General features: G+C 36.7%; 1 protein-coding gene across 1 annotated transcript; it reads left to right on the forward strand.

Moving 5' to 3' along the window:
• Positions 1 to 18881: 18881 nt before the first annotated feature.
• LOC142350374 (uncharacterized) lies at positions 18882 to 60263 on the forward strand. Its single transcript, XM_075402221.1, has 11 exons — positions 18882 to 18959; positions 19207 to 20631; positions 30653 to 30819; positions 31225 to 31321; positions 31648 to 31936; positions 41252 to 42022; positions 45261 to 45380; positions 45958 to 46473; positions 46655 to 46793; positions 54709 to 54914; positions 58132 to 60263. The coding sequence occupies exons 2-11, from the start codon at positions 19822 to 19824 to the stop codon at positions 60261 to 60263; spliced, it is 5247 nt and encodes a 1748-aa protein (XP_075258336.1). The 5' UTR covers positions 18882 to 18959; positions 19207 to 19821.
• The last annotated feature ends 9813 nt before the right edge of the window (positions 60264 to 70076 follow it).

Raw genomic sequence — 70076 nt, forward strand, 5'->3', positions numbered from 1 at the left:
TGCTTGCTCCTTTTGTGCATGACTGGGTTTTGGCAAAGTCTGATACAACTTTGGTTGTCTTCTCCAATTGCTATTGGACGTTTCTGTTGGCTGCCAAAATCCTCTAGAAGTTGTTTCAGGTAGAGTGCCTCCTGAACTGCTGCTGCCATGCCCTGATATTCTGCTTCTGATGAAGAAAGAGCAACTGTGGCCTGCTTCTTGACACCCCAGCTGAGTGCTGCGCCACGTCCGTTGAGCTTGAAGTAATAGCGCGTTGTTGATTTTCTGTCGTTCACGTCTCCAGACCAGTCTGCATCACTTTCCCCCACTAAATCATAACTAGCCTCTTTTGTGTAAATAAGTTTTAAACCTTTTGAACCTTGAAGATATCGCAGAAGTCGTTTTCCGCACATCCAGTGTTGATTGGTAGGTGCATTCATGTGTCTGGACAGAATGTTGACTGTGAACATGATGTCTGGCCTCGTCTGTTTGGCCAGATACAGAAGTGATCCAACCAAGCTTCTGTAGATCCTCTGGTCCACTTCTTCGTCTCCGTTCTGTGCTGTCTGAAGTTTCAAATTCAAATCAGCTGGAGTTCTTGAGGGTTTGCATTGATCCATTTGAAACCGCTCAAGCATTGTTTCTATGTAGCGTTCTTGGTCGACTGTGACTTTGCACTCTTTTCGTCTGATTCTAAGACGCAGAAACCAGTGTAGTCTCCCTCTGTCTTCCACTTGAAAGGTTGCTTCTAGTGCCTTCTTGACATCAGAGACCACTGTCATACTTCTTGATGCTACTATGATGTCGTCAACCCAGACCAAGATGAAGGTGTGATCCTCTGCCTCTGATCTTGCAAACAAGCAGTGATCGTTCCTGCTTCTGGTGAACCCCTGTCTCAGTAGGAAGTTTGCCAGCTCTTTGTACCAGTTGTTAGCAGCCTGTTTCAAACCATAAATTGATTTATTTAGTCGACATACTAACTTCTCCCCATCTGATCCGCGTTTTACAAACTCCTGTGGCTGTTCCAGATACACTTCTTCCTCGATTGGTGAGTGCAGGAAAGCAGTCTTGACATCAAATTAGTGCATCACATGGCCCTGCTTCGCTGATAGCTGAAGTAGAATCCTGAATGTCTCTGGCTTACAGGTAGGCGCAAAAGTCTCAAAGTAGTCCAGTCCTTCCACTTGTTTGAAGCCTTTCGCCACATAGCGCGCTTTGTATTTGTCCACTTGACCACTGGGTCCCAATTTCACTTTGTAGACCCATTTGCCCGGTATGACGTCCCTCTCTGTGGGTGGTCTCACTAGGTTCCAAGTCTCGTTGTCTTGGAGCGCCTTGACCTCGTCCTTCATTGCCCGGTGCCACTGGTCCCAATCGTCACCTTGCTTGGCTTCGTAGACTGTTTTGGGTTCGACATAGTCGCCCTCAGTCACAGCAAGATGGGTCCTGACTTCTCCAAAAAATTGCGGAACATTCCTTGCTCGTGTCCCTCGTCTGGGCTCTGCTCTGTCCGCGTGTTCCAGTGCATCTTCATTGAAGCCAACTGTCTCTAACTGTGAGAAGTCTTCTGTGTCACTGTCTTCCAGGGACTCTGAGTCTCTGTGACTCCCTCTTGTTGCAGTAGATCCTTCATATAGTGCTGTTTCTCCAACATCCGAGGCCTCTTGTCTCAGTGTTGTTTCTTGAGTATTCACGCTCCTCCTTTATTGCAGTAGATGTGTCCTGTCGTTCTCTGTTGTCATCATCTTGATGACCATCATCTGGGTGCCAGATTCCCAGTTCCGACCCATCATCTAGTAGGTCAGCCGTTTCTTTGTTGTCAGGGATTGAGCCCACTTCAGACTCCTTGATGATCACATCTCGAACTGTCATCACCTTGCGTGTGTTGGGTATGTACACCAGGTATCCGTTTTCTCCTTCAGTGTAACCCACAAACTTTCCTTCCAGTGCCTTGGGTTCAAGTTTGCTGACTTCTCTGTCCCTCTTCCTCATGAAGACTGTGCAACCAAAAATAGATAATTTACTAATTGAAAGCTTAGGTTTTATACCTCTCATCAGCTCTGCGGGGCATTTTTCTTCTCCTCGTCTCACAACCAAGTTTCTGATCCTTGCTGCGTGAAGAATTGCTGCTCCCCACATCATCTTGGGAAGTCCTGAGTCAATGAGCAAACATCTTGCCATCTCCAGCAGTGTCCTGTTGCACCTCTCAGCTAATCCATTCTGTTGTGGCGTCTCTGGTATGGTCTTTTCCTGTAGAATGCCTGCATCTAAGCAGTACGTCTTGAACTGCTCTGAGAGAAACTCCTTCGCATTGTCTTGCCTCAGCTTCTTGGGCGTCCCCACGCTGAGAACAAATCTCTTCAGGCTGGCCAGTGCTTCACTCTTTGCCTTAAGCAAGTCCACAAACACAAACTTCGTGTACTGGTCTGCAAACACTATGCAGAACCCGAACCCTGAGAGTGACTCTACTCTGAAAGGTCCCATCACGTCTGTGGACACCCTCTCCAGCTTCTCTTCTGCTTGGGTCTCTGCCACTCTTGGTACTGGAGTCTTTGTGATCTTGGCCAATGCACACACATTGCATACATCATCGAGTTCCCCCACTGTCTCTGGTGCATTCCTGACCACATCCGCTTGATTCAAATGACCCAATCGTCTGTGCCACTTCCTTGCACTGTCAAGTTTCACGCTGTTGGAACTCATCTTGAATTCTAGAACGCTGCAGGGTAAGTAAAACAAATTATTTTCTTGTGTTAGTTTTACCCGAGTTCCCTTCTGGAGTTTCATGCAGCTGTTTCCTCTCTCGAAAGTGAAGCTATGTCCCCACTCCGTGCATCTTGAGACTGATAGGTGGTTTGAAGAATAGTCCGGCACACACAGAACAATTTTGAGTTCGATTTGGAATTCCCCTTTGTTTGAGGGTATGCTGATCCTCACACAGCCTCTGCCCACCACTCTGGAAGCATATCCGTTGGGATTTCTGACCACTGATTGAATGGGCACAAAGTCCAGGAACGCATCGATGTTCGTCACTATGTGATCTGTACAACCACTGTCCACTAGCATGCCTGCTGTCTTCCACTGGGTAAGAGCTGCCCAGCATTCCTCGTCTGGTGTAGCCAATGTTGGACCCATTGCCACTGACTCATGTTTGCCTCCATCTCTTTGTCTCTTGCATGCCCTGTCTAGGTGACCTTCTCTCCACACTTGCTGCATTGTGCTGTCTCCTTCTTCCTGCAGTCCTTGGCAAAGTGTCCAGGGATCCCACACACAAAGCAGTTTCCTTTCTTGGGTCCCTTCTTGAAGTCACGCTTCACTGCCAGTGCCACTGAACCACTTTGTCCCTTGTGTCTCTGCACCGTGCTCTCATGAAAGTTCTGCAGCCTTTTCCTCAACTCTGTGAAGTTCGTTGCCGGGTTGAAGCTTTCCTGTATAACAAAACTTTCATACCTCATTGGCAGACCATTGAGGACCAAGGCGTTGAAGAGGGTCTCTGAGACTGCTTCCCCTGCTTCTTGTAGCCTTGTGAGCAACTCCTGTCCTCTGATGAAGAAGCTGTCCAAATCCTCAGAATCCTCGAGCTGCAGTCGAGCAAGCTGTGCCACTAAAGTCACCACTGTCGGCGTCTCCACACTCTGAAATCTCTCTTGCAAAAGCTTCCAAGCCTTTGCTCCATCTCCAATGCCGTCATCTCCCACACAGTCATGTCTCATCAGCATGAGGGTTGTTGCATCTAGAGTCAGTGCCAGATGGCACCACACATTGTTCCCTTTCTCCTTGATGTCTGCAACTTCCTTCTCGTATGCATCCTTCAGGACCTTGTGGTTCTTCTTTTCATCATTGGTTGCCCCATTGGCCAGTGTCGCAGGCTCATTGGGTTGCTCTTCTGTCCCCAGTAGTGATTTGTAGAGTCCCTTCGTCTGCATCATCGCCACAAATCTTGTGCTCCAGATTGGAAAGTCCTGTGCCTTTCCTGTGTAGGTCAGCAGCTTCACTGTCTGTTGATCCATTGAAGTTTGAGCAGGCAAAACAGTTGTGAAAAGAAAAGGTACTAAGCAGAAAAGGATTATGACTGTCAACAACAAATTAGTTTTGTTTTGGAAATTAATTTTACTACTTAGAAAATTGCTGGGCCCATAACCTGTTGGGTAATGGACTTTCGCAAGCGGAATAAAAATCGTTTTTAACTAAGTAAAAGAATTAATTTCTCATAAAAATGAGAGAATAACAAAATGATATTTTACAGAAGAATTTAGAGATTTACAGGAGAGATCTGATTATTAGATCAAGATGGTGATTTGAATTTGGGGATGAAAAAGGACTCAAAAATCAGCTGTATATATACCCATTATCAGTGTGAAAAAGTCAAGATACAAAACTAATCTTAGCACCGTGCGTGATTTATAGTGGGGGTCGCAAAGGTTACCCAATATGGTTTGCTTCTGCAAATCAGTCGCAAAGGGAACCATAAATGGAATGCATTTGCACTTTTCTAAGAATTCATTCACACTTCCGGAGATATCATCATCATTTAATACATGCTGGGAAGATTTTACATCAATTAATCTAACTCTAATAATAGTTATCTAGATTCACCAATTTGAACCGAATATTGATTCTCAGCACCATTTCTTGACGATTCATTTATATAATTTCTTTGATCGAAGTCATATTGCTTGTCTTTCTAATCTGGTAAGTCAAACTTTCTTTCTAATTCTCACTAAGTTTAAGACTATAGTTTGATCGATATTCTAACAGTACTGTAATTTCTAGCTTTCCTTTGGCTTGAAAAATCACCGGGTATAGTAGTTCGGTTTTTTAATGGAATTGGCTGGCACTTTGATAGAATAACTTTCAAGTTTGAAAGAAAAATGTATTTCGTTTGGCGAATTTATGGTTTTTTTTTGCGAGTTTGGCTAATCAGTTCGGAAGATAATTTTCTTTTTCATTAATCTCTGAGGAAGTTGATTTCATGAAGTCTTTAATTGAACTTACTTTTTCCATTATATCAAAATTTACGTATTTATTTCGCTGTGAATTGATTACAATTTACGTGTTTTTCTCTTCAATTCAGTAGAAATAATGGATCAGCAAAAAATGCAGAACAACACGTTCAGAAATGTATATTCGGCTATTGGTTATTGGTTAACAATGGCAACTAATGTTCTCGTCATAAAGGACAAGACTGTGGTATCCGTTTCTAAGTTTTTTCATTTGAAATTTTTAGATGATTTTATTGATACTTATTCAGTTTGTGTTCTGATTATAATTTGATTGGGTTTGACTCCGGAATCTGTGATGAACATTTCTGTGATGTCCCTGCTTGGAATCTGTTCTCCAGTTTTTCTCTAATCTCGCATGACTGTAAAATTGTTATATATGAGGCCCATGTATGGACATGCATATTTCTATTACTTCTTATATCCCGTAGCCTGTAAGAAAAACAAACGAAGCGATCACAGAATAAAATCGAGAAAAGATCACCTAAATTTTAAATTGGTCAAATTTTATTATTCGATAGCTGCGCCCAACCATTTTTCAGTGATTCTTCTTATATGCTGATTCATTGCAATTTAGCCATTTAGAGCGATGCAAAAACTCATTTGATGTTATGTAAAGGACCTGCCACGTTTAATCAGGTTATTGTGTTTTTGATTTTATATCTTGACAGACAGGCGTGTCTCACTTGATGCTCCTTGATAATATCACATTGAGCAAATTGGAGAATGAGAGGCAAATTGCTTTTAGAACAAAATCTAAAACGATTGACTACAACTTGCAAATTTTTTAAAGACTGATGTCTTGAAAAATTATTTTTGAAGCAAAGGTAAAACAGTTTCTTAGAAACGCTGAGTGCCTTTTTAAAATCATAAAGATCTTAAAAAGCATATTGTCATCAAAAAATGAAAACGCAACAAAAAAGTTACAAAGTATAATGTTTCGAAGGCTCTCGTTCACATTCTTGCCATATAGGCTATGGTGGAATCTTAAAACGTCTATTCAAAAAATTGTTAAAACCTTTGATATCAGATTTCTTCATTTCTTTAGAATAAACACTAGAACAAACGAAACGACAGACATAAAATCAACCCTAAGGCAATTTTTCATGTAGAAAAATTAGTAATCAAGTGAACAACATATGAAATCCAGAAATCAACATTTCCAATCCCTTTTTCAAGCAAAATCTCAACCTGTAATGTGTTGAGTAACAACTGCTTTGCTTTTCAGCTTGCGCAGCTTCTAATAAAAACCAATAGGTTTGCACTCAAGCCGCTCATAATCTTTCTTTTCGCCACTACTGCAATAAATGAGAGCTTTTATTATTCTGATTGTGATTAAATATCTAATGTCAATACTTTCATAGCAAAGAATTAAATAAATTTTGGATAATAGACCTCTTCTTTTGTCCCATTTCCATTTATCTCGTACAATTGCTTGCGCTGACATAAAAATATGGATAAAAGATCTAAGACATAACGAGCTGGGCCACACGTAGCTTTTTAAGCAGTTGTTGACGAGTGAGCAAAAAAAGCGTGAAGAAAAAAAATGTTTTTCAAAAAATGTCCGGGTTTTGCGAACATGTATGAGCGCCTCCTTCTGACTCGTATGATGGATTTCATTGAAAAGCATAAAATTATAACCAAAGAGCAATTCGGATTTTAGAAAAAGAAGTTTAATTCCATTTTGCATAACACTTTCCTTAAAAATTGGAATGTAGGATTTTTTCCATTTTACTGTTTTCATTTCTTGCCAACTGGAGACAAAAGGTAAAACTTAATGGCATGTTCTCTGATTGTGAATGTGTGAATCACGGTGTGCCAAAAGAAACTGTTTTAGGAGCACTCTTTTTTCTTTTATATGTGAACGATTGCTCATCTAATATAAACACAACAGAAAAAGTAATTCAGTTCGCAGATGACACAAGTATTGTCTGTTGTACATGGAAAAGTCATGGAAGTTTTACAAAAAACAAACGAATATGTAGAGATGAACAAACTAAATTTAAATACAAACAAAACCGAATTAATCTTTTTCTCGGGCAATAATTCTGATTTTGGATCTATTTTTTTCACAAAAACGAAGTTCTCTCAAAACAAAAAAGTTGCAGATATCTCTGTATTCAAATTGACAGAAATCTTAGTTGCGCTGAGCAGCTGAATGAAACCTTTAAAAAGATGGCTCATGCTATAAGATCAATTTACTTAATAAGACATCAAGTTCCCCTGAACGCGCGCCTTCTTCTAAAGTCACTTGTGCTTTCACTTTTATCGTTTTCGGCAATCTTTTTTCAAAATTTATCTGCAAAAAACCTAAAAGGCCTTAACCGACAGATTAACTGGAGTATAAGGGTGTGCTTTCTGCGCAAAAATTATGACAAAGCGAGAAATCTGCTAATCCAGACAAAGACCCTACCAGGTTAGCTAATAATAGCAAAAATTTCGCTCAAAAATCAAATTTCATTATGATATAGCCAGGCCAGAAAATTCTGAATATTTTCACGGGTATCTGAGTCTTCTTCAAAATACTCGAACAATTCAAAATTAGACAAAATGCCAAAACCAGCTTTGGATTGAATTCGATTGTTCGTCAATGCGTACAAAAATTGAATAAGTTACCCCGGTGGCTTCGGTTGGCGAAGAATTAAAACGTTTTTAAGAAAACGTTGAATTGTTTCTTGCTCTAACAACATGAAAAAATTTCTTTGAATAGTAGCGTAGGAGCTTTTAAAAGTTTTTTTATTTTAGGAAGAAAACAATCGGAAGAAAATTTTGTGATTCTTTAAGAAATTTGTTGATGTTCATTACTTTATTTTGTTTGAATGATTTGAAGTATTTTTTGTTTCAAGTATATTTAACCGTATGGTTATAATTTTAATTTACTTGTTGCAAAGAAAAAAATGTTTTTGAAGATTGCTTGAAAATCAGCAAAAGATATAATTGATTAATTTGACAGCTTTAAAATGTCTGCAACACCAACAGAATGATGCTCTGGCGGCACAAATAGAGAGGTTGGTTTAAATTGGTAAAGAATGAGGCTTCATTGACAGGAACTAAAACCTTCAGCCTGGTTTTTGTCTTCACTTTTCCTATTTTTTCTTTGAAAGCTGCGTGACCGATCTGTTTTGGTGGCTCTAGGAAATATCATTTAGGTTTACAAAGTATACCAATCACAAAAACATTTTTGGAAATATTTTTTCCCGCGTATAAGGAGCTTTTGTTAAGCAAATAAAAGGTTTAGCTGGAAACAATGATGCATTTTTTTATAGACCCGAATGTCAAACTGTCAATATGGTGCGATGTATTATATCGAGAACTCCCTTTAAACTATTCAAAACACATTCATCCCCACTCATTTCATTATTAAGTCTGTCTCATTACCTAACACTTCAAATCCGGAATTATTCCGTCATTCGGCTGTCTAAATATATTACGTCACGTTTGGATTAAAATTTTCTTCCAGTTTAACTGATCTAAGTAAGTTAAAATATTCCTTGTTTCTGAAAATGGAAATTTATTTAATTATCAATGCTGTGAATTTTGGATCACTAAAATGTAAATTCAGAATATAACCAGATGATTAAATATTGGTTTGATCTCCGATTAATATAGAGGACTTAAGTTAAATAAACTTGAAAATATAATACATCTGTAAAATTTTAGTTCGGCATTTTGGTTGTTCGCCATTACTGGTTAAAATAGGATTTTATTCAATTTTATTACCACTGACTTTTTACCAGGTACACCCTTATAATGGACCCGTTGTGAATAATTTGCCCCCTGGAGACTCGAGGTACTTTTCATTTCCGTCCGATTAAATGGGGGGTAGCTGTGATCAAGTGGAAATTTTTGGCCTTATCCTATTTTTAATTGGTCACTTGGTGGGTGCGGAAATTCATCAATAATAGCACGCTAAGTGTCTTTGAGGGAATCCACTTGTTCATATCAGCGCGTGAAAAAAAATTGAATTCATGGGATTAAATGCCATGTTTAAGTTGGTACAAGTTGAAATTCTTTGACTGCTTTGAATGGCGCGCTGGTTAGAGACCGTTTGCATATCTGAATTTATTGCTGGAGCGCTTAGTAAGAACAAGGAGGCTCGGTAATGTGCGTTTGCACCTAATGTTCCGACCCCGCTCATCCACGTTCTGATTTAGTTTTCTACCAAATGAGGTAGAGATAGCAAACTTTCCAAAAACTCATATGTCATTTAACAAATAGGTTAGTGAAAAATTGATGTTAGAGCATGAGACTTGCACTTTTATGAGACTACTGAACAAGACAAACATAAAAATAAAGTAATAGCATTCATTAATTACGACCAAAATTCTGTCGATTAAAAAAAACTTAAAGCCAAAAGAAAACGGAATCAGATAAAACCTGAACTAAATAAATTAACCTGCACTTCCTTCGATCAGATATGAGAGCTGTCAATAATGAGACTTGACAACAGGTCGACAAAGAAGAGCAAAAATGGCAAAGTTCAAAAATACCACTCAATTGTTGAAACAGCCAATTTCGAATTGATTAAAACCAATACGTATCAACTCGGCTCATTAAAAAGGCTAATTTAGAACTCAGATGAAGCAATTGAGACCTGTCCTTATCCAAAATATGTCACAAAAAGACTACAAAAAGAACGGCTGAAACGAAAAAAAATCAATTGAACTTAACAAGAAAGCGGTGTCGCAACGGTTAAGACTATAAGCTATTAATGGAAAATGGTAAATATCTTCAACTGTTCATTTTTGAACGCTAATTTGGTCACAAAAAACTCAGAAGTGGTAAAATATCCAAAAGTCACAAATTTCTTATGAAAATGCGTAGTACCAAATCGAAGAAACCATTAGTTGGAAATAAAAGTTAAGAAAACGGTATCTTGGTTCACTAGAAAGCGGATATGCCCTGTCGTTACAGAGAGATTAGCTGCAAAATTTACAGAAATAAGATAAAAGTGACGAAGCTTGAAATTACCATGATTTTTCAAAACAAATCAGTTCAAAATTTCAAACGAACCATCAGTTTTCAACTTAAAACAAAAACAGATTAATTTGCAACTGCTCAGAAAGCCAGTTGCGCCTGTTTTTAGTGAGATCGAATCACAAGACGGCAAAAACGGACAGCTCGGAATCTCATTAACTATCATCGAAACTAGTGTTTATGTCATTAGAATTATAAGACATTGAAAACTTAAATAGCCAAAAGGATTTGAATTCGTCGCCAGGGACCCCTTTGATATTCTCTGTTTTTTCTTTGCAAAAAAAAGCAACAAAAAGAACAACAAAAATTGATCAGTATTGAAAGCTCAAAAAGTTTTGTAAGCTCTAAAGATGGCAATCATGGCATAACCGGCAGCGCAAAATTGTTTCGTGAAACAGAACATTGATGAGTTATGTCAATAATGTGACGAAATTAATTTTTGACGGCCATGAAAACAAAAATTGGGAAAGACAAAAATTTTTTCTTTATGAAAAGTTAATTGAGAGTCTTTAAACCCGATCGTTTTAAACAGAAATCAGTAAATTTCAAAATTGAAAGAAGCAATTATGGTTTTAGTTTTCTTGAACATGCCGTACGACATCAAAAAGAACGACAATTTTAAGCAAAATTAAAAAAAGTTAATTATTTTTGCGAGAGAACGGTTTCTCAGCCGTTAAAACTCTAAGCTATTCACTGAATTCTCTAAAAATGTTCTTATGCACATTCATTTTTTGGTGGCAATTGGAGCTATCTTCAATGTGATAATTTGAAACGGGAAAAAATTAAAATCTCAAAAATAAGCAAATATTGTAAGAAAGCCTAGTTACCATTTAAAACCACTATATTTTTTTTACTTCACTTCGAATAATTTTTGCCCGTTGTATGTTGAGACTAATCTAAATGTGGACGGAAAAAAAAGAATTAATTTGAAGTCCCAAGAGGTGTTAGATAACAACTGAAAGCATTGCATAGGTTCACCATAAGTTCTCAAAGAACCCAATTGGGTCATTGATTATTAAAACAAAGCCATGAAGCGTCAAAAAGAATGACAAATGAAGGCAAAACAAAGAAATCATATAAAGTTTACGAAACCACATTGCCAAAGCCATAAAAACTACGAGCTTTTCTCTGAAGACATGATATATTTTCACTTGGCCTCATTTTGCTGTAATCGGGATCCGTCAATAATTTGATTTTGATTTGAAATCATTGTCGTCAGTAATCAACAAATAATTAACAAAACTGCAAAAATGTTTTGAAAGAACGCGCCTCAATATCATCCGAATAATTATTGATGGTAAGAATCTAACATGAATCTGAACCTAGCCACAATTTTCCTGCGCCTCGAACATACACGCTTAATTATTCCATACGTTTGCAAAAAAAGATTCGAAATAATTCAAAAAACCAAAAGTAAATGATGCTCTTTGTATAATTGTTGAGTTAGTTCAATTTTAATACCAGAAGACTCCTAGAGGAAACGAAATTACAGCTAGCGCTTTTTGAAGTTTTCAAAAATTGCGAGATGGTATGTTAGGTCTCCACTACCGGCATATTTACATGTACTAGGAGCCATTTTTGATTGAAAAAAGTCTGAAATTCAAAAAATTTAGCAAAAACTAACTAAATCACTCGGATAAAACCAATTGACAAGCTTCCTCTATCCTTAGAAGTAAAACCAATGACATCGTTTTTAACAATTTTAACAAATTGTAGCAAAAATGACAAAAATATGTCAAAAATACGGAATATGGTAAAACAAAACCTCAATAACTTCCTGTAAAAAACTTAAATAAAAAATCTTTTAATTCCACATTTTACGCTGGACGGGCTTTCTAATGATACCACTCGCAATTCTATGATGAATATATCGATCGGCCAACGTTGACTGAACAAAAAAACCCATTTGAGTATATTATACCCCCCAATTGGGTAGGAGCAATTAATCCGCAGAGCAGATATCGAATTGCAATGGGAAAGAATTTGCCCTCAAATGTTAGTAATATTCACGCGTTGTCCTAGATTCGCACTTTCTACATTCTTACATGTTTACTTTCTTGGTCAATTTGGTTGTTAATTTCTGGGTGAGAGGTTGGGACACGGAATTAAAAGTTGTTTTCGCAGTCTATCAGTTCATAAATTACCAATTGGACTGACAAAGCTTTGAATGCTTTTTCCACTTTATTTAATTATAATCAGAACTTCCAGTTTTACGAATATTAATTGCTTCTGATTGGTTTTCTGTTTAGCGGTTTGTCCTAATTTAGGTGAGTGATATTCACAAGACTCATATAACTAGGCTGAGATGTCCTGCTATGCTTTTTGACTCGCCAATATTTTTGATAATAGCCTCCATCATCTAATCAAACTTCTGCTATTCATGTCCTAACATTCTTTCACTTGCTTTAACTATTTCATTTTGTTTTATCAATGCACAATTTTGACGTTTAAATTTGCCTTTTCTTCACTCAGTATTTCAACCAATTGATTGGAGTTGAAGAATTTTACGCATGAAGAATTTCGCGAGTACAGTCATTGTCAAAATGATGAAATCAGATAAGTGGAAAAAAGATTCAATTTATCAAAGTTTCCTATAAGTAAACTTTTATTAGAAAAACTTATTTTGAATAAGCCTTTGTCGTCTAATTTAAGCAAGGTTTTTTCATTCCAGTAAAAAAAATTTGCGGTCATGCCTGCTTTTGTTCAGTCTTAAAATGACTAGCCTACCTAAATTAGAGGTCCCGTACCTAAGGCTCAGAGAATGATTCAGAACAATTTCAGAATAGTTTCTGCATCGATTCTGGAACCTTTCTGAATCAGAGCAAAATTCAGAATCAGTGTTCTTCTGAAATGCCTCTAATTAGAATGAGAATCAGAAACTTTTTCCAACCCTGCAAAGAGACACAAATCAAGTTTTTTTGTCATTTATCAAGCCTTTTAATTAGTTTTTGGTACAAAATGCCAACAACTCTAGCCGAAAAAAAGAATAACGTCTTTGCTGATATATTCTGGTATTTTGAAACAAATTGATATTGACTCTGCGTAGAGTTCCTAGATCTCTGACAATTTTGGTTTTATACCAACTGTAGGGTCTATTTGAACAGTTAATCTGCAAAAGATTTGGCTAGAGTACGTTTCTTTGAAAAAAAGTTGTCCTTATAACGAAGTTCCAATTTCCTCTATAATCAGTTTTTTCAACAAGTCTTGGTGATATTGTGAAATGTTGCATTTTTGGGGGGTTTTTGGTATGAGACCAACAAGTGTTAATGTTTAATGCCGATAATTCACATCCACGGTTAGAAACAATTCTCTTAAACTGAAAAATTTCCATGCAATTTTTTTAGTTCAATACTTTGTTCTTAATATAATTCGACGTTGTGTTTCTCATTTTGAAGCTACATGTATACGAAGCAACCCCAGTTATTTTAGGGCAATTTACCAGCTATCTTTTTGAAACCTTCCCTCTCTTTTGACACCTTAAACGGCGCCGTACTAAGTTTTGTAAGTTTTCTACGGCACCGTATAAGTCTTAGTATGTTTCAAAGTTTTGTCTAAGGTGGTCAACCTGGGCTTGGTCTTCCTGTCTTGAAGAAAACATCTGAGTTGGTACGGTTGCTGTTCTTTGCATAGCAAACCGAGACTCGTCTTGTTTCGGTCAATCATTGTCTTCTCATAAACCGAGGTCTTAAAATATGAGATAAATATGTCTGATATTTTAAACGTTCATTGCCTAGCCTATTTGTTCGTTTGATTATTTCTATTCATTATAGTCAGCATGTTGTTTGATTAAGCATTCAACTAAGTCCAAGCAAAATGAAAATGAGGATCAGGGCTTCAGACTTCATAAAACTGGGATCCTTTTTCGCAACAACTCATTACGTCGATCTCATCAAATCAATCCTACTTTTTGAGCAAGCAAACTTGCTTGCTAATGTCAGCATTGTCCGCTCCCCCATGTTTTAAGACAAGACTTTAAGCTTTCGCAGACAAAAGTGACAATTATGTAAACTAGTTCAAATTTACTCGAAATGGGGAATATTTGTGACTGATATCCGCGATTGGCATTTATCTTATTTAAAAACGATATTTCTTCCACGCGAGAAGTGGTGACAAAATGTCGTCACTCCTGTTCGGAAACTCGGACTCTGCTGAGTTTGTAGGATTGGCGACGTAATGCTACACCCAATTGAACGAAACTTTTGTTTTTGGTTTGATAAGCAAATTTGATCGAATAGTGTACTTTTTACGTGGACCCCGAGAGTTAATAATAACAATTCACATGTACTTGAAGCGCCTTTGAACAACATCGGCCGTATGACCAACCCCCCCCCCCCCACACACACACACACACACACCACCCAAACCCCCCCCCCCCCCACACCACCCAACCCCACCTTTATTCCGACCACTTCGTAACTCAAGTATCTAACAACCAAATTCCCAATTTCCGCCAACTTAATTTCCCAAGTCGACCTCTCAAGTCTGAAAAAAGGGCTTACATTTTCCAGGGGAAATTGAAATATCTCAATTTTGGAGTGTCTGCTGAGAATTAGAGTCTATAGGCGCCTTCATTAGAATCAAGACGCATTTTCTCTCTTTTCACAAGTGCACGGCAGACTAAATAAGTGTATTGATGTTGAAAACAAACAGACTCAAGTGCCGCATGTGAAAAAATAACCCACATTTTTCTAATCTAGCCCCAGACGAGGATTACACCCGTACGTGCACTCAATCCTGACCATTCCCAAATATTGCCTCAGTGCCCTAGCCATTATTTAAAATCGATTGCAGCAAATTCTACCGAGCAACATTTTTCGTTACTATTGATTGATAATCTAACTTTGAACCAAGTCTCTGGTCTAATGAACTAACGTCTAACCAGAAATCCCGCCAATATAATTTGAAAATTGCTGAAAAAGCGCTAAGATTTCGAACAATTTCTCATTTATTGGAAGATAGTTTACTACATACTCAGCGAAATATTACTTCCATGAGATTTGAATTATTTTAAACAAGTTTCGAATTGATATTTTGATCGGACAATATCGCACTTTAAACTTTTTATTTTTTCAATCTTGAGGTCCGACGCGTTGCAAGTTAATCATCCTTGTCCTGCTTCTAAATAAATTCAGCCTCATAAAATTGAATTTCAATGTTTTACTTATTGGACAAAATGTTTACAGCAGCAGATGTTCATTTTGCAACAAATTAGGTTTGTCTTTGAACAAAAATTGATTTATTTTTGTCGCGTGTTTACAACAGAAGTCTTAATAATTTTACGCCGCCATCTATTTGTTTTACCATGTCCTGTTTATAAAGATTTGATGGTACAGATGTTTCGATTTATCTGTTTCATTCTGATTTTCCGTGTCAATGTTTACTCTCACTTCATACGTTTTTTTCTGATCATTTCTCGATTTTTGAGCTTATTCCGATCTAGAATGTGTAGGCTTTGAGTGAAATTTGATCATTCCACTCCTTTCACGGCCTTTCCAGCGCTCAGCTAATTCTTCAACCCTCAATAAAAGTAATTTGAACTGTGCAAAGGAACAACTTTGACTCTTAATGAATCCAATAGACTTTAAAAGGTTCTGACTTTAATGAATACAGTAGACTATTGAAAAATTTTTTGGCAACTGAACAAAGACTGTCCCAGCCGAAATCGAATGGTTATCTTGCAAGACCTTGCAAGCTAAATATTTATCTTGCAAGATAACCATTAGTCTTCTAAGGTCATGCAGATAACCATTCATTTTGTAAGATAGGCAATCGCCTTGCATGATCTTGCAAGATAACGATTCGTTTAGCAAGATAATCATTCGTCTTGCGAGATGAATGGCGGTTATCTGGTACGATCTTGCACTACGAATGGTTGTCTTGCAAGATCAATGTTCATCTTGCAATATCTATTTCGATTGGGGGCAGCCTTTGCTTAGTTAACAAAAATATTTCACTGGTCTACTTTAAGATTAAGAAAAATGCTGATATATGCGGACGGCATTCGAACCAAAGTCAAAAAGTCTAAAATTTTTTTGAAGAACGTTCACAAAAAAGCAGTTGGGCTCCAATACTTTTTGCGGAACAGCTTTTAGACATGAAATGTAAATAAAGAAACGAAATGAGGTCTAATATTTATTAATCGAGCTGCAAGTGGAGCCCTTGAGTTGATAAAAACTTTGAAAATTAACCGTTTTGTCAACGGAGATCCAATTTTTTTAATTTTAATGCAAACTGAGCAAGTAATTCCCGCTCGCTTTCTACAGTAAATGATAGAATACTAAAGTGAAATGACCGATTAGGGCTGAGATCGTCGGGAATGAAATTGCAAGAAATTTACAAGTTAATTACATTACTTGCAAGTTCTTACAATTTAACAACTCTACTAGCAAGTTCTTATAAGGTAACCATATTTGGCGCAATTCTCGCAAAAAAACCATTCGGTCTTGGCTGGGAGTGCCTATAAAGTTTCAACATGTCTCAATGAAAAGAAAAATATCCGGCTCTAATTTTTAATGATTTGTCTCTGCAAATGACCAATCATTGGACCTGAAAGATCACTAGCAACAACAGAATGAAAAAATTGATGATTCTCATTTGCTACCCATATTAGCCTTTTGTGGAAGCATTTTCGTTTGTCAATTATTAAATTAAAACAAAATCTAAATTGAACAAATGTTTGACTAATGTTATTTTTCATTACAGAATGATTAGTGTTGCAGTCTTAGTGTTTAAAAACACTAGCTGCTAGATACAACCCAATAATCTGTACACAAGAAAGTAATGATTAGTTCCCTTCTTTTCGTCGGGAATAAACGCTTAAAAAACACCTGCTAATGAGAGCATAAGTTTCTTGATTTTTTCTTTAAGTTCGCTACCTTTATGTTTTTGAAGTACCGTTATGTCCTTGAGTTTATTTGATGGAACATTAAACTTCAAACGGCAAATGAAATCTGTTCCGAACAGAGACACGTAATGATTGGTCTTTAGAAAGCATTTTTAAGATTCTTTTCTTTGTCTCTCCACTATTCAAACTTATATGTTAAATGAACACATTATTTTTAGCTATTGGATGTTATTGAAGAAAAAAAGTTTTTCTTGTTTCCAGGAAATTTTTATTTGATGAAAAACAACTTTTTTAAACCATTTTTGTGTGTGTTTGAGTGTGTGTGAGTGTATCTGTGTGTCTGCTTGTGTGAGAGAGAGAGAGAGAGTTTGTGTGTGTGCGTGTGTGTTTGCGTGCGTGTGTGTATTGTGTTTGTGTGTGTGCTCGTGTGTGTGTTTGTGTGTGCGTGGGCGTGCGTTTGTGTGTGGGTGAGTGTTTCTGTGTGTGTGCATATGTGGGTGTTAGTGTATGTGTGTGTCTGTGTGTGTGTGTGTGTGTGTGTGTGTGTGTGTGTGTGTGTGTGTGTTTGTGTGTGAAAAAGAGAGGTTGTGCGTGTGTGTGTGAAAGAGAGAGAGAGAGAGAGAGTTCGTGTGTGTGTGTGTGTGTGTGTTTGTGTGTGTGTGTGTGTGTTTGTGTGTGTGTGTGTGTGTGAAAAAGAGAGGTTGTGCGTGTGTGTGTGAAAGAGAGAGAGAGAGAGAGAGAGAGAGAGAGAGAGAGAGCGTGTGTGTGTGTGTGTGTGTGTGTGTGTGTGTGTGTGTGTGTGAAAAAGAGAGGTTGTGCGTGTGTGTGTGAAAGAGAGAGAGAGAGAGAGAGTTTGTGTGTGTGTGTGTTTGTGTGTGTGTGTGTGTGTTTGTGTGTGTGTGTGTGTGTGTGTTTGTGTGCGTGTTTGTGTGTGTGTGCGTGTATGTGTTTATTTGTAAGGTTTTTCTGCGTCAGTGTCCTTCAAATTGTACTACACTTTTTTCTAGAATGTGCCAAGGAGTTTTCCATTTTTGCAGCCGAAGAAAGGCTAATATAAGTAAGTTGCTTTCGGATACTGCCAACGGGTTCTCTGACAAAACTTAATGGTTTATGCAACCTTGAGAGTTATGTTGGAACATACTGTGCCACGCACAGACTCGCACGAGCCATCTTGTTTGGTCAAATGTCTGGTTGATATCTGTGATTTGCTCTAGAAATCTATCATTGACCTACACTACAGTCTACAGTCTAGGATCAATTAACTGTTTGGTTTGTTTCGGGGTTAGTTTGATGTTGATTTTTGATAGCATATCAGTTGACCATAATTACCCTAATAATCCGTATTTCACCTACATCTTTTGCGGCGCTCTTCTCTCCGAGAGTGAACTTTTTATCTTTGCAATTTCACCAGAAAAAAAGAACTCATTGTTGAGTATTGATTTTTTAATGGAAGCAACTGTAAAACTTATAATTCGTCGTGAGATCTTTTTGAAACCAAAACAGGATTCGAAGAAAGAGGAAACAAGATGTCATTTAGGGTGCAGTTTTGTAACTTTAGTATTTGCACTGAATTAGGATTATTTTGTCTGAGTAAATTTAGTGAGTACTTTTTTCTTTGAGCGATATGTGTTTTGTATTTTTCCGTTGCTTGTATTTGTAATTTGTTCATACTATTCTCCTGTAATTAAACGGTTTAGTTATGTTTGACAAATTGCAATGTTCAACTCATTTTTTCTACTTTTGGTCAAATTGATACATCAGATGAAAAAATAAGATAGCTAAATGCTCAATTTAACATCAGAAAGAGCGAGAAATCTGCGAAATCTGCCAAAAAAAATAGCCAGCTACTTTTCTATCTTGCTGGCTTCGAAGAGTATCCGGGCGTCGGAATGGAGGGTGGTCGTGTTAGCCCAGTGTAGTGACTAATTAGATTAGGTGAACAGTTCCTACTGTTTCCTAATCAACCGACACCCCTCCCCCTTTAACCCGTATAACTACAATCCTGCCCCACTTGTGTGAGATAATTGAATTAGAGGGACATTCTTATATCCTTATTACATTCTAACTCATTCGCAGATACTGTGAATATACATATAAACACACTAGCTGTCTGTTTTTCCGAGTGGCTTTAGGATTTTGGGCTTAGATTACATAACTTGGTCGCGTTTTGTGCTGAAAAAAATTGTTGTTTTTGTCGGAAAAAAAGTGGATTGTTTACCCATTAACCCCCCCCCCCCCCCTCCACTTTAAAACCCAAACACAACATAAAACAAAATAGTAGTAATAGACCTGCCATAATGAGACTGTTGCTGCTGTCTGACCCCACTGAGTAAAATGGGCACACAGAGGAGGGGGGGGGGGGGGGGAAGGGGGTTGATCTGATAGGAGAAAAATGATCAATTTTAGCTCTAACACTGTTTTTCTTGCTGATGTCATTATTGAAGCTCTGAAGATTTTATTTGATGAGGAATTGATTATATGCCCCCCATTGGTCGGGTATTGTTCTTTGATCACGTGTTAGTCACGTGACCTGAAGCTATTTAATTCAATTCATTGTCTCTTGTATCAAGATGAACGCTGAGTTATTTTTATCCTTCTCCTTGTTTTTGCTTCGATTTTGTGACATTCATTCAGCAAGTATATAAAAATATATCTATCGTTCTACATAAATTGTCCTCGATCACAAACTTAAATTCCAACCCGGACCTCATAATATTATTACCCGCCATAATATTTCAGTACTGAATCATAGTATTTTTATTATGATTTTTACTATGCCCATAGTTCTGATCATGACACTTTATAGACATTTCATGGTAAAATTCATAGTAAAATTCTGAGCTTGTTCTGGACATAATGAACTTATAGGATGTTCTAATCATTTAAATCCTTGACGTGTTAATTTAATTGGTTATCTATTGTCTATCAACTTTTTTTTCACTATTTAACGTTACCCCTATACAAAAAATAGCGAATGTCTATGGCCTATCAAATTGACCCAAAAACCTGAGCAAAAATTGGATGATGCCCGAAAACAAAATGATCTTTATAATTTCTTTTATACATTTCTTTCTTAATTTTACTTCAGCAATACGCTTGAACGAATATTCGCGAGATTTTGTCGAGTTAGTTTGGAACCCCCACTTATCCGACCTGAATTTTCTTCATTGCCTTTTTGATCGCGAGCTAAGGGTTTTTGAGCACAGCTATTCGGAGCATTTTCCGAAAGATTGCTTAAATAATAACGATTATTGTTATTCGGTACATTATAAACACGAATGGTGTCTGTACAGCAGTAGATGCTCATTTTATGTGGTACCCGATCTTGCGCTGGCTCTCTACGATATAGAAGATCTTTGTCTTGTTTTACTCGAAGATTCCACGTCAATTCCGAGGAGTTATGAATTGGTGTTACCGCGGACCCTACAAGCATTGGATGACAAAGTTGCCGACGTTGGGTTCTCATTGTGTCGCGATTCTTGGATCCGAAGCGCTGTAACTCCTGGTTCTGCCAATGATTGCTCGGAACTGAATTTACTGGCGATTGGCGCCGTTGACATCATTGAAAATCTTTTAAAAATTGATTATCAGAAATGTGACAAATCTGTAACTGGTGTTAAATTTTTTATAACAGTTGAAGGTGACCATAAACAACATGAAATTAAACTTGGTCAATCTGAAATTGAAGGGATGTTGGAAATATCCTTGGAAAGAGATGGAGCTGGCCTGGACGGTGTTCAGATCCGAACATTGGGAATGTCTTTTGGATCGGAAATCGAGATTGCTAAATGGCCAAATGGCTTTGGAGCCAAGCCTTCCTGTGGCTCTCGGGTGTGTATATAGGTTGTTGTGGATAGTTAAAATTTTGACGTATACATGCTGCGATTAGTTTCTGACTGTATTTGGAAATATAACTGTTCAAATAGTTGAAGTTGAAAAAAATCTAATTTTAAGCATTTAAGTTGTTCTATCGTTCTAACGAGCAATAATGGCTTTACGCAAGCCTGACTTGTTTACTTGTGAGTCATTCATTTTTGTCTGGTCAGTATCTTTTGCGGAGGAAAATGAAAACGATCAGAACGTTTAATTAGTCGTTGAAGCGACACTGATATTCTTTTGGCCCTGAGAAAAGGTGGCTTCTAAAATAACTTTTTAGCTTCTCGCACTTCGTGCTTAAGAAAAATAACCAGGGGTTACGGATTTTATGTAGTAAGCCTGGCTTTCTTCGCAAATTTAATTTTTGTTCGATTTAGCCCGATCAGTATTTCTGCGTAAATATACAAAATTGGCGCAGTTTAAAGAATAAAAAGCTAATAAAAATTGAATCAAGCCTCGAATAAACTTTTAATATTTTGAGGCTTGAAGTGCTAAAATTGCTTTCGAACTAGATCACTATTTGCCTGCACAGGAGTAAGAAGATAAACATTTTTTGTTTTTGTGTTAGAGGTGACTAATTTTGTTTTTCACAAAGTTCTTTTTCCTGGTACTTTGTAGCAATCATAATAATCTAACCGACAATCATTTTGGCTAGTTTGATCTTAATTCAATGATTATATGAGAAGTGAAGCAGCTTTCCAGCTTTCAAACAGAACAATAGTGAAACTATCATTAATTATTCAGGGTGCATTTCCGATCTTGTCGGGGTGTTTATCTCACTTTCATATGATTCTGATTTGAAGATTGCGGCACTTCTCAATACTACCGTACAGAAACTGCCACCTAACAGGCAAGAGTAATGGCCACTCTTCACTGTCAAAAACAATGGCTGAAACCTTCTCTTCTAGCTTTTAACGAAACGTCAAAGGAGAAGGCCGAAGCAAACGATTTAATGAAGAATACCGCCAGTAAAACAAGAAATGAGGATACCACCAACCCACTAACAAGAACAAAAGTAGCATCAAAGGAATTTGCTGCAAATGCGCAAAAGAAGAGTAATCAGAAGCTGCAACAGAGTTCTCCGTCAACATCTATCCCAAGCTGCGTTAAATGTAAAGGCAGCCATTGGCTGCAGGAATTTCGTGTATTTAAGGAAGAGACTCCAACTCAGCGATACAAAGTTATGGTTGAGGCAAAACTCTGTTTCTGTTGTTTGCTTAATAAGCAAATCAGGCAGTTGTTCAGGCAGTGCACAAGTCAATGTAAGTGTAGAAAAGATGGCTGCAACAGCTCCCGTAACACCTTGCTTCACGGAGCTGAATAGGTTTTTCCAGCTAAACCCTCTAATAACAACATCAAAAATTCGAAGTAAAATGTAGTTAGTACTAAGCCATTTTCCGGTCGACAGCAAACAACCAAGACGACCCATTTGTCTTCTGCCTATGATTTCAAAGTTCTCCTTCGGGTGACAGAAATGCAATTAACTAATTCTTCTGGAACTAATGCTAAGGCGTTGGTTTTATGCGATACTGCTGGCAGTAACTCTTGGGTGTCCGATAGTCTCGCAGTTAGACTCGGTTTGGAGGGTAACGCAATAAAGTAGACCGTCTAGGGTAGAAATAAGGATGAACTAATTGACACAGAATTGGTTCAATTGACTATGACACCTGATAAAGATGAAGACTTGGAAGCATTCACTGTGCGGCCGAATGTTAGGAAACCTTAAACGTAGTTTCCGACACCATTGACGTTAAGTCCGTGCGAGAAACTTACCCACATCTGGCCGTCCTGGATCCAGTCAGGTGTAGCTATTGAGGCATTGAGATACTTGGACAGAATGTCTACCATGCCATCCGCCCGTTAGAATACCTTTCAGCCGACGAAAAGTGCTTACCGTTTCGCTGCTCGCTTGCCCATAGTATGGGATCCAAGCGCCTCAAATCCATTAGTTCAAGTTTAGTCTCAACGTGTTTCAAAACCAATATTGAACAGCATTATGAACAGGACTGGTCAAAATAAGTCATGGTACGATATGGAATCGTACGGCGGCGCGTACAACCAGGTCGAACTACAATCTGCAGCGGATGCTCGCGCTAATGAAAAACTTGAATCAACATTTTTTCGTAATGGCCGAAGATACGATGTTGGTGTGTTGAGGGCTGATGACAACATCCAGCTCACGAATAATTTCTTTCGCTACTGGTACATTTTAAATCTCTCAAAAACCGGCACTCTAGAGACACAACTTTAAAAAAATTTTACGCCACAATCATTGGTGAGGACCTTTAAAATGGTTATGCAATAAGAATTCCTGACGCTCACTTGGTCAAGCAGCGGTTGGATAAAGAATGGTACCTAACACACCATCCCGTAATTAACCACAACAAACCGGGGAAAGTGCGTTGGGTACTGAATGGTGCAGCAAAGTTTCAGGGCCCTTCTTTGAAAAAAATTTTTTTTCACAGGCCCCGACTTGCTCCAGAACTTAGTCCATGTACTACTCAGGTTTGGTCAACATCAATTTGCCGTGTCCGCAGATATCGAGGGTATGTTCCTTCAGATTGGTGTCCCGGAATGTAATCAGTCATTGATGGGTCACAATCTTCAAATTGATGGGACTCAATCTAGCGAACCAAAAGTAACCGCTTGATCTAAAGAGCAATATTTGCACCTGCTTGGTTTGCAATTGGATCACAACGATGATACTCTAATTGTATGTCGGGGTACCTCCAGTACAGTAACAAAGTCTTTAACACGACGCTTGGTACTAAGCGTAGTGTCTAAGGTATTTGATCCCATAGTTCTGGTGCCACCATTTACCGTCGGTGACCGACTGAAGGACATCTGGCGTTTCAGCAGATAGCATTGGGATGAAAAGCTACTAAAAGACACTGTTGAAAGGTTCCTTGACTGGAGTGTAGAACTTTCCAAGCTAGCCGAGATCACTATACTGAGGAGCTACTTTTTGGGATTTTTTAAACACTTTTAAGCACGTATGTTTGTCGATAGCTCATTAGAAGCTTTCAATGCTTTGCGTTTCTCCGCGCTCTAGTTAGTTATTCGAGTGGGTCCAAAACAGAGGTTGCGTTTGTTCTGCAAAAAGCTTGCACAGCACCTATGAAGGTGATGACAAATACAAATTTGAAACTACAGGCGGTGCTACTGGCCGCTCGAATAAAACAAGATATCTGTCGAGATTTCACAGTGAAAGTCGTTAGGGTTTTCATGTGGACTTACAGTTTTAATGTCTTGCAAAGGCTTAACTCTACAACCAGGCACTCAATAATTATTGCAAACCGTGACAGCGAGATCTTAGAACACACAAGCGATGTCGAATGGAACCAAGTTTCCTCAAGTGAAAACCCGACAGACGCCGGTACTCGTAGTATGTCCGCTGAGGTTTTGCAATCACGTAGCGGATGAGGGGCCCGAATTTCTAAGAGAAAAGCCTTTCCCGTTCAAACCAAACACTGAGTTAGTTAATAACATCAAACGCGTTATAGCAACCAAAGAAAATGATGGTACTAACAGATCATTCAACGCATTCGCAACTAATTCAACTCAGGAAAGCGCACCCGCAACTAATCCCCTTCGATATGTTCAGTTCATATCAAAAGGTGCTAATGATAACAGCATACAAACTCCGGCTGTTAACCTCCCATGAATGCTACCGTAATGCCGATGGTGGCATAATAGATCCGACTGAGCTTGATGAAGCCAAGCGTCATCTTCAGTACCTCGTTCAAGGAGAGTCTTTTAATTCGGTTAAACGGAGTAGCTGCAATGCCAGGTTTTTCCCTTCGTTGGACCAAATGGTCTAATCCGTTCGGCTAGCCGCATCAAACGGTTGGTCGATGTTGATTTTGATGTAAAACATCCTATCGTTCTTGACGCACGCCATGTGTTTGTGAAATTGTTTTCTATGGCATATCCACGTAATAAATTGCCGTTAAGTCGTCAACTATCTGCGGGCTAAAATACAGGAACGTTATGTCTTTCGCCATCCTCACAGCGTTTAATTAAATCTAACTTAGTTACGTGCAGAATGTACCCCGCCGCCACTATTCAGCCCGTCATGGTTAACCTCCCAGTGGAAAGACTTGTATACCCATCTCCTCCATTTACAATTACCGGGGTCGATTACTTTGGCCCGTTTTACGTCACCGTTCGTCAAACTACCGAAAGGTGGGTATTCATCATCACTTGTTGAACTACTCGTGCTTTCCATTTCGAAATTGTCCCGTCCATCGACGCTAACTCGTGTGTAATGGGAATAGAGCGGCTTACTTCTCGCCGAGGAACAACTGGCTTGATTTGTTCTAATAACGGAACTAACTTTTCTGGTGCAGAAAGAATTCCGTGGGAGCATTGAAAATTGGAACACCATCTTCGTCGCTGAACTAGGCCACAAATGCGTTATGTGGAGGTTCAACCCGCCCATTGCGCCACATCAAGCTGGCATCTTGGGGAGGCTAGCACGTATTTTTAAGCACAAACTTTACACCATCCTGCGTACTCATCGCCTTACTGACAAAGTTCTGAACACTACCTTTTTTCTAGCGACAAACGCACGACCGTTTACGCCCGGAGGTGCCGAACCGTTCAACCTAGGAGCAATAAGACCTAATCATTTTCTTCTTGGTAAGCAAGCAAACGCAATTCTGTCAATCGTTGTCGTCGACGAGTTTGATCATCCTAAGCGTTATGCACGTGCACATTCTTACGCTAACGCTTTTTGATCTCGTTGAATCAAATAGTACGTCTCTGCACTCAACCAACGTTCAAAGTGGCAAACGTCTGCCGAACAACACCGGAAGACCGATGACTTGTTTTGGGTAGTCAAAGATAACAAACATAGGTTTACTACCCTATTGCTCGAATCAGTGATTTCTGTTCCGGTTCCGACAGCGTCACGCTCTGCGCCGTCTTGCGCATTTCCACCGGATCGCTCGTCCACTCGCATGTAAAATTAGTACCCATTCTTCCAACGTATTCTTCCGTGCCGGAGGATGTTACTATGAAAAATATTGTTTTTCCATTTCCAAAATAAATATAAGGTAGACTATTGGCCTATCAAAATCGAGTATTCTCAGCGTTTGAAATAAGAATAAAATACGTTCCAAAATACGTAGAATGATGGGAAAGAGTTCATTTAACCTAATGTTTTATTTAATCGTAATCGTAAAACCTATCAATTAAGACTAGATTCGGCTCTATAATTTTCGGGTTTTTATATTCACCGGTACAAAATAGTGGCCGGCATTGAACCGATTCGTGAAGCGTTCTCCCAACGTTTTATTCTGGGCCGGAGGATGTTAATAACAAAATAAAAGTTCGCCATTTCTCAAAATAAATGTAAGGGAGATTATTTGCTAATCAAAATTGAGTATTTCTCAGTGTTTAAAATAAGAAAAAAATACGTTCCAAATTAAGTAGATAGATAGGAAAAAATTCATATAACAAAATTTTTTGTACTCCTTATCAAAAAACCGATTAATTAAGACAAGATTTGGCTCTATAATTTTCGGTTTTTAGATTCACCGGTACGAAATGGTGGCTGGCTTTGAACTGATTCGTAATCAAACAAAATACCGGCCACATGAGCATCAAAATGGCCGTCTAAAAAACCGCTGATTGGTCCGATGGTCGATATGAGTTGATATGTTGCTTCGTTGCTATATTATATTACGTTGGTTTACAGTGATTTACTTGTTCGTTGCTCAAAATCCTATTAAACCGAAGCCTTTACAGCGGCAGACTAATTCTTCAGCTACATATGAACACAACCAAAATTTCTGCTCTATGCATATTTGGCTGTTGTTAATTGAGATAGCGGAAACAAAAGCATTTTTTCAACTCTGATTTTGAACTTTGAAAGTTTGAGTTATAAGACTTTTAGCACCCACATTTTTAGCACTCTGACTATCAGGTTTATCAAATTAGCACTATTTTTCCTGACTCCCCACATAAAGTTTTTTGTCTGACTCGTATGGTTTTTTTTGATATACTCGAGCACTTTACTTCACTGTGCAAAGCACATATGATGCCAATGCCCATGTTGTACTGTTCCACGGGTAATAGAGAGCTAGTTTGAGAACTTTTGCGAATACTGGTTATAATACTTTTTTGAACAATTTTTATTTTTGTAAGACAGTTAAATGTTTGGTGGCGACCCTGGCCAGCTACAGGAGTTTTCTGCTTTTAATAAAACGTTATGTTTGCTGAAACTTGATCAGGGATTTCAAGTTAGACAATATGAAAACCATTGCAAAAATCAATGCTATCCGTTCTAAAATGCTACTGGATTATATTAATTGTAATTATACGGGTTGAGTGATTTCTGTTTTCATTTCTAAAGCCGTTTCAAAAGCCCTAAGTTTACAATCCAAAAAATGTGTATATGGACAGATAACATCGAGTTTTCATATGAAAAAAGGAGCGGTAACTTCGAACTGGACTGTATTAATTATGGTGTTCCTCAATGGACTGTTCTTGTACCTCTTTTAACAAATTCAACGAAAAAAATTTAAAAAAGCTGTAATGTTTTGAAGTTCGAAGGTGATACAGCAATCTTATATCACATGAATGGTAAACGCAATTGGTCAATATATGACGCAAAATATATTGACATTGAGTAAAAGCAAAACAAAAATAACGATTTTTACAAGTGAAAATTCCTAGAATGTAAGTTGCATCAAGTTTAAATGTCAATTTCTCAAACCAACCAATAATTGCAGATATTTTGGCGTATTTCTTGATAGCTGATAGACTAACCAATAGCCGCTTAACAAAACTGTTAACACAATGACATTGGCATACGTTGTCTGCGCAGATGCGCATACGTTTTCCCTCCCTTTACTGTTATCGCAGATACAATCATGGAGACCTCCTTTGCAAAACATTCTTCGTTTTGTTCCGACTCACTTTTGGTTGGGGGGACGAACTTTAAACCGATCAAATGGGATTTTTTATTAAGTCTATTTTGGTCAATCGATATAATCATCGAAGAGAGTTATGAGTGTTATCATTAGAATGCCCGTCCAGCGTAGATTAGGAAACTAAAAAGATTTTCTTTCGCTTTTTACAGGGAGTTATCGACGTTCAAAGTTTTGTGAATATGAGACAAATTCCATTGTTTTTATTGTCCGAGATTTTGACCAAATAATTGTCAATTTTGCTACAATATTTTAGAAATGTTAGCGGTAGTGGGATCAACTGTATCTTTAAAGAAAGGAGTTTTGCTGAATTGTTCGATTCGAGTTTTGTTGTTAGAATTTATGCTAAATTTTTAAAAAAGGCGGACTTTTTTTGTCAAAAATGGGACCAAATATGATTTTTAGCTCACTCTCTTTGAAATTGCCGACTTAAATTCGCAGTCATATTCTTCGTAAGCTCATAAAGAGAGCTAGATGTACTCCCACTGGCACTGGCTTTAAGAGTCTTCCGGAATTTTTATTTAGCCAGTTTTTCAAAAATTTAAACTCGATATTTATACGAAATTCGTTATTTATTTTTGATATAGTGATATAATTTCTTCTAACTGCTTTTTCGACTTTTCGTCCAGGTTAGATTCTGTCCAGTTGAAACTTTCAATGAATTGTTTTCGATTTTCTTCATTTTGTTTTAGTTCCAATGACTCTGCTTTTCTGAATTCAATCAGTGAATCTTATATTCGTTTTTCAAGTCCATCGAGTTTTCTGTGTCATTACAGGTCTCGGGTGCTGGGAACCAGAATTTGTAAACTTGTGTATTAGGAGGCTGGTTACATTTGCTTTTCAATGTTGTTGAGAGTTGGTTGCTGCTTGCACTTTGTGTAATTTGTTGAGGAGTTCAGGCTCTATTGGTTCAAAGTTTCGTTCAAAGCATCCTAGCACTGCAACCTTGCACACAAGGGTGCTTGCGCAGCTGTTGCGACAGTGAACTCACCAATTTTTGTTTCTGCTTTTAGTTGGACTGACACATCAAAAATATTGATTACATTTAGGAAGAGGTTGTTGTTCGTGTCAGCCTGCACTAGGGCGTTACTGAAGACTATTCTAGATTTTGATTCGAAATGGCCGGACTGTTCAAATCCAAGCCCTATCTGGGAGTTACTCATTTGTGATTAATGGTTAAAAATGAGCTCTTTGCGCCTTTTGTGTTTCAATAATGGCGTCTTCTGCTATCATGATTTGATAATGATGTTTTGTGTTCACTCTTTTTGTTGATTGTTGTTCATAGATATGATTAAGCTTTAAAATGAAATCTGGGAATTGCAGTATTTGGAGAATTACAGTTACTGGTAACATCATTTGTTATGACGAAAGTGGAACCTAGTACTACTCCGTTAAGAGAATTGAAAATAATGAACATGTCTTCGAGGTAAAATGCTCTTAATGTGAATCAGAATTTTGCTCGAAAGAGTTTTTACTTCTTCTGTTGTTGCTAATACTGCTTTCGAAGGAGGCGGAAGCTTCTCTCTCACTCTGTTGGTGTTCCCTGCATTTTTTCAAATATACGAAGCGGCGTGAAAAGTGCCAGTATCTACTATTGCTTTATATAAAAAGTGATTAAATCAAACTTCCAATTCTTCCAATAAAATTAAATCAGGAGAAATACGACATCAAAGGGGTTTGTAGAATAAAAATATAGCATCATTTTTAGCTTTCAAATATGCCTTCCAATCATAGGAAAAGCGAAATTCCTCAAATAATATAACCGGCAATCATTTTGGTACTTTCGTTTGATTTGATTATTATATTAGAAGAGAAACAGTCATGAACTCAAACAAAATTTCTGGTAATGTTAATGTTGGATTTCTGGCACTGTTGTTTTTTTTGTGGTAGCGGAAACCATAGTTTTTTTCAAATGTGAATTTAAACTTTGAAAGTATGAGTTATAAGCTCAGACTTTTACCACTCAGACTACCAGATTTATCAAATTAACACTCTTTTTCTTAACTCCTTTCTCATAAAACTTTCTCTCTCACCCGCATGATTATTTGATAAGCTGGAACACTTTACTTCCTGTGCAAAACACAGATGATGCCAATCCCCGTGCGTTACTCTTCCTCGGGTAATAGCTATCTAGTTTGATTATATTACAATGATACAAACAATGATTATATTACTTTTTTGAACCAATTGTATTTTATTAAGACAGTTAAATGTTTGGTGGCGACCGTGGCCTGTTACATGATTATAATTGCTGAAACCTGATCAAAAATTTCAAGTTGGACAATATGAATGTTGATGAGAAAATGGATGCTTTCTGTGCTAAAATGCTACTGGAAAATAGTAATTGTAATTAAAAGGGTTGAGTGAAAGACGTCTTATTTTATTTTGCGTTTCTAAAAATTGTAAATTTACAATTAAAATTTGTATATGGACAGATAACATCGAATTTTTATATGAAAAGGGACTGATAACATCGAACTGGTCTGTCATAAATCTTGGTGTTCCTCAAGGGAGTGTTCTGGGCCTCTAAGTGTTATTCTTTTTTAACAATTCCAATGAAAAAATGAAAAAACTTTAATGTAAAGCTGTTCAAGGATAGAAATTGTATATCACGCGAAAAGCAATACGCAATTGCAAAGGATTGCAGAAAGCATGTTAAATGAATTTGGTTAATATATGACACAAAATATATTGACATTGAATGAAGGAAAAACGCAGATAATGCTTTTCCAAAGTGAGAATTCATTGAATGTAAGTTGCATCAATTTTAATAGTCATTCTTTTAAACCAACCAATAATTGCAGATATTTAGGCGTAATTCTTGATATTGAGTTGACTAAACAATAGCCGCGTAACAAAATTATTAGCCAAAGGGTGTCGGTATAGGTTACATTAATTACCTTTGAAATTTAGAGTAAATCTTTCTAAATCACTTGTTCTATCTAGCACTTGGTTTTCAGTGTCATTCTGAACGTAGTCCTGTCAGCTCAGATATCAATATGAGGACCTCCTTTTGCCAATATTCTTCTTTTATATTTTAGTCCGAAGCACGCAATCCTACCATCTTGATAAACGAGATATCTCTGTTAGGAGCTGAGCAGTTCATTGAAGTCATTTCTCTCAGCTCTCAGAACAACAACAACAACGAAGTGAAAGGGTCAGGAGAGAGTAATGTTTGCTTAACTGTGCAAAGTGGTTATAACGAGAGGTCAGTATCGATTTTTGTACACACTGAAAAAATTTATGTTAAATTTACCTGAAAAAACACTAACTTACCTCAACTTTTTCTGAAAATTACCTGAAAAATTAAGGGGGCACCACCTGAATTTTTACCTGAACATACCTCAAATTTACCGGAAAAACACACCTGAACAGTTAAAGTAAAATTATCGAACATACCTTAAAAACTTGCATAAATTAATTACCTTAACTTTATTTTGTGTGTACACAGAAATTCAGCAATTCTAAATGTTTTTTTCTGAAAAAAATGTAGTGTACATATCTGACATAGATCGTTTCCGTGAGGTTCTGAAATTTGAAACTAGATCACATTTCATGTTCATTAAGTTTTACACGGTTTTTATTATATAATGGGACTAACTTTTCTTTTTAGAACGGTTTTCGCTCAGCTCGTCAAATTCAAGGCCCAATCGAATTATGGAAGTGACACGATAAAGTTGATATCAACTTCACACGACAGCGATTACGTGGTAAGGATGCTTTCTTAATCCAAGTTGTTTCAGATTGTAGAAAAATTCCAAATCTATTTGTTATCTAAAATTCATTGGTGTTCTATTTGTTTTTGACTATAATTTTTTTCTTCAAAATCTTGTAGCTTCGTTGTCATAAGCGTTCTTTTATGCAGTTAAATATTTCAATTGGTACTCAAAATATTTAATCCAAACTCATTTTAGTTGAAATTAAATTGATTCAATAATGCTGAAATTTTTATAGTCCAACGTCCAGTTTGAGATAGCTTTTCAACTTTTTTAGTTTTGGGCGTTCTTTGAGATGTTTATTTTTTTTCTTGATGCAGGTACCCTACAATAACTGGCTTCCCAGGGCTTTATCGAGTTCCCTCTTAATCTCTCTGGTCGAGGTTCCCTCCCCTCACGTCCAAAAAGACAAAAATCGTACTGATTCCAATTATCATGCAGATGTCAACTGCTGGGAACTTAGTAGAAGAATGAGCACTGATTTGTTCACGAAGTTTGAGACCGGAGTTGTGTTGGATGCAGTTGTATTGTCATCCTCTCTCAAAATGTCTCAAACTATGTTGGACAGGACTCAGCTTCCCTTCTTTATTGACATGTCACAGGGCACAGGTGAGAGTTTGTAATAAAGTTTTGAAATTAAAAGAAAATAGTCAATGAAATATTGAAAAATAGTTGTAGTGGTAGCAGCAGTAGAACTAGATTTTAACATACCAATTGTTGATTCAATACAACAACAACAATACAACAAAATATCTAGACATAAAGTATGTGGAAAACAATAATTTACAAAAAAAATTAGAGACAAAAAGTGATTCAATAAAAAAGCACATATATTATTTCCTATTCCAAAACATAGTAAAATTTTATGTTTCCATCAGCTACTCCCTAAACGAACCGGAACGGTTTCATTGTGAAAATCTGGCGATGTATATAGCAGAAAATACATATATTTCAATTTCCGGGCAAAGATTGTGGACGAAAACTCCCCGGGCCTGACGACCAGCCAATATCAGAACTGGGTACGTCTAATTGCAAGTTCTATATCAGTACTGATTCGGAGCTTTGATCATGTCACTGTTTATACTTGCCAGTCTAAATGCAAGTCTTAGTCACGAGGTGCACATCTAAATGCAAGTCTTGGCTAAGACTTGCACGTCTAAATGCAAGTCTTGGCCAAGATGTGTAAGTGACTTGGCAAGTCTAAAAAACGTCAAAACTAGCCGAAAAAAACTTCAAAAATACCCGGAAAAATGTCAAAAAGAGCCAAAAACTCCAAAAAAGCCGAGATAACCTCAAAAATAGCCGAAAAAACTTCAGAAAAGCCGGGAAAACATCAAAAATAACAATAAAAACGTAAAAAAAGCCGGGGAAAGTGTTCAAAAAAGAGGAAAAAAACGTCAAAAATAGCCAATAATAGACAATATACTGAACCAATCGGACCGAGATCTGTCTTATTAGAATCACCGTTCAATAAGCTTTGAAACCATTTTTATTACACTTTTTTTACCAGTGGTTCGCAAAATATTGATGTTTGAGCTTAGCGCAAAATGATCCATGGCGATAAGGTCACTTATGCGCGTTTTTTAAGGTTTCAGTGAAATAACTAAGCGATGGCAGGAGTGGCTATTTTTCTAGCTCGACCTTTTACAGAAGTCATTTCACGATGAATTTCACCCTGACTTGCCTCGGGTTGGGGTGATTTTGGGGTCGATTTTGGAGCCGATATTTAGCCCGTATCAAATTTCAGATGCGGTCCGACATTGTTCTGCGAAAAATTTGTCCGCGGATGAGAGAAGGGACTGTAACAGCACGATTTACTGTCTTGCCGGTTTCCGAAATTGACAACTCAACTATCTGAAAAGGACAAAGTGAATTTGCAGAACTTCGTGAAAATCGGGCTACAACGTGCTGAAACGGCTGAGAACGGCCAACAACTACCTGAAATGACCCATTGTGACCTTCCAGGGTCCTTCAGTACTCTTTGGTATTATTTCGTACCAATTTTGTATCATTTTTCAAGGCCCCGGTAAAGTGGCTGAAATTTAATCTCGAAATCGTGGCACGTTACAGAAATTTTCGAATTTCGAAATTTTCAAACGAACTTTTTTGAAAAGTTGGTTTTGACTTGGGAATCAAACTGCAAGTGTTATGCAAGTCTTGGCCAAGACTTGTAAGACTTGCAATTAGACTTGCCCAGTACTGAAAAACCAGAATAGGCCTTAATAAGACATGGCAAGTACTGATATTGTCTTTAGCTCGGGTAGTTCTTGTAGGATTCCAACAATAACAAAGGAGTTTGTGATACCCGAACATTCATTTATTCTTCAATTTCATTGATGCAGTAAAATTTATATGATGCCTTTAATTTAGTTCTTTATTTTAATCTTAATCTTATGATCTTGTTTCAACTGTCTGGTTAGTTTCCCGCTTCGTGATCAGACATGTCTGATCACGCATTCACGTTGTGCCCGAGTGGCTTCAGTTTATTAATTTCATTGTTCTTATCTTCTGCAGCTCAATTCAGTTTGCAAAACCTTCTCTTGATTTCCCGCTCCGCAAGTAAGCGAAACAAAAGTGAAAGTAGATCTCGTGCCGCGAATAGTCAAATAATATTCTCTCTGTAATCTTGCACCGCAAATCACCACAGCAAAATAATAAAGTACGACATGGCGCAGCCAGCAACGAAAAGAACAACCCTTGGAATCGACCCTTTCTGGGACAAACCAACACCGGATCCACCACTTTGCTGGGAGAAGTGGAGGGTACAATACAAACTGGCACTCTTAGCCAATGAAAACATCATTTTGGACACGCTACTCGGCCCAAAACCTGAAATGGTAGAGCTACCTCTAGAGCCAATCTACGAAGAGACAATTTTGGGTGCATCTGCACAATCAGAGAGGGAGAGGAACGCGCGTAACGCGCAACAAAAGATGAACTGGCAAAACAAATGCCAACGACTTTTTGAGGTAGGCATCATGTGTGGCGACAAACCGTGGTCATTGGCAGACTGAAAAACAGTCTCTCTTCTTTACTTGAGCATCGGAATAGAGGGACGTCATATCCTTAACTGTAAGAACCCGCATATCATGATAGACACTCTAGCTACTATCGATTTTTGGAAAATCGTGGAGGAAGCATTCATCCGCCCGCGCAACATAACATTTGACAGACATGTCTTCCTGATCACAAAACAGCTTAGTGGAGAAACTGTTGAGCATCTTTATGGTAAATTAAAAGAACTGGTGGAAAACTGTGATTTTGAAAACAAAGAAGAAACTCTGATACGCGATGTATTCATCACAAATCTGATCGATCCCGAGATCCAAAAAGAACTACTAAAACAAACGGTAGAACCGCGACAGGCGTTGGAACTCGCAATCAATATGGAACTGGGGATGCGAAACCAACATCAAATACAACAGCACAATAAAATTGTTGTTCCGGCGAATGTCAATGCTGTTCAATTCAACAATAACTCACGAAGACCGTATGGGGAGAACAATAATAATGTTCCAAAACAAAATAATAGATCAACACTCTATTGTTCGAATTGTGCCGGAGTCTGGATCCCAAATCATCGCAAAAAGTGCATTGCAAAAGGAAAGACATGCAACAATTGCGGGTTATTAAACCACTTTGCAAAGGTCTGCCGTAAACAGCAAAAGAACATCAACGTAAAGCCACAAGATCCCAAGAAAAAGATGGTTCGGGTGGTAGAAGAAGAGCCACACCCAGAGGACTCGGTAAATTTTGTTCAACCGGCAAAACTCTATGAATCAGACTACAGCAGCGGCGAAGAGGACAACACAGTCGCAATGATTGAAACCGCAGTGGAGAAAGCTGAACCCCTCAATATGCCTCTCAAGATCGGAAATGTCAATACAACTCTACTCGTGGACTCCGGGAGTGCATGCAGTATACTTCATCATTCACTCGCGTCGCAAGTGGTACAAAGCAGCCCCCGCGCTTTCTGGATTCACGAATCGTCACCACCACAACTACGAAACTTCTCTAACGAACCAATACAGGTACTGGGGAAGATTCAAGCCCCCGTAACGAGCAAAGGATGGGTTTGCGACACAGCAACTTTCACAGTTGTAGCCGACGGTTTAAAGTCCTTAATAGGTCGTGATTTGTTCGACCAACTTGTACTTGCTGTAACTCAGTCTACACTTCTTAAAGGTAACTGTGTCAACAACATTGCATCCCCTGAATTTAAAGAACAGATAGCCAAAAAATTTCCTGGTTTGGTATCACGCATTGGACGATCAAAAAGTCATGTAGCAAAATCTAAATTTCACAAGAATTTCCAACCTAGACATCAAAAAGGTAGACGAATTCCTATCAATCTTCAAGACAAAGTTAATACAGAACTTAGAAAATTATTAGCTGATAAATACATTATAAAACTGTCAAGCTGCCCCGATAATTATTTCATCTCACCTATTGTGGTTACAGTTAAAAAAGACCAAACGATGAAGCTTGCACTGGATTCAAAAGTTTTAAATAAAGCTATTCACAAGAACAAGTATCAAATGCCAAACATTGATACGCTAATTGAATCAATATCTCAACAAATAAGTGCTCCCGCTTCGCAAAACATAACGTACTTTTCTACGATTGATTTGAAATACGCATATAGTCAATTAAATCTGGACATCAACACAGCTAATCATTGTAATTTTAATTTTATTAGTGGAGATATGACTGGCACTTACAGATTTCAAACAGGATTTTACGGACTTACAGATATGCCAGCTGAATTTCAAAAAGCTATGGACTATACTCTAATTGGCTTAGAAAATACATATTGCTTTTTGGATGATATTTTGATTGTTAGCAAAGGGTCTCTGAATGATCACAAAAATTGTGTAATGAAATGTCTCCATCGTTTAGACGACGAAAATCTTAGGATAAATCTCCCTAAATGCCACTTTGGAAAATTAGAAATTGATTGGCTTGGGTATCATATATCACAAGAAGGTATTTCGCCCCTCGAATCTAAGACCGCGGCAATTTTGGCTCTCGAAGCACCGAAAACTTTAAAGAAACTCCGTTCATTTTTGGGATCCGTTCATTATATTGGGAAATTTATCCCTAATCTAGCCCAAATAAGTCATCCTCTTCGCCCGCTACTGCGGAAGTCTGCAAAATTCATCTGGACAACCGAACATGAAAACTGTTTTCAACAAATTAAGACTCGCATAGCGAACGCAACTGCAAATAATCATTACAACCCGCAACTCGAAACACGCGTGAAATGCGACGCATCCCGCTCAGGCCTTGGCGCGGCTCTCGAACAATTAACTGTAGATGGGTGGAAACCACTTGCATTTGCGTCTCGATTTTTAAATTCCTGTGAAGAGCGTTATAGTGTAAATGAACTTGAACTTTTGGGTGTAGTCTGGTCAACAGAATATTTTAAAAATTATCTGTATGGAAAACAATTTAAAGTAATTACCGATCACAGAGCACTTCTCTCGATTATGAAGGAACATAGATCTAATAAATCATACAATAGTAGATTGACCCGCTGGGTCGATCGCCTTCTTCCTTTTCAATTTGATATTGAACACCTTCCTGGGGCAAAAATGGGTTTTGTCGATCATATTTCCCGCAATCCATCCCAAAAAGCTAAAAAGATCTCTACAGACGATGAAGAATTTATTGTTGCTAAATTGAAACTAATCTCGAAATCAGTTAATGCATTAGAATTAAACACTGAACACCCTGCATCACATTTACACCAGTTATTAACAAATTACACTCTCGACCCGCAAAACACATCTAAAATTGAGATACTTGATCCCGCATTACAAACTACACCTAAAATTGGGACCACTAGTAACTCAATAAATTCAATTAGCACCCGCGCTACGTGAGTACGCGAACATGTATTTGGCAATTCACTCGCTCCGCGAAATCATGCCTCAAACAGTATTTGTCAATTAAACAATTTAAAGTATGTAACACTCGCGTCACAAAGTCCACTTTGCACCTCTCTCGCTCTGCAAAATACCAACAACAAATAATTAATCCAAATTAGGAATAAAGTGACATACGCGCAGCGCGAGCATCAAATCACTCAATTACAAATCCCGCCAATCAAATCACATTCCACAAATAATTCTAAAAGTCATCACCCAGAATTAAAATCAGTGCTTTTTGCCTCTTGTCATTCTAGAAATCAGTTGCATCCTTCTAAACTAAAAATTCTAATCAATCATCATCCGTATTCAAATACATCAATTCAATAAATAGTAGAATGCCTTCGAAAAAGAGAATAACCCGAGTCCGATTCAATGATGCATCCCGCGCAGCGGATCAACTTTCAACTAGCGACAACACTACGCGCACCGCAAGTACGCGATCTAATTCGCCAACCAGCTCTCGCGCGGCGAATCAATCTACGCAAAATCTTAGTACACCGCATGCAACAAGTACGGCACTAAACACAACTCCAACGTCCCCGACTCATTCTTCTAATGCTAGTACCCCATTGACACCGAGCCCGCACGTACCCACTTTCGAATATATCGTATCCAAAATTTTCAATAATTCTTTGATTGCCTCTCTAACTAGTAAGGACGCTGTACTTAAAGAGGTCAGAGATTGCATCTTGACCAACAACGAAAGCCGATTAAAAGCAAAAAACCCCTACATACACTCGTATTGGAGGGACCTGTACGTGCGCTCCGGGTGCGTGTGCGTAGATGAACGAGTGGTTATCCCTAACGTGCTCCGCGAAGCGCTGATCGATGATATCCTTTCAAGTCACCCAGGTACCTGGGGCATGATTTGTATGGCTACACATTGCTGGTGGCCCTACATGCACCGGGAATTAATAGTCAAATCCACTGAGTGCAAACCGTGCACAGTAATCGGTAAGAATCTTAAATCAGTTATTACTGCTAAGCAATTCACTCCTCATATACCATGTGTTGAACCTAATCAAGAAATTCAAATCGATTTTGGGGGACCAATTTTTGATGAAAAGGGCAATGAGGTTTACTTTTTGGCAGCAATTGATCGCTTTTCTAAATATCCAACTGCATATATTTACGACAAAGCTAATGGACCAAATGTTTTGAAACTTTGGACATGTATATTGAAACTCATGGAATTCCAAGATCTATCCGTTTAGACCAAGCAAAACGTTTAATTGGACATCAAGTAAAGACTTTTTGTAATAAAAACAACATCGAAATTATTGAAGCGCCTGTAAATGATCATCGTGCTATTGGGTTGGTGGAACGATTAATTCAAACAATTAAGAATAGACTCGCATGTATCAAAGAAGAGAAATTATCTACTCACGCCTTTCATGTAAAGCATGCTTTAAAGACAATCATTCACCAATTGCGTATATGTAAACAAAGAACAACAAAGACCTCGCCCTTTAAAGCACACATTGGAAGAAAGCCTAATACCCCGCTAAGCGTGATTGCAATTAAACCTAATTTGCTGAACTTGTCATACAAGAGTATTATAAATCATTATTTAGACGAGGACACAGTGATGCCAGAAGAGATCCTACCTGACGACAAGTGGATCAATGGATATCGCAGTGATATCGAAATAGAATTTGGCATGACCCGAGCTACTACAGAAGCACGATCCAGGGAGCAGGCCAGTACAGATGGGGAACCAAGATTCCTCAAGACCAAGGCGATCCGCCCCATTCCCCTGAAAGAGCGTGCGGCCGAATTGAATCTTGCGAGAAAGGTGCATGGCAAGAGACGCTCGAAAAAGAACTTGGAGGGTTTATACGAGGTCCTTGCCCCTTGGTCGCACATCCTTAAAGTCAGCCCCACCACGTCGACCATAAAAGAACCGGGCAAGCAAGTGGTGACAGTTCGCAATAGCGATATTGCGAAATTTGTCACACAGTTGGAGAGGCAAACTCGACTGAAAGTTTATGCTGATAGACGCGGACCCCGTTCTGGAGAAAAAGTCGTGGAAGAGCTGATTCACAGCCATATCAAAGAGTTCACCCGGAAGCAAAAGGGTGACAAGAAAATGAAGCACAGGAAGAGAGAACCGGGCAGCGGGGTTTCATCGCAAAGATCGAACATCTCACGCGCGATGCGGGGACTCATCCCAAAATTACCAAACTTCTCTGCGATACGCAATCAACAACCTCCACTCTCGACTAGCGAACCAACCACAACTACGTCTACTAATCCGGCCACAACATCATCTATTACGCGTACTTCGACCGTACCCGTCGAAGCCCATCATATTATGGCTTCGAGACTTCTCCACTAGCGTCTGATATCTTGCCTCCACCGAAACGACCCCGCCGAGCGGGTGATGTGGAAAATTTTGCACCACCTGACACCATTGTCGAATCGGTACAGCAAATTGTGGAAAATCAACCCGAGGAACAAAATGTGTCACCCCGTATCGGCTCTGTCTCGCCTCCCGCTACCCGAAATACGCCTCTGCTATATATGGACACCCCGACGTTGGTTCGGACGATGACAGCCCTCGATGCAGAGAAGCAAGATTCTGACAATGAAGATTGGAATATGTAATGCTCGAAAACTGCAAAAAACATCGTATATTGTATTAATCATCGTATTTTTAGCTATGATAACCAGTAAATATATTGATATTATCTATTTAACCGGGGACTTGTATTAATTTGTAAATATTGTTATTATATAAATTTTGAAAATTGTATTCTACAATTTTCTCTTGCTGCAAAGGGTATGTGATACCCGAACATTCATTTATTCTTCAATTTCATTGATGCAGTAAAATTTATATGATGCCTTTAATTTAGTTCATTATTTTAATCTTAATCTTATGATCTTGTTTCAACTGTCTGGTTAGTTTCCCGCTTCGTGATCAGACATGTCTGATCAAGCATTCACGTTGTGCCCGAGTGGCTTCAGTTTATTAATTTCATTGTTCTGACTTTCTGCAACTCAATGCAGTTTGCAAAACCTTCTCTTGATTTCCCGCTCCGCAAGTAAGCGAAACAAAAGTGAAAGTAGATCTCGCGCCGCGAATAGTCAAATAATATTCTCTCTGTAATCTCGCACCGCAAATCACCACAACAAAATAATAAAGTACGACAGAGTTCGTTCTCAATGAGCTGCGTTTCAATTGGATGATAAGGGAACACGCTGCAGCTTTTTGTACACGCATTTTAAATCAATAGAATATTGAATAGAATTTGAAGTTTTTTTTTAAAAAAATTGTCGTTATTGTTGATCAATTCTATTGAACTCAAAACGATTGGTTTCTTGCGTATTGAAATCCATTTTGTTGTCTGTCAGCCAATTTGTTGCTTTAGTTAATTCATCATGGATAAAATATACATTAAATTGATTCCCATTTGTTTTGGTGTCATTTGCAAATAAATGTAAAATGTCAAACAAAATCAATATTAAAATCAACAAAATCATTAAAAAACTCAACAAATAAGGAAACAAAATCATTAATACACACTGCAAACATCAATGCTGCAAATACTGAAACCTGACATCCAGCACTGGTGATGAGTATGTCTGATGAAATTTTATTCTTAATAAAAAACACCCAGTGATCAGCAAAATTCTTAATGAAACTGAAGCCAGAGACAAGACAAAGTTTATAAGCTTGCAAATAAGTGCGTTAAGGTTGATTGTATCGACGTTTTTAGCAAGGTAAAGGTTAGCACTAATTGCCGAGTCTTCTGCACTTGAACGTTGATAAATGTTTCCACAAGTTTCAAGCATTTGTGTAACTTTAGAATTTTCGGGCCTAATATTATGGTGGCGGTTTTCTGTCTTCTCAACAGCCGATCTGGAACTTTTCTGTGCAACAGCGTCTGAAATAATAGGAATTTTTACCCATTATTATGTGATAGACCTGCAATATTTTGAAATATTCTTGAGCTGTAATTTTGTTGAATATAACTATGTGTTTTAGATCAGCAGAGCCTATCGCGTTGTCTCTCCGAGGAGCAATTTTCACCCGCATCATTTCTGTGGGCTTCAAAGCAATCACCAGGCCAACCTAATACATGTCCGCAATTGTATTCATCTTCTCAACTATCGCATAATTTATTCATCATTAACGAGGTCCTGGTTACCGAATCGGACATTACGGTTGAGTTTTTTTCATCTTTAGAACTCGATTATTTGACAAACTTCGAATGTGATTTCAACTTCAGCGCGCCAACTTTTATTTCCAAGTTTTCATATCGTTTGATCGATTACATACATAATCCTTCGTCTCAATTTCCATTTATGAAAATTAACCTTCACGATCAGAAATATAACGAAAAGACTAAAAGTCGTTACAATTTTACGTGGAGTGAAAATTTATTGGTTATTTTTGCATGCGGCGCAGTTACTTATCGAAATAACGAGCGTAAATTTGTTTCAAAAACGAATCAAATTGATCTGCAAGTCGGTTTACACAACAAAATTGCAGTCTCAAATCAATCAAATAATTTTATTTTGCCGATTAACTTTGCCGGAGAAAGTTTTATTGATTACAGCTTTTGTGGTAAAAACTTTGAGCAGAAATCTAGCCCAACAATCGGTCGAATCAATGATTGCTATAATTCAAATATTGTCCCTTCCAACTTCGAAGAACAGTCAGATTTTGTCATGACAGAAGTAAGCTTGTCGCTTGACCTCAATGAGTTGTCATTTGCCGAGTTTTTCTGCAGAAATAGAGAAAATGAGAATGTTGGTAAGTCGCTTCCGATGTATAACAACTGGATTCTTATATTTTAATATTGCGTTCATGAAGATATTTCAGAATTTTTTGACAAAGGAATTTGAATCTCCTTTCATCATTTCAAATCGACCTTATGAAAAATGTAAAATTTTCTACTTCTATTTTATATTTATACATTAATTAAAAGCTAGCTCATCAACTGTTCAGAAGCAACAATAAAAAATCAACTGTTGTTTTAAAATACAACAAAGCGGTTAGAAAGGATAGTGATGCATTTAAAATGCTCTGGCTTTAATGAAAGGACCAGATATCTTGCTAGATCTTGTGATGTTGCAATGAACTCGGTAATCTTGACCTTGCCCTGAATTGAAGTGTCCCGCATGCCAGAGCCGCAACATCGACATAATAAATTATAATACACGTGATGTCAATGATGCTTTGCCACTGACTGCGAGTCTCGAAAAGTTAATTTGAAGGAAATTAAACAGTTCGGTTCGACAATTATGTATCCTTTAGCCTCGAACGGTAGCTTGCCGTTCGTGTCGGCTAATATGTAATATGGTGCATGCTGCCGTCAGTAGCCTCAGAGGGCGCTGCCATAATTTTTAATAGCTTGTAATAAGTGCTAGAAAGTTTCGACTTTAAAATTATTTTGAGTTGTTTGCGTTTTTACTGATATCTGGTCATTGTCAGTTTCCTAATTTGTCGGATTTAAATGTTAATTCGAATGCTGCTAATGTTTTGCTCTGCAACTCTTCATTTTGATTAATTTCTGGGTTTTTATTGTTCATCTGTAAAAATTTCATCTCACTACTTCATTTCGCGTTTTGATTAACTTTTTTTATTAACTTCTTTTTTTTGAATAAGTTTCTTGGTTAAATTTTTTAATGAGTTCGAGAGTAAATAGGCCAGGCTTAGTGTGGGCCATAGGGCCCCGTTCCCTGTCCTTTCCGAGTATCAACTGTAGTTACTTCTTGCTAACCGTGAGCATGCTGTACTATGATACAAATGATTAATAAATTCTTATTTTTCTTCTCGCTCAAAACACAGTTAAATAGTGTTTGACACTTCGTGATTTATTTACCACGATAAACCACTTTTGGCAATTTATTGTTTTGACCTCGAATAATGAGGAGAGTAAACTTATACACAACGTGTATCTTTATTCGGATAAAATAACATATAAAAAATGACTGTTATCATTAGAAAATCCCTCAATCGTATAATGTTTTGTTTAAAGGAGTAACTGGAGATTTTTGAATTTCATGCATGGTTTTATCAGGTTTTATTGTTTCTGCTCCTGTTGGCCATAACTTTTACCATTTCCGACCATTTTGTGTCCATTTCAACGATTGTGATATTCAACCTATTTACCTAAATTTATTTGCTTCAAGATTTTACAAGTAGGCATTTAGATTCACTGTTTTAACAGATTTAGATGAAATTTTTCTAGTTTGGGGCCAATCAGAAAGCTTGCGCTAAGTTTTTTGTTTTTTATTACCATCTACTTTACTACTATTAGAATTTGGTTGAAGTGAAAAGAGATTAATCTCAGTCTTTCTTTTCCCATGTTTTCCACAATTTTGATACTGTGATTGTTGTGATCGAAGGTTTTATGTCACTTATTTAGCTTTCTTTTAAATCTTCAGTCTGTATACAGTTCATTAATAATCACCCATAGTATAGAAAAGAGTCATGAAATTAAAGTTTTGTTGAAAGTTTTTGCAAACGTTGTACAATTTGTTGTTACTTTTTAAAAACGTTTCTTTTCCGTATCTTGTAAAATATGTTAAAAGGCATATCACTATTGTTCAAGCAATGAGGTTTTCCACAAGATTGTTTGCCTTCAACAATATGGGAGACATGATTAAAAACAGTTTTCGATATTTCAAAATCAGTTGACTTATACTTTTCCAGCGTTTTGTTTCTTAGTGACTGTTTTTGTAACAGACTTTTTAAAATAAAGTGGCAGCTTGTTGTTCGGCAGTTCGTATTTGCTGATAAATGAAAACTGAAGACCGTTTGGAGAAATTGATTACCTTTGACGTAAGATCAATCAGTCCTTCATATTTTTTCTAATTTTGAAAATGTTCCTTCGTTTTTTGAACTAAGTAATTTCAAACTATAACCATGTTGTTAAATATACTTGCATCAAAACAATATAATATTTTAAATCATTTAAATATAAATTTTGAAACATCAATTTGAGAGCTCTTACTTCAAAAGGATTAAATTTTTTGGCTTGATTACTGAAGGACGTTGAACACTGTTGAACAGCAAGAGAAAATAAAGGAAACAGAAATACTGAATTTTCAATCTTTTAATAATCAATTTTGATTAAAATATAGATGATTGTTTTTGCATATGACAAATAGACATCTTGCCACTAAATTTAAGCACTTTATTTCCTAGAAATTAAGGAACTGTAAATCAATGTTCTAAAAAGGATTAAATAAATGACTCGATGATTTTTATTCGTCGCTTATTGCACATGTTCTGTTGTGCTGATAATTCAGCTTTTAGAAAGTGTCTGGACAGATGATTCCCGTAATTGAGTTTAGTTCTCGGGCAAGTGCAGAGAAGTGTTTATAGTGCTCAAGTTTCGCTCAAGTTATGAATTTTGAAAAGCTCTCTCCTGCAATTAGTGTCTGTCAAATCTTATTATAATATTTTCAAGATTGTGAATCTGTTATTGAAAGAACTTCTTCATCTTGATTTTTTAGTTTGCTTAATCGTTGCGCTTAGATAAATTTATTTGTTTTTCGGACAGTTCGAAAATAATTGTTCCAAGACATGTTAAACTAATGAAGATGCGAGTACTGAATACACACAATTTTATTTTCTATAAGTGGCCTGTCAATGTTTGTTGATTTTTCGACAAAATTATTTAGGAAGAGTTTAATTTTCTTGTTAGGACAACTGAAATCTGATTGAAATTGTTATTCTTATTTTAGGAAGATTCGAATTTAAGGCTTTATGTAAAAAAGATCAAAACAGTCCCAAACACCTGGATGTCTTCATTCTGCGTCATCTTTTCATGAACTGGATGCTTGTACAATAATGAGTTTCAATTTTAAAGATTTAAGTAATTCGTTTATTCTTTATTTCAAAGTTTTAATTTCCAAAAATACATTATGTTTCGTAAGCTGATCTTCTTTGCACATTTTGGCGTAGAGTTGAGAATGCATTGTGAATGAGAGTTGTCGAAATATCATGCTACTGAGTTTGATTGGAGTTCTGGTTATTTTAGGGTTTACTTTGGAGGTTCATTTTGCCAACAGTGAAAATGGGAAGAGATTGAATATCATGGCACAAGCAAGTGAGAATGGATATGCCGTATTGTCATTCAACCTGTCGCTCTATTTACAAGGTAATTTTTTGAATAGATATTTGTTGATTTATTTATGGTTGTATTAAGATGTTTTCTGTTGGTTAACTTCAAAATTTAGCTTAATGATACTTCATGTGGAAGTTATGCAGAAACTTGGCTGGAATGAACAACGCGAGTGCAATTTTAGCAAAAAAAAGATGAGCAAACAGTTACTAGTATAGAAAAGATCTAAGCAAATGATGCAATAGATCATTGATAGAAAGTAGTATTTAGACTTGGAACAAACTACAATGTGAAAAACAGTTTAACAATCAAATAAACGTTGACCGTTTTTTTCTACGTTAAGTCAGCATGAGAACCTTCTCTTGAATCATTACCTATAATGGGAACAACCTAAATGGTGAAATGAAATTTCATCGATTGTTTCATTATTATTATTGTTTACAAATTTTCAACTTTCAGAACCATCAATTGGTGAACATGGAAATATTTAACCATTTTAACCTATTTAGCCATATTTAACCATATATAACTTATTTGTTTTTTAATGTACTTGTTTGGCTCTTTGTTTTCAGCCTCGTTCTGTCGATATTTATCTATATCTTCAATGTTTCAGAAGATGACAGACTGGACTACATCGGCTTCGCTCCAAATGAAGCGGAGAGATTTCATTCTAGCGCGACTAAATTCCACCCAGTTAAAGACAAAACCTTCAGAGTTTGCTCTGAAACCAGCTACAGTGCAAATTGCTCATTACTTGTAAATTTCTCTATCAAGAGTGATAAACTAATTCAAAACTTTCATCTCTGCAATTCAAAGTGGAACTCAAATGAGAGGTCGCAAATTTCCCCCTGGACCAGTAATAATTGCTCGCCGAATGAAGATCTAAAAATTAGCATAAATGAAGTGAATGTTGATCAGAAGTCCTTGGACCAAAATGACTTCATAGAAATAGAGGGCAGAAGGTCGCAAACTACTCAGCATGAGCACAACAATGTCCCAAAAGGTGACCTTGACTTGACCTTGGTCCTGTATTCGTGGTACCGTGATCATGCAGCAACACACATATTCGACTTGGCGAACCTTCGGCCCAACGAGTTTGGGTTAATGTCCATTCGAGCTTTTCAGAAGGGTAAGGGTTTCTAAAATTTTGGACAAACATTCTCGAATACTAACATTCCATCAATTTAAGCAACCCGCCTGCATACATAAGATCTGTAAAAGTTTTCTTGAATTTTCAGAAACTGTGCAGCAAATCACTAATTTTTTAATTTGATGTTAAAAAATTGTCTCTTTAGAATGCAATTTTTCAGGCGAACTAATATCTGTGAGGATGGAAAACAATCATTCGCGATGTTTGATGACAAAGTCACAAAGAAACTTGGAAAGCAAACAAATTCCTAATATGGTAATTGGGACCTGCGAAGATAAAAGTTATCACACCTTATTCAGGTAACCATATACATATATATATATATATATATATATATATATATATATATATATATATATATATATATATATATATATATATATATATATATATATATATATATATTATATGTATGTATATATATATATATATATATATATATATATATATATCGCTATTTGGTTAGCGTTTCGTTAGCTTCCCGTACCGAACGCCAAGTCAATATCAGTACCGGGCAAGTCTAATTCCAAGTCTAGGTATCATTACTGATTCAGAGCTATGATCATAACACATTTAAGACTTGTCAGACTTCGCAAGTCTTAATCCAAGTCTTGGCAGGACTTGGCATGTCTAAATCCAAATCTTGGCAGGCAAAAAACGTCTTCCTACTTCGAATTCGTACTTCGAATTGTTTCCGGAATTCCTTTGGCTATATTTTATGAGTCTGTTACGTGTTACACAGCAACAGGATGAATACTTCAATGAAGCTTTTGAAAAAGAGTTAAGTTAAATCTGACTGAACAAAAGGCAAAAGAAATAGACTGGCTTTTATTATTATCTTTCTGAGGGAGTGAGAAAAATACTTCTGAAAATAATTTCGCTTATTGTTTTCTGTTCACGTGGGGCATTTTTCTGGACACTATGTACTAGCTGATAATGACACTATGATAGCAAGATTTCGGACCATTTGAAGCAAATAATAAACTGCCAGATGCATTTTTGAGCCAATTTTGTCTTTTATTCTTGATAGACATATTTTAAGCTTTTTGTGTCCTTGCCAAAATTTCTTGAACATTCACAGATTTTTTTGATAATTAGTCTTTCTAATTGTTGTTGTGGTCTTTTCAAATCAATTTTATTGACTTTCAGTTGATTTTGCTACAGATAGATGATCACTTTAAGTCATTTTTGGGGCCTATTGGTCTATCTTTCAAGTTTTAAGGCTAAATGTTTTTTACGTTTCATACAATTTGTACAACATTTTCTTGTTCAATATTTCAATTAGAGGTTTTATATGGGCAGAGTTATTAAGACGAGCCAATTAAGGGATAGATGGGTTGGTTTTTTTAAAAAAAATATTAGTTCATTTTTTTATTAATAATTCTTTGCATTCTTTCTTCGTTTATCTGTCGGGTGTGGTGGGCCATTGATTTAACTGATTTTTTTTCAGTTAAGAAACTGATTTTTCTTTTAGAAGAAATATTCTTCTAGAACAATTGTTATGACGTCTAGGTATAGCATTTTGTGAAGGCATCGACAGTTTCGTAGCTTACTGATGAATTAACGATTTAGAGAACGATCAATACTACAAAAATTTTTAACTGTGGCCGGACACTTGTACCGGGTGACTTTTCTCTCCATCTTTCGCTCCCCTGTTTTCATATTAAGTGCTGTGAGAAAACATGATGAAAAAGATGTAGATCTATTTGAATGTAGTGGGTTTTAGTTTATGCAGAATTTTTAATCGCATTGACTAAAAACATGACCACATGGTTGTTCTCGCGCTCTCAAATTTATTCAAGTAACCGGGTTCACCTGGAGTTTGATAGAATCTCTATGGTGAGATCAGTCGTGTTAATGGAATTTTTCTTCATATTAATTTGTTTTTCCTTCTGTCAGTTTTTACTGCAATTTTCGTTTCTGTTGTTTAGTCTATCATTTGTCCATCAGTTGTATATTAAGTGAAAATGTACAGTAAAGCTGAAGATTAAGAACAGCTATTATCCGAAATGTATTTTTTATATATTCCGTCGTTTTTTAGTTTAGTGTTTTTCTCGGCCTTGATCGATTTTCCTCTTTGATAATTTGGGTTAAGCGCTATTGGCTGAGGAGAACGGCATTTAAGGTTATGCTGGAAATAGGTTTAAGCCGATACGTGAAGAGAATTTCAAAAAAATTGTAAAATTGTTTTTTTTTCGTTTCCTACCTCTGATCCATTCACTTTGCCTACGTGTTTTTCCGAATAGTTTCTATGATTAAATTCATTGTTTATGTAGGTCAGTGCGATTTAGTTCATATCGTACTTCCAGTTGGTTTTGGAGTCATACAACTATGTTTTTTGCTTGTCGACAAGATTCTTGTACGACCTGACGTCATGCTCACTTCAAATCTTATTTATTCGTTCATGCAAATTCAACTGCGTACGTCATTTTCAATCTTTGTAGAGCGAGTTTTATGTTCATTTGGGCGAGTAGATGTTTTGATACACGTGACTTACCTCATTCAAAAAGGACTTTCCTGACTCTGAAAGAGACTGTTGCTTGCTTTAATTGAGAGATTTAAGAGCAACTGAGTAATTGAGGTTCATTTAAGGGCAGCCAATCAGGACAACACTTAAGTTATACCACTTCTTAGTGAAATTATGTCATGTCAGCCAATAGTAAAAAGAAATGGAATTTTTTCTTCTTCATTCCTATTTTTTTTTAAAAAAAAACTCGAGACTTAAGGTCTTGAAGATATCACAGCACTCTACCAGTTGTGTTTTATTAAATTTTGGCATCAATTTGATAAAAAATATCACGTACGGAGATAAGCCACGCTAATTTAAATTAAAACTGACTATTTTCCGTTATATATAAAAAGGAGCGTATATTTAAATAGTTTCGTGAATCTTAACTTTGAAAAATAGCAATTAATTGCGGTCAATTTTATCAGCAGCTGACAAGACTCCTTTTTGATGCAGCCGGCCATTGAAATTTTCTATTGATTGTGGAATCATACTTCCATTTATATAGTCATGTTCCTTTAAACCTCCAATTGTATACGTTGGGTATGAATTATAAGTTGTACATAAATACAGGCTCAACCAATTATGCGCAAAGCGTAGCTTTTAAGGGCAACGCTCAGCTAAGAGTTACCTGTGAAAATGAGAGAAATTTTTGGTTTGGTTTTTATATATAGATTTGAAGACCTCATGACTGATTTAATTTTTTTTTAAAATCATAAATGATTTGAAAAATATATGAGTACCTCGACTGATTTAAAAATTATTATTTAATAACCGTTCATCGAGTTGCAACTTTTTCTAAATTTAATTGGCTCTATTCTCTTTTGGCCCCCCAGCTTAGTGGGCTGATATCTTTTTGCGCCACCAGGCGCACGTGTTATTTTTTTAAATGTAACGTGCTATATAACAAATTGTAATTTGTACCTGGGGGCGTAAAAAACACTGGGGGGGGGGGGGAATCAGAATAGATCCATTTAATTTACGTTTAAACTTCTATAGCCTTTTGGGCTGTTAAATTTACAGATTGATTGTAAACTTAGCAATAATTTTTTGTGAACTGGCGTCGCTAAGAGAGATTTATTACATCAGTGCCATAAAAGCGACAGACCATCAGGTTTTTTAAATCTTTTTATTGGTCAGACTTTATATCAAGTCGCAATTTTATTCCAAAACCATGGAATGAGTTTAATCAAAAATTTTACATGGTACCATTTTTGTTTATCCGCAAAAGACATCTATCGGTCAAAATCGGGATACCAAAAATTGGGCTAGAATTATAGTTCCTAAAACTTGTTACAGGGAGGGTCGAACAATTAGAAATGGTATCAGCAGGATTCTGTTTAGTATCTAGGAGGGTTTTTTATGTTTCTCTTTGCTCGTAAATAACTCTCCTAGTATTAGAATCTCAATCATTACTGAATTGGGTATGAATCCGAGTATAGATTGTTTAAGACTCACAGAATCGGGATTCGACACATGGTCTCTTCTGATTTCTATCTGAACCAGTACTGAAATTAAATTGAGCTGTTCTGAATCATTTGAATACTTATTATAGACAAGGCGGCTCGGTATTGTGCGATCGCACATAAGTTTCCGACCCCGCTCATCCACAATTTTGGCATAATTGTCTACCAAATGAGAAACAGATGGAAAAAAATTTGTGTATGAACGAAAAGATAGCCTCCAAAGCAAATAACTCAGTGGAGTAAAAAAATCTGCATTAGAATGATGAGATCTGCCAATAATAAGAAAGTGAGTCAAGCCGAACAGCAAAATCAAACAACAACAACAAACATTAATTACATCAAAGTATTTATGTCCGTTTGAAAAACAAAACTTAATAACACAGTCAAAATAGCGTCAGATAAAACTGAAATTAAACAAAACAACCTGTAATTCACCAGAAAAGATATGGGAGGAGCCCATTATAAGGCTTGGTAACAATTAGACAATAAAGAACAAAAACAGTAAATTTGAAAAATTTGCTTATTTAAAAAAAACAATTAATTTCAAAGTACTGAAAAGCATTAGAAATCAAGTAAAATATCCTTTTGGTGTACAATTACCAATGCTTCGTTGGAAGGGAAATAAGAACTGTCAGTATTCAATTTTTTATGCGGTTAAAAAGAACAACAAGTAGACAACAAACAAAAATCAATTAAAACTTGCCAGAGAACATTTTCGAAGCGGTATAGCCATAACTTGGCCCTCAAAATATATTCGATTGCACCTTTTTTGAACTCCGATAATGTATTGTGCGAACTCTTTTCAATGAAGGTAGGTAACCAGGAGACAAAAAAAGCAAAACTGAGTAATACTTTTTTTTTCGAAAAAAGATTATTTCCAAAGACATGAAAGCCATTAATTACAAAATAAAATTATTAAATAGGTTCTTTTGTTCTTCACAAGGAAACCCCTGAGACCTGCAATTATCCAGAATTTGTTTTACGTCAATAAAAAAACTTCAAATGTGACAAAAATCAAAAATTAATGTACTTTTTTTTTGTGAAAAACCTGTGTCGAAGCCAGTAAATTCATAACGAATTCTATAAAAACATTTGATTATGTGACACCAATCCTATTTGATGACAACAAAAATGTCATAGTTGGGCTGTAATTAACGAGACTAGGTTAGAAACTGACAATAAGAGGAACAAATTTGCTAAGTTAAAGTGTTTTTTTATTTTGGAAAACGGTTTTTTCAAAGTCAAGAAAGCAATCAGCTATCTTCTAATATCAGGATATCAGCTCATCTATTCTTCCATGAAAAGCCAAAGAAACAGAGTCATTTTCAGGAAATTTCATAGGACTAGAAAGACAAAGTAAAAACGACAGTTAAAGACAAATTTAAAAAATTCAATTAAACTCGATCATTACTGAATTGGGTATGAATCAGAGTATAGATTGTTTAAGACTCACAGAGTCGGGATTCGACACATGGTCTCTTCTGATTTCTATCTGAACCAGTACTGAAATTAAATTGAGCTGTTCTGAATCATTTGAATACTTACTATAGACAAGGCGGCTCGGTATTGTGCAATCGCACATAAGTTTCCGACCCCGCTCATCCACAATTTTGGCATAATTGTCTACCAAATGAGAACCAGATGGAAAAACACAAAAAATTCAAGTATTTTTCAAAATAAAACTGGTGTATGAACGAAAAAATAGCCTCCAAAGCAAAAAACTCAGTGGAGTAAAAATGATGCATTAGATTGATGAGATATGCCGATATTCAGAAAGCGAGCGAAGACGAACGGCAAAATCAAACAGCAACAACAAACATTAATCACTTCAAAAAATTTATGTCCGTTTTAAAAAACGAAAATTAATAACAAAGTCAAAATAGCGTCAGATTAAACTGAAAATAAAGAAAATAACTTGTAATTCACCAGAAAAAATGGTTATTCACCAGTTCATAATAAAACTTGGTGACAATTAGACAAAAAAGAACAGAAACTTTAAAGTTAGAAAGTTCGCCGATTTTTAAAAAAAAACAAATAATTTCAAAGTAATGAAAACCATTAGGAATCAACTAAATTATCCCATAGGTTTACAATTACCACTGCTTCTATAGAAGGGAATTAAGAACTCTTGGTATTCAAGTTTTTATGCAGTTACAAAAAGAACAATAAACAGACAACAAACTAAAAATCAATTAAAACTTGCCAGAAAATTCTTTGGAAGTAAAGTCATACTTTGGCCCCTAAAATATGTTCGATTGCACCTTCGTCGAACAAGGATAATGTATTATGTGGCGGCTCTTTATGGAAAATAAGCAACAATTAGACAAAAAAGAAAAAATTGCAAATTTATGTAATACTTTTTTTTTCGAAAAAAATTTGTTTCCAAAGACATAAAAGCCATTAATTTCAAAATGAAAAATTTGAATTTGTTCGACCCTTCTTCCAAAGGAAACCCTTGAGACCTGCAATTATCCAGAATATGTCTTACGTCTATAAAAAGAACGTCAAATATGACAAAAATCAAAAATTCATTTGTTTTTTTTTTGTGTGAAAAACCCGTGTCGAAGCCAGTAAAGTCATAACAAATTCTTTAAAAACATTTGATTTGTGACACCAATCCCTTTTGACACCTTCCCTTGACAAAAATAATGTCATCTTTAACCTTTAATTAACGAGACCAGGTAACAAACGGACAATAAAAGGAACAAAATTGCGAAGTTGAAATGTTTTTTTTTTCATTTTGAAAAAACAATTGTTTTCAAAGTCATGAAAGCCATTATCTATCTTCTAATATCAGAACATCTGCTCATCTACTCTTCCAGGAAAAGCCAATCAAACCGGGCCATTGTACAGGAAGTTAAATACGACTAAAAAGACAAAGTGAAACCGATAGTTAAAGACAAAATTAAAAATTCAATTAAATTCTTCGAAAAAGTACTGTCGAAGCGGTACAGAATCACAATCTATAACTTTAAGGATTTAAATATTATCAACTGTGCGTTATTTTGTGATATAAGAAAAATATGTGGCGCGAAAAATGTGATATATGAACTGACAATTTGACAAAACTAGAAAACATGAAAATTGGTCAAATACCTAAAAATTAAAAAAAATTTGTGAAATCTAGTAGTATCAAAGCCAGAACACCATAACTTAAGTCGTAAAACCGCAATAAAGACCACATCTGAATTCAGCAGAAAGAAGGAGCACTCTTTGATTGCTGACACTAAGCTACAAGTTGACCAAATTAAGAGAAAATTGGAGGCAAAGTTCAATAAGCCTTTTATTGTTTAAATATCAAATATTTTAAAAGTCAAAACGACCATAAGCTTTCAGGCAATCAACTAGATAAATTAATTTTGAGCTAATTAGGAAGCCACTAGGACCTATCACTAGTGAGCTTTGATTTGAAATGATCTGTTATTTAATTAATATAAAAAGAAAGATTGGAACAGAACTAGTCCTGCTAATGCTGATTGTCCATTAGGAATATTTAATTTCTGGAATGTCATTGATATAGATATTTTGTTAGTTAAAAAAGCAAAAATAAATGCTGCGTTTTTGATAATCAACGAATAAAGTTAGCAAAAAACGGCGAAGTTTTATTTAAAGAGCACTCTCAACGGAAGTTGAAGTGAAATTAGCCCCCTTTTGAGTTTACAGAGATTGTGTTAGTGGTGTTTGGGTGTGTACTTCCTGCAAATTTAATCAAAGTGAACTAAAGAAACTTATTTCGTGCTGTTTTTGATGAAAAAATCTGAATTTTGTGAAACATTTAGCCGGAATTTCTGATAAAAAAATTCAATGAAAATAGCTGACAGTATATTCTGTCTTTAAACGTAAAATCAACATTTTTTTGAAAAATTTTATTAAGTTTTATCAAAATTGGCGAAATTTTAGTCAAAAATTCCGGAAAATGGTGAATGAAATCAACGGAGTTCACTCTATTTTCTCGAAAGTTTAAACCTCGATTCTACGCTGGACAAGCTTTCTAATGATACCAGTCTCAACTCTGTACGATGAATATATCGATCGGCCAAAATTGACTGATCAAAAAACCCATTTGAGTATATAGTTCCTCCCCCCTCAAGAGGGGTCGGAGCAATTATTGATTATGGAAACGTGTGTTTTAATGCACTTCAAACTTGTGGCAAAAAAGAAATTTTGCTCAGAACAAGTGAATATTTTCCGAACTATATGTTTCAGTTTTATGATTGATGTAGTTGCTATTTTATTTTTCAGGGTCCTTGACGTACGACACAACAATGTCACCATCCAATCCAATGAACTGAGTGGACACAATTTGAGCTATCACATCATTGACAACACTTTCCTTGTAGACGCTCATACAAGATGTCACTTTGGACTGTCGTTTGTGAACACAGATGATTCGAGGGCAATCACGTGCTCAAATGGATCTTCTGATGCCCTCAAATTTGTGTTCACGAGTGAGTTCTTACGTACCATTTTTTTAATTAAGTAATTTTTGTCTTTCAAGATGAGAACAGAGAACAAATTGATCTGCTCAAAATTTCAACCGATGAGGCTTTAGCGATTCTAAAGATGTCTAACAAAGGAGTTAATTGTGTCTTTGAGTTACAAAAAAAATTGTGTTTGGCAATTTAAGGTGTGTGACAGGGCTTGAATTTTTGTCTAATTGTAGTCAACCGATAGTATCTACTATCAATCTGATCGCTGTTTCAGGTGGTCGTTTTTAAACGAGTTCCATTGAGTTTTGAAAACTGTAACATTAATATGGCTTTCCAATTTCGAAAAATTTTAACTTAGATATTTTGGACCTTTAACCCATTGAACTTATCTAAGAAAAACAATTACCAAACTTTCATAATGGTAAACAACCTTCGCGAATGCTCCAGCCATTGACAAGGCAACCATTTTAGCTCTGCGTAAAACAAACAAGAACATCGAGAAATTTTATTGTTGGCAGACCAGATGTAAGCCAACAATCAAGATCTTGCAAGATTCTTGCAAAAATGTTTATCTTGCAAGATATTGCGAGACGATGGTTAACTTGCAAGACTTTGCAATACGATCGCTATCTTGCAAGATCTTGCAAGATCAATGGTTATCTTACAAGATTCTGGCAAGTTTCTTTCGGTCGAGTTCTAATCTCACTGGTTGATACAGACGCATTATGTTTCATTTTAAACAAAAATTGTCCGGGATATAGTTGCCCACATATTAAGAGAATTTGAACACATAATTACAGAGCATAAACGTGTTTTATTGGCGAACAACCAGCTCAGCAAAAAATCAACCGTACAATTGAGTACTGCAAGCACAGATAGAAAACTATTCAAAAAGTTCGAATTGTTCCCTTGACCTTCTGTTATCTCCACAATTTTATTTTTCAATCCAAACTTTCAAATTTACACTGTTATTTTTTTCATACTGGTCTTGTTCGGTCAAGCTCCAATTATTTGCATATCTGGAAGATAAATGATTATCTTGCAAGATTCTGGCGAGACGAATGGTTATCCTGCAAAATTTTGGAGGGAATTGTTGCAAGACGATGTATCGTCTCGTAAGATTTTGCAAGATTCTTGCTAATTGTTTTAACATAACCATTCGAAGTTGACTGGGGTAAAACTTTGATAAACGTTAACATTAATTTTTTTTACAATTTGTTCCAAATACAAGCGATCTCTTTGTTTTTTTGTAGCTATCAGTTGATCCTCATCCACTCAGAAAAATAAGGGACTGAAGGCACAAACTGGTACACATTTTAAAGAAAAAGCGAGCTTCCATAGCACTACTCTAGAGTCTTAAAAACTCCCGGTGATGCGATATGTTGAACTCCTCAATTAAAAAAACAATTGGGCAAAACAGTAACTTAGCTTAACTTATTGTTTTCCTATTTTTTTCAGCTTTTTTATAATAGTTTTTCGGATTTGAAATGAAGTAATAGTTAAACTTTTTACCTGCTGCAACGAATGTTTATTGTTTCATATTGAAACAAAAGTTGATTTAAAAAAAATAAAAAAAAATGTCATCGGTTTGTTTCTTGAATTAAGTTCTGTGAAGCGATACACAATTCACTCGTGGAAATTAGCGTTGACAACGACCACATGTATAAAATGTAAAAATTGTCTCGATCTTGTAGTTCTCAAACCCTACTATTAAAGCAATGAATCTGATTGGTTTTTCGTTTTCATAATAGACTGTTTTGAAGTGAGCTGTCTCTTTATAAACCGTTCGTTGCCACAATTAGTTGACATTGTTCTTCTGACGAAGTTCAACTTCCTTATTTTCGCCATAGACGAAACTTCATTTCAAATCATAAAGACGACACATTTCGTAAGATCTTTTTTTTGGGAAAATGGATGTACTTTTTTGACATATTTTTATACTTACTAATATTAATTGAAATTCCTATTAGAACAGAAATTGGTTGCTCGGCTGTTTGAATTAATTAAATAAACGGAATATTGCCGACTAGTAACAAAACGTGACCTCAAAATTTGTACTCCTTGAGGTACAATACTTTTTTCTAGTTTAGCTATGACTATTTTTTTCTGCATTCACAACCCCCTTTCGCATATAATGCAGTCAGCTTTGAATCAAATTGTGTTATCTAATTACTTTACTTGCTGATTGTTATCAATTAGACCTCAATTTGGCTGTTAAAGAAAATCAACAATAAAGTTATGCTCGATTGCTAATTTTGAAAGTTGATCAAGCAGGAAGTCATTGTTTCATACTTTTTCAAGCGTCCTACTTTTTTTCAAGATTTCACGTTTCATGTCACACCAGTCTTTGAATTAGTCAGTTTTTCGCTCATCTTTCACACTTGTTTCGAAGAGTTCAACCTTCCGAAATTGTATAAAATGAGCAACCAACTGATCAAACTTCTTGAAAAAAATTCTTGGAAGCCTTAAGGCATGTTTCTTGAAAAATTTTATTGGAAGCCCAATTTTTTCTCATGAGACAAAGCATGCACTTTTCAGAGATAAATAAAGCGGATAATTGAAAACAGGAATTGATCACAAAATATAACAACTTCGGAAAAGAGGACTTTTTTAAGGTCTATAATTGAGTCAATATAAAAAAATATTTTTATAAATTGCTCATTTTTCTCAAAACCATAAAGAGTGACAATGAGAGTGACACAACAGAGCCGGCTGATGACCTCTGCGATCCATTTGCTCCTACAATAATATCGAGAAATTCAGAAAAAAATTATTTTTGGGTTGAACGATTATTCAATTGTTGGATCGATTCGCTGCACGAGAATTGCAATGTTACTATAAATTTTAATTGAATTCTCTCTTTGAGTTTTGAACAGCAAAATTGGTGTCTAAAAAAATAGAGTATAGTTCTGGGAAGCCTTCGGCAATTCAAGCTCAGCTTCGGGCGGAAGCGCCCTCGGCTTTGAGCTCTAATTGCCTTAGGCTTCCTAGAACTATACTCTAACATATACCTAGAGCTCTCATTTTTTTCTGATTTGATTTCACTTCTCGTTGTTATCAATGATCTTAAAGTCAGAAATCAATTTTGACACTTAACTGTTGGAATTTTTTTCCGTTTGTGTCACCCCAGTACGTTATTGCACGTGCGTCTGGGGGTGTAAATATTATGCACCCACTAAGTTGGGGGTGGGGAGACATACGGAAAAGATCCAACTGGTTTAATATAATCTTTTAGGTGGAAAGCGTGATTCCCTGTTAACAAACGGGAACTTCATCGATAACAACGGTGGAATTATAGCCCTATACAATTTACCTTCTTCTAATTTTTACCTGGGATCACATTTGAAAACGAACGGATTAATCGACGCAGTTTCAGTCACAGCTAAAACACACATTTCTCACTCTAATAATATGGAACCCGATTTAGTTCACACGATTTTAAGAGGTCACGTCACTGAAATTGTTGTCGACGAATACTCAATTCACGATCAAAGTCTCAACAATTGTGACGTCACTGAATCTTGGCAACAACTTCCGACAACTTTGAACCGGCCAAATTACCCCTGTTATGTAAATGGGAACCCGGTTATTGAAAGTATTAACCAAAAATCAAATTTATCTGCAAAATTCGACAAAATTGTTATGAATAAAAACGGTACTTTTGAAATTTCGTTTCATCTTGAACAGGAATCGGTTTTTCAAAACGAAACGTTTTCGCTTATTGCTGGAACGGATGAAAGACGTTCGAAACTAGTTCGGAGCTTTGTTCCAGGAATTATGAAAGTTTCCAATTATGGTTTAATTTATAATCTTGACGAGAGCTTAGCGAATAGTAACAAAGTTTATGTTTTATTATTCAAAGGTTCTTATAGCGATTTTATGTACTTGAATTATAATTGGGACGTTATTGAAAAACTCCAACTTGACCTATGGAGTTGGAGCTCTAATTCGTCTCAAGAATCTTTTCCAGGGACTAACCCTGTTATTTTTACACCCTCGTTTTATGAGTTGAATCGGAATCAAATTTCATTTTTCCGACCTAATTTGGAAGAAACTGAAAAATGTCAAGCTTGGAAATTTGCTGAAAATTTGGACTCAATTAATGAGTCAGAATTATTATCATATCAGTCCAATCAAAACAACGGTCGAAGTGCAATGCTTAACGAAATCGATATATTTGGCAAAATGGTTGAAATTAAAGCTAATGTCACTTATTACAAGTTTTTCAACTCTTTTTCAAACAATTTTGAAATATTAAACTTATTCGATCTTCTATCTTTAGTAATTTTAGATTCACAAAATAAACCTGTAGTATGGTTTAATTTATTTCCAGGATTAAATTTAGTTTCCAAAAATTTTGAGAATGATATTTCTGATCATCGTTCTTTACTACAAGTTTATAGCCTTTCAACGTTGCCAAATTTAATCCAAAAACCAATTTTTAATGTAGTGACAGAAAACATTTTTCAATCGTCGTGTCAAACGGTGTTACTTTTACCATATCAGCACAGCTTTAAAAATAATTATGGAAAAATATGGAAAAATTATCTCGATGTTGTGAAATTTGGCGATCATTGTTACGCCACAAACTCTGTGGGAAGTCAGAATTCTGTGAAAACGAACCTTATCAGTATAAGGTCAAATCAACAAACAATTTCAAGGTGCAATTCTAAACATTGCAATTCCTATCAAATTCTGCCGAATTCAATTGGTTATGATAATATATGTGACGCTGACAATTATGATGCAAAATTCTGCGAACAAAATGAAAACCAAAATCAGGAATTTGAAAATTATATACATCATATATTAATCAGCGAAGTTGGCGGTTTACTAAATTTTGGAGGTTATCCCAGTTTTGTAGAACTCTCTGGTTATCCATCGTTGCAACTTGATCACATTAGCCGGATTATTGTTTGTTCAACTAAAAAAGAAGGAAAAACGTTAAATATTCTAGAATCTTCTCTGCTTAAAGGGCAATCTTTAAACAGCGAGGGTTTTCTGTCCACAGAATTGGATTACTGGAAACACGCATCTTACAACTGCGAATGTTCGGCTGTTATTTTAGTGTATAACGTACAGCAAATATCGTTTTACGAAATGAGCGACATAGTTCATAGTGAGATTATCGATGGATTGGTTTTCAATAACCAGGCTGGTTATAGTTATGATGAGCTTCTGGCATACCGTCGTTATGGATCGATTGATTCTTGTGATCACTTGACTAATATTGTTACGCCAGGATCCATATCAACATCCATCATGGACAGGTATTGTGGCATCTCCTTTCAAGATATCGAGATAGTCATTTCTTCTCAATATAGTTATTTTTCTGCCAATCTTTTCTGCCAGTGTTTCATTAGATAGCCATTTTTGTAATTACAGCTTATGTTTCAAAAATCGAGCAAGTTCAATCCTAAGTTTTTGTTAGAAGGTTGTTGGGTTATGGGGTTTCGCAAGCGGAATAAAATGCGTTTTTAACTAAGTAGAAAAATTAATTTCTCAAAATGAGAGAATAACAATAATGATAATTTACAGTAGAATTCAGAGATTTATAGGAGAGATCTGATTAAAAGATGAAGATAGTTATTTGATTTTGGGGATGAAAAAGGCTCAAGAATCAGCTGTTTATATGCCCATTATCAGTGCGATGATCTTAGCACCATGATTTACAGAGGGGGGGGGGGTCGCAACGATTACCAAATATGGTTTGCTTCAACAAATATCCTAGAAATCAGTCGCAGGGGATACCATAAATGGTACGCAGTTTCACTTTTCTAATAATTCGTTCACATTTCCGGTGGTATCATAATCATTCAATACAAGCTGGGAAGATTTTACATCAAATGATCTCACTCTAATAATAGTTATCTAGATTCACCAATTTGAACTGAATATTGATTCTAAGCACCATTTCTTGACGGTTCATTTATATAAATTTTGTGACTAATATCAATTTGCTCCTGTCTTGGCAAATTGGTATGTTAAACGTTCTGTCTATTAATTCTCACTAATTTCAAGAGAATAGTTTGATCGAATTTTCTAACACCTCTGCTCAGAATTGAGCTGATTGCGTAGAGTCTGTTCCCATCAAAACAGTTCTGAATGTTTCCACCTTCGATACAGGTAAGGATTTTGTGAAGATGTCGGCTGCCATTTTGCCAGTAAGAACGTAATGAATTGACCAAGTGCCATCTTCCGTCTCGTCCCGAATGAAGTGAAATGTTGTCTCAATGTGTTTGCTCCTCTTGTACATGACTAAGTTTTTGATACAAACTAAGCACAATTTGATACAAAACTGGTTGTCCTCTCCAATTGCTATTGCATTTTTCTGTTGGATGCTGCAATCCCGCAGAAGTTGTTTCAGATACCATGCTTCTTGAACTGCTATTGCCATGCCCTGTTATTTTGCTTCTGACGAAGAAAGAGCAACTGTGGTCTGCCTTTTGACACCACATCTGAGTTCTGCGCCACGTCCGTTAAGCTTGAAGTAATAGCCCGTCATTGATTTTCTGTTGCTCACATCATCAGACCAGTCTGGATCACTTTCCCCCAAAAAAACCACTAAATCATATTTAGCTTCTTTTGTATAAGTAAGTTTCAAATTCTTGAACCTAGAGGAGATCGGAGAAGTCATTTTCCGCGGAGCCAGTGTTGATTGATACGTGCATTCATGTGTCTGGACAGAATGTTGACTGTGAACATAGTGTCTGGCCTCGCCTGTTTGGCCAGATACAGAAGTTATCCAACCAAGCATCTGTAGATCCTCTGGTCCACTTCTTTGTCTCGGTTCTGTGCTGTCTGAAATTTCAAATTCAAATCAGCTGGAGTTCTTGAGGGTTCGCATTGATCCTTTTGAAACCGCTCAAGCATTGTATCTATGTAGCGTTCCTGTTCGACTGTGACTTTGCCTTCTCGTCTGATTCTTAGACTCAGGAACCAGTGTAATCTCCCTCTGTCGTCCATGTGAAATGCTGACTCGAGTGCCTTTTTGATATCGGAGATCACTGTCATGCTTCTTGATGCTACTACGATGTCGCCAACCCAGACCAAGATGAAGGTGTGACCCTCTGTTTCTGCTCTCGTGCACAGGCAATGAACGTTCCCGCTTTTGGTGAACCTCTGTCTCAGTAAGTTTGCCAGTTCCTTATACCAGTTTTAGCTGTCTGTTTCAAAGCATTAATTGATTTATTCAGTCGACGTAGTAACTCCCATCTATCCAATCCTTGTTTTAAAAACTCCTGTGGCTGTTTGAGATACACTTCTTCCTCTATTGGTGAGTGCAGGAAAGCCGTCTTGACATCAAATTGGTGCATCACATGGCCCTGCTTCGCTGTTGGTTGAAGTAGAATCTTGAATGTCTCTGGCTCACAGGTAGGCGCACAAGTCTCAAAGTAGTCCAGTCCCTCCACTTGTATGACGCTTTTCGCCACATAGCATGCTTTGTATTTGTCGACCTGACCACTGGGTCCCAATTTCAGTTTGTAGACCCATTTGCCCGGTATGACGTCTCTGTCTGTGGGTGGTCGCACTAGAATCCAAGTCTCGTTGTCATGGAGTGCCTTGACCTCATCTTTCATTGCCCGGCGCCACTGGACAAAGCCGTTGCCATGCTCGGCTTCCTAGACTGTTTCGGGTTCCACATAGTCACCCTCAGTCGCAGCAAGATGGGTCTTGAATTCTCCAAAAATTTCCTGGCTCGTGTCTTTGGCTCTGTCCTCTCCGCTTGTTCCAGTGCCTCTTCAAAGAAGCCAACTGTTTCTGACTGTGAGAAGTCCTCGGTGTCACTGTCTTCCAGAGACTCCGAGTCTCTTAGACTCCCTCTTGTTGCTGTAGATTCTTCATCTAGTGCTGCTTCTTAAACATCCGAGGCATCTCTTCCCAGTGTCGTCTCTTGAGTGTTCACGCTCACTGCGACATGTCACTCCTCTTTTGTTGCGTTAGATGTGCCCTGTTTCTCAAGGTTGCCATCGTCTTGTTGATCATCATCTTGGTGTCAGATCCCCAGTTGCTGTGACCCCTCATCTAATAGGTCGGGCGTGTCTGTGTTGTCAGGGGTTGGCAAAGTGTCCAGGGATCCCACACCCAATTCAGTTTCCTTTCTTGGGTCCCTTCTTGAAGTCACGCTGCACTGCCAGTGCCACTGAACCCCTTTGTCCCTTGTGTCTTTGTGCTTGGATGTTCTGCATCTTTTTCCTCAACTCTTTGGAGTTCGTTGCCGTGCTCCTCTTTGTTGCCATTGTCTTGATGACTATCATCTGGGTGTCAGATCCCCAGTTGCTGTGGCCCCTCATCTAGTAGGTCGGGCGCCTCTGTGTTGTCATGGATTGAGCCCACGTCGGACTCCTTGGTGATGACATCTCGAACTGCCACCACCTTGCGTGTATTGGGTACGTTCAGCAGGTATCCGTTGTCTCCTTTAGTATAACCCTCAAATCCCACCACAAAGTGTTCTTCAAGTGCCCTGGGTTCAAGTTTGCTGACGTCTCTGTTCCTCTATCTAATGAAGACTGTGCAACTAAAATTAGATAGCTTATTAATTGAAAGCTTATGTTAAATGCCCCGCATCCGCTCTGCTGGAAAATTTTCTTCTCCTTTTCCCACAATCAAGTTCTTGATCCTTGTTGCGTGAAGAAATTCTGCTCCTCACATCATCTTGGGAAGACCTGAGTCAAGGACCAAGCATCTTGCCATCTCCAGCAGTCTCCTGTTGAAACTCTCAGCTAAACCATTTTGTTGTGGCGTCTTTGGTAGGGTCCTCTCCTGTAGAATGTCTGCATCTAAACAGTTCATCTTGAGATGCTCTGAGAGAAACTCCTTCGCATTGTCCTGTCTCAGCTTTTTGGTCGTCCCCACAATGAGAACAAACTTCTTTAGGCTGGCCAGTGCTTCACTCTTTGCCTTAAGCGAGACCACAAACACAAACCTCATGTACTGGTCTGCAAACACAATGAAGAATTGGAAGAATGACAGTAATTCTGCTCTGAAAGGTCCCATCACGTCTGTGAACACCCTCGCCAGCTTTATTTTTGCTTCGATCTCTGCCACTCTTGGTACTGGAGTCTTTGTGATCTTGGCCAATGTGCACACTTTGCATACATCTTCGAGTTTCCCCATTGTCTCTAGTGCATTCATGGCCAAATTCGCTCAGTTCAAATGACCCAGTCATCTGTGTCACCTCCCCATTGTCATTTTTCACGCTGATAGAACTCATCTTGAATTCTAGAACGCTGCAGGGTAAGTAGAACAAATTATTTTCTTGTGTTAGTTTTACCCGAGTTCCCTTCTAGATTTTCATGCTGCTATTTCTTTTCTCGACAGGGAAACTATGTCCCCACGCCGTGCGTCTTGAAACTGACAGGAGGTTTCAAGAATAGTCAGGCACATACAAAACATTTTTGAGTTTGCACTTTGGAATACCCTTTTGTTTGAGGGTGTGCTGGCACAAAGCCTCTGCCCACCACTCTGGAAGCCTCTCCCTTGTGATTTCTGACCACTGACTGAATGGGCACAAAGTCCAAGACTGCGTTGATGCTCGTCAGTATGTGATCTGTACAACCACTGTCCACTAGCATGCCGCCTGCTGTCTTCCACTGTGTAAGAGCTGCACTGTGTTCTTCGTCTGGTGAAGCCAATTGTGGGCCCATTGTCCCTGAATCAAGTTTGCCTCCATCTCTTTGTCTCCTGCATGCCCTGTCTAGGTGACCTCTCTCACCACACTTGCTGCATTGTGCTGTCTCATTCCTCCTGCAGTCCTTGGCAAAGTGTCCAGGGATCCCACACACATCAATTTCCTTTATTGGGTCCCTTCTTGAAGTAACGCTTCACTGCCAATGCCACTGAACCTCTTTGTCTCTTTTGTCTTTGTGCAGGGAAGTTCTGCATCCTTTTCCTCAACTCTGTGGAGTTCGTTGCCGTGTTGAAGCTTTCCTGTATAACAAAATTTTCATACCTCATTTGCAGACCTTTGAGGACCAAGGCGTTGAAGATTGTCTGCATTCTCTGCATTCTTGTAGCCTTTTGAGAATCTCCTGTCTTCTGATGAAGAAGCTTCTTAAATCCTCAGAATCATCGAGCTGCAGTCGAGCAAGCTGTGCAAAGTTACCACTGTTGGCGTCCCCACACTCCGAAATCTTTCTTGCAAAAGCTTACAAGCCTTTGCTCCATCTCCGATGCCGTCATCCCACCACAGTCATGTCTCATCAGCATAAGGGTTGTTGCATCTGGAGTCAGTGCCAGATGGCACCACACATTGTTCCGTTTCTCCTTGATGACTGCAGCTTCCTTCTCATATGCATCCTTCAGCACCTTGTGGTTCTTCTTTTCGCCCCATTGCTCGCCCGACTGGCAAGTGGTTTAGGCTCATTGGTTTGCTCCTCTGTCACAGGTAGTGATTTGAGATGTCTCTTCGTCTGCATCATTGCCAAAAACCGCGTGGTACAGATTGGAAATTCCTTTGCTTTCCTGTGTAGGTTACTAGCTTCACTGTCTGTTGATCCATCGTTGTTTGAGCAGGCGAAACAGTTGTGAAATGAAAAGGTACAATACAAAAAGTACAAAAGAAAATAAGAATAAAGAGATTTTACGGTGGAGTTTTACAGGAGAGATCTGATTATTAGATCAAGATGGTGATTTATTCTTGGGGATGAAAAAAGGCTCGAAAATAAGCTGTATATATAACCATTATCAGTGCTAGAAGGTCAAAATACAAAACTAATCTTAGCACCATGATTTACATTGGGTGTTGCAAGGGTTACCCAGTATGGTTTGCTTTTGCAAATTGCCTAGAAATCAGTTCCAGAGATACCATATATGGTATGCATTTTTAACTTTTCTAAGAATTTATTCACATTTCCGGTTGTATCATAATAATTGAATACATGCTGGGAAGATTTTACACCAAATAATCTCACTCTAATAAAACTTATCTAGATTCACCAAATTGAACCGCGGAATATTGATTCTAAACAACATTTCTTGACGATTCATTAATCTAAATTTTGTGACGCAAATCAATTTGCTTCTGTTTTGGTAATCTTGTAAGTTAAACTTTATGTCTAATAATTCTCACTAATTTCAAGACTATAGTTTGATCGAATGTTCTAACACTTCTCAGTATAGTTATTTTTCTGCCAATTTGTTCGGCCAGTGTTTCAATAAATAGCCTTTTTTGTAACCACAGCTTATATTTCAAAAATCGCGCAAGTTCGTTCCTAAGTTTTTGTTAGAATGTTGAGAGAGATCAACGTAAAGAGAATGGAGCTCAAGAAATAGCTTAACAAGAATCTCCACTGTTTCAACGCATACCTGGCTAGAGAGATTAAACCGCGAGGAATAAGAAAGAACAAGAGAATTTGTCATAAGAGATGCCCAAGTTCTTTAGCTTCAGAACAGTTGGGGTAACAGTTAAGAAACTAAGCTTGCATTACAAGTAAGATATGCTGCTCCGAATCAAGTACTGGTCCATGTTCACAGTAGTTGTGTTGTTTAGATGTCCCCCCCCCCCCCCCCCCCAATAGTATGTCATCAAAAACTGACTCGATTGGCGTAATGTTTGAAAACTCTGCTAATTTAAATTTAAATTATCTTATTAAGCTATATAGAGCTAACTGAATACTATAGTGGTAGTGTTAATAGCTGAAGTTAAGAAAGTTAGTTTACAGCCAGCAATGTTTTTTGTTTTTTAAACTTTCAAACCAATCAAAAGCTAGAAGCCTAATAGGCATTTTTGCTACGTATTTTGTCAAAAAAAATAAACTTAATGCAGCTATATTATTTTGCAGGCTTAGTTTTCATTGATTCACCATAATTTGAGGTTGGAGATAGTGTAACGTCTTTTCGATTCGTTTGGCTTTATTTTGCCTTGTTTTCAGAAGAAATTGATGTTTTGATTACATTTCGTTAATTATTTTTGTTCTGTTTAGTTGCGGTTAAACGAAAATGCATTAAATTTTATCCTGTTGTTTTTTGTGATGCATTTCGCCATGAATTTTTTCTGACTAATTTAACTTTTTTTAATACATTTTACTTTTTACATAATAGCTTTTTTACAAAGTTTGACAGGGGTCAGAATTAAATTGCAAACATAATAGATGACTAAAGCCCAATTGTGATTAGAGATATTGTAGCTTTCACTTGTTACGGGTCTGATCAGAATTGCTTGACGCATCAAAATTACTTGCAGGGTTCACATTGATGGCATCGTGGGAAACTTGTGAAGTTTGGATAGCAATTTAATGTGTTTTTCAGCTTCGTAGTTTAAAATTTTTAGTTTGTGTGCCCTGGTGAACAAAATATTTGTTTGTACTGGTAAGAATGAGCAAACTAACGCTCGTTCTTGCACTGATAAAGTTTTGTAAGACTTTGCATTACATTTCTTATACGCCATTATGGCTGTTAAGTCCTTATAAATGATTTTTAGAGAAACTTTTTTTTAACATTAATTGATCATAAACTTATTTTCGTGAGCTGTAAGTCGGTCTCAGTAATCTAAGGACTCCCTCTTATTCTACTGCAACTGAAATTAATCTATTAGCGGTTTTATCTTCTATGTATTTGTTGTATGACTTCAGTGCCATAAGATTTCAACTTTTTTTTCAAATTTTTTGGGATTTTCTTATTATTGGTTCCGCTTGAAATCTCATCCCAGCATCCCGAGATTGATTACTCCCATTGGCTTAGAGAAGAAGTTCAGTGGATCATGGATAAATTTTTAAGAGGAAAACTTATGGTTAAAATGGCTTCGACACTTTCTTCTCGCACTTGTCTACTGAATTTTTCGTTTTGCCTGCAATTGTTGTTGTTTCCATAGTCATAAGACTTAGTGTGATATCTTAGTGATTACCTATGACAAACACTTCTGTCCTCCAATCGAGAAGTATGCTCCATTTGAGCGTATTTATTGACTTCCGTTGAAAGCTTTTGAATTTAATGGCTGTTATAACTTTAAAAATAACTTTTCAGTTTTTTTTGAAAATTAACCGATCTTAAAACTATTTCAGTTTTTCGTGAACTGTAAGTCAGTCACAATCTTTTCTACCTCAACCAAATTTAATCCAGTCATAGGTTTCATCTTCTAACTATTGGTGTTATGACTTCGATGCATGAGTTTTTATTATTTCTTTTAATTTTTGGTCATTTTTTGGTATTATTGGTTCCTTTTGGAATCTTAACAAATTATCCTAATACTAACAGTTGCATTGGCTCAGAGATGACGCTCAATAGATTATACATGAAGTTTTCAGAGAAAAACTTATGGTTTAAATGGCTTCGACAGTTTCTTCTCGCACTTTTCTACTTAATCTTCGGGTTTTGCCTATTTTTTGTTGTTTTCACTGTCAATGACTAACCTTAATGTCATAATGATTACTTCTGAATGACAAACATCCTTGTTGTCTCCTCAGGGCATAAATTAGCTTATTTATTGGCTTCCGTTGAAAGCTGTTGAATTTGATGGCGTTGATACTACTGGTTTTCTGAAAAATTTCGTTAATTAATGTATTTATTCATGTTTGTTGATTCTTTGGAGTCAAATTGTTGACAAGAAGAAACCCTTTACTGTTAAAAAATTAATTGAAAGTAGAAATGTTTTCAACGAAATGTTCATTTTTTAATCGCTTTGACACTTTTCTCCCTCGACTTTTTTTCTATTTTGCTGTTTTTGCTACTTATTTTTATTCTTTAACGAGCCGTTGAATGCTGATCGGTCCCAAAAGCTTGTAATTCATGATTGATTTAATAACGTTACCGGAAGCAGTCAGTTTCTTGCGAGTGATCTCAAAGATTATGATATTTTACATTTTAAGATTTTAAATGATTTCAAATTTTCGATATTATGATATTACACATTTTAAGATTTTAAATGATTTTTTGTCGTTCTTTTCGGAACTTATTTTTTATTCTCATCATTGAGAGGTCCCATGCAATTCTTTGGCTTTTTAAAATTATCATGTTTTCTGATATTATGACGTAACTGATGTTTTGTTTGGATAATATGCGTTTTCATAAAAATTTACGTGAGTGTTGTTTTTTCGTTTTTTCTCGTCCTTTAGCACAATCGCGTAATAACAGATCCCATTGATTTCCAAATGTGGCATAATTGATTTGTCGCATCTTTAGTCCGTTCCGATAGCTTAATCTAACCAAACACAGGTTTTATTGGTTTTATTGTGACTTTTTAACAAATTTATCGAGAATTATTTCGTTAAAAGCTAATTATTTTTAAGACTTTTGAAGTTATTTGATTTAAAAAATGCTGATTGATTTTTGAATTTCGCGTTATTTTTTCTTTTTGTCGACTTGTTTCCTAGTCTCATTAAAAAAATCCCATCTGATGTGTAGTTAGGAAAAAGTAAAATTGTGTAGTTAGGGTTTTTTCTGATTGCAAATCGACGTTGTCACTAGGTGCTTTTAAATTAAGATATTAAGTTTTTGCCGTGAAATTTTTTGTTTTTCGTTTTTTGGTTTTTGTTGTTGGTTTGTTTTGCAGTCTTTTTAATTGCAGATCTCGTTTTATGTCATTATTCAATTTAATTATTGTTTTGTAACGATTTTTTTAAACACATACATGTATTTTTGATTATCTCAGTGTCAAAAATATAAGTCAAAAGACAGTCAAGTCAAAAATGTAGATGAGCGCGGGTCGGAACATCATGTGCAAACGCACATTAACGAGCCTCCTTGTTTGGTTCGTGATGGTCTTTTAAGTTGCTTTTCGTCTGATCAGTTTGGATTCTCGACTGACTTTCTCAAATGCGACCTCTTAACTTTGGCGTGATCTAAGTTGTTCTGACGAATAGCTTTAAACAGTTGTAAAAATTTCGCCACAGTTTTTTTGAGAAATAGTAGTAAAGGTGTTTTGATTTGTTTCTTCAAATCCTTTTAACCGTCTAAAATATGTTCTATTAATATTTTTCTTCCAATTCTTCCAATTTTTCAAAAAGTAGCTAACGAGTTTTCCAGTTCAAGTCATCTGGGATTGGAGATTTTTCTTGCCTTTGGGTTGAAGTCTTGTGACACAATAATAGGCCGTACCCAGTTTTCATTTTGGCGTGGATAAATTTTGAGTCACAAAGAGTTCATTCAAAAGGCAAGAGAAATCTCCAATGCCAGAAAACTTTAACTACTTTGCGTCTCAAACAAAAACACAAATATCTCAAAATTCTACCTTAGTCGAAGTTT

Source organism: Convolutriloba macropyga, chromosome 12 (assembly GCF_964194025.1).
Source record: "Convolutriloba macropyga chromosome 12, txConMacr16.3, whole genome shotgun sequence".
Taxonomy (NCBI): Eukaryota; Metazoa; Xenacoelomorpha; order Acoela; family Convolutidae; genus Convolutriloba; species Convolutriloba macropyga.

Coding starts and splice junctions, on each gene's coding strand:
- LOC142350374 (XM_075402221.1), top strand. CDS start 19,822: ATGATGCCCGAAAACAAAATGATCTTTATAATTTCTTTTATACATTTC. Junction 31,322..31,647: donor CACACGACAGCGATTACGTG/GTAAGGATGCTT, acceptor TTCTTGATGCAG/GTACCCTACAATAACTGGCT. Junction 31,937..41,251: donor TGACATGTCACAGGGCACAG/GTGAGAGTTTGT, acceptor TATGTGTTTTAG/ATCAGCAGAGCCTATCGCGT.